The sequence below is a fragment of the Anguilla anguilla genome, chromosome 17, assembly GCF_013347855.1.
Source record: "Anguilla anguilla isolate fAngAng1 chromosome 17, fAngAng1.pri, whole genome shotgun sequence".
NCBI lineage: Eukaryota > Metazoa > Chordata > Actinopteri > Anguilliformes > Anguillidae > Anguilla > Anguilla anguilla.
The window spans coordinates 2,328,176-2,383,668 of NC_049217.1; the positions used below are offsets into that span (position 1 = coordinate 2,328,176).

Consider the following 55,493-nt stretch of genomic DNA (forward strand, 5'->3'; position numbering starts at 1 on the left):
TAATTAGCAGTATTAATGTGACGAGAAGCGCTTTGTTGTTTGAATGCATAACATGCAATTCCTTGCGCCCACTCCCACCAGCATTTTTTTTTCTTCCATTCACTACCTAGAAAGGTACAATCGCTTCACTGGTCACTAGTACCTTTTGAGGTACAGTTTCGTACTTGTACAGAATTTGTACCCTTGTGTACCTTTATTTCTGAGAGTGAAGAAGAGGGAGGCAGCAGTACTGAATGTGGGATACTGAACCTTACCTGTGGGAACTATAACTGTGGGAGAGGATCATAAATACTTAATCAATTGGTGCAATTATTGATGGAAAGTGCAAGTACCATTTAAGGCAGCCAATCAAATGTTTTTGCCTTAGACCTATGTCATGCCTTAATTTCCATCATTTTAGGGCAAGGCCACTTAGCCTTAAGCCATAATTTGAGTGTACTAAGGTAATCAAATTAGACATTAATTCATCAGGGCCAAAGTCACATTATAAAACCACTTACCATTAAAAAAATATATATGGCAGGCACTAGTAAATTCTCATATTGTATGTGCATGGCTATATACACTACATGGCCAAGGTACTACATGGTATGTGGACACCTGACATCCAACATCTCATCCAAAATTATGGCCATTAATATGGAGTTGGTCCAACCTTAGCTGCTGCAGGGATTTGCCTCCATTCAGCCATTAGTGATCTCACAGGCACTGATTGGGCGATTAGGCGTGGCTCGCAATTGACTTTTCAATTGATCCCAAAGGTGTTGGATGGTGTTGAGGTCAGAGCTCTGTGCTAGCCAGTCAAGTCCACACGATTCTCGACAAAACCATTTCTATATGGACCTCGCTGTGAGCCAGGGGACATTGTCATGCTGAAACAGGAAAGGGCCTTCCCCAAAGTGTTAGGGAAGCACAGAATCATCTAGAATGTGATAGTATGCTGTAGCATTAACATTTTCCTTCACTGGGCCTATGGTGCCTAGCCCAAACTATGAAAAACAGGTGTCAACTTTTGGTCATATAGTGTATTTCTAGAAACATGTATGCTTATTTGTATTGGGGCCCCCCAATTCATACCACTGCCACTTCATCTTCTGTCTGTTCTATTGCAAATTCCCTAATCGCCATTTCTACCTTCTTCCCCACGCTGCCGGCAGGGCTCTTGCCCCAATCTTCGAGAGTGCTTTGAGAGTCGTCTGGTCTCCCCCACCACTGCGCTCCAGCCCCTCTTTCGTCATTACCACGACCGTGCCCACATCCGTCGCCACCTGCTGCTCCTCATCACCACCACCCGGCCTGCCCATCATCTGAGCCACATCATAAACCCACCCCCTGTAAAACTGAGGATGGGTTTCCCCCTTGAGCCTGGTTCCTTCCGAGGTTTCTTCCCATCTGCCACAGGGAGTTTCTCCTTGCCACTGTTGGATTAGGCTTGCTCCTGTAGGGGTTTAGGCTAGGGTTGTCTGTGAAGCGTATTGTGACAAGTGCTGTAAAATACGCTATACAAATAAAATTTGATTGATTTGATTGATTGAATTTGATACTAATATGTATTATTAAATTTCTATACAGTACAGTCCGTATGTATCTGGACAGTGGCATAATTTTTGCTGTTTTGGCTCTGTACTCCAGCACATTGAAATTGAAATGAAACAATGAATATCATTGAGAATAGCAGAATAGCAGACTTTCAGCTTTAATTTGAAGTTATTTACACCCATATTGTGTGATTCATGTGGAAAACACAGCCCTTTTTTATACATAGTTCCCAAAAGAACTGGACCAAAAGAAATTGGACAAATTAACACAACCTTAAATAAAGTCATCATATTTAGCACTTGGTGGCAAATCCTTTGCGTTTGATGACTGCCTGAAGTCTGCAACCCATAGACATTTCCAGACTCTGGGCATCTTCCCTAGAGAAGCTCTGCCAGGCCTGCACTGCCAGGCTCACCCTTTAAATTACAGGCTGGGTATCATCCTTGGTGATGCTCTGCCAGGCTCACCCTTTAAATTACAGGCTGGGTATCATCCTTGGTGATGCTCTGCCAGGCTCACCCTTTAAATTACAGGCTGGGTATCATCCTTGGTGATGCTCTGCCAGGCTCACCCTTTAAATTACAGGCTGGGTATCTTCCCTGGTGATGCTCTGCCAGGCTCACCCTTTAAATTACAGGCTGGGTATCTTCCCTGGTGAAGCTCTGCCAGGCCTGTACTGCGGCCATCTTCAGCTCCTGTTTCTGGGAGTTTCAACAGGGGCTCATTCCAATCACATATTTTATCCGTCCTTCTCTCCTCAGTCCTATGGTAACCATCAAAGGCCTTGAACTAGAGCAGGTTCAGGATTTTAAGTATTTAGAAACTATTTAGATTCTCAGTAAAAAGGTCTTGCCGTGTCTTTCTTCCACCCGTGAACCCAGCTGATTTCACTAATTAATTGTACTGCCTGGCAGAAGAATTATGCTAATTTGCAAACCAAATATTTGGAACAAAATACTGTAGAGGACCTTTCATTTCTGAACCTGGATTTCCCACACAAAAGATGCGCCCCATCAGATTTCACTCCTCACCTCCTTTCTTCCGCCCCCCCCCCCACTCCCCCCCCACCCACTACCACTCGTCTCCTGCCCGGATGTATGTGGAGGAAAGGTGGGGAGGAGACAGTTTATATCAGTGGTGTCAAACTCGCGCCATGGAGGTCCGTGTGTATGCAGGTTTTCATTCCAGCCTCAGATCTTGATTATATAATTAGTTAAATTATTTGCTGAATTAGGGATGCAGGTTTGTGCACAATGGTGACCCGACGTCTATGGTGACTCACATTGTCTAAATAAAAATGTTCTTATATTCTGTGCTTCAATGCAGTTAAATGCATATGGCTTAATGAATAATTGGACTCAATTAAGGCAGCATTAATTGGTTGGAATGAAAACCTGCATACACACGGCCCTCCATGGCACGAGTTTGACACCACTGGTTTATATGCTTCTCCATCATTAAAGTAGATGTCAACTATTGATGAAGTATCAGTCATAACTGACTTATGTTGAGCCCACAGATATTCCCATAGCCAATCACAGATCTTACACATGGCCATTTAAGTCTACAAAATAGCTTCTGAGGTTCAAGTGAAAGTAGTTGTATGTAGAACACAAAAACCTGACCTTGCAGTTCATGTCGAGATTAATACTAATTAATATGTAATCAGCAACATTAGATCAAAGTAAACATGTCATAGTATACAAAACATTACTGTTATTTCATGAGTCCCAATGTGCTGGATATCTGAACAAACAGAGCAAGTTCATTGTATCTAACATAGGCTAATACAGAAACATTTCTGTAGATTAGTGAAATGTATTTGTTGCTTCATATTATCCAAGTTATTGTTCCCTAATGTTCATATTTGAACATATGGACACATTCAATACCTATAGCTGAACTCAGGATTACATGCTGGCTAAGGCAAATAAACATAAACATGTTTACCAACAAAGTAAATAACTAAATGACTCCATATGGCTATAACTATGGTACCAGGAAAACTGTTAAGCAGACTGTCCTGAGCAAGCCTTCCACACCACCCTCTTTGTTTGCCCAAATACGGCCTGGACAGGACTAGGCGTGTAATACCCTCAAGAGACCCCCTCCTACTCCTCCAGGAATAGAGAAACTGATCGTAATAATTTGCCTTTTCTGATGGAATGTGATCTTATGATTCTACCTATCATTTCTCTAGATACTTTCTCTAGGTATTTTTCATAGCCTGGTGTAATCTGCTGTCCTTTTGACACTTCCATGCCATTTATATCCTGTGTCATTTGTGGCTTCACCAGTCTTCAACAGTGGTATTTGGGTGAAAGTCCAAGAACCCTCAAAATTCACCTTATAGAATTGTCATTTCACAATGTCATTTTGATTAATGCTTTTTTTTTCACTTGGGCCTATTTGGAAAAGTGGACTATAATACTACTTGTACTGGACAGGCACTTAGATTTGTGTGTTGGAAAATACTCAGCCATTTCTCCACTTTCTAAAATTTGGATAGTGCCAGATTCTGTGGAATAGGCTTTCAATCTCTGTGGGCATGAGCACAATGATGTCACCAAGAAACCTGAAACGACTTCCGCGGGACGATACATTGATGTATCCTTCGCTGGGAGGAGACAAGGGTCTCTGTCTAATTGCTTAATTTTACTTCCTTGCATCCTTTCCTTGCATCCTTTCCTAACTCCTTAGCTCCACCCTATGGAAGATGCAAGGAAAAAATGCAAAAATGGAAAGGTTGTGAGGAAAGGACGTGAGGATGGAGAAATCGAGGAAACATATCGGGCAAATGGAACGTTCTTGCTCTTTCAAACATCAGTTTGAAGCCACGTCAATTACAGAGATGGCAGATGGGGAGAGTTCGATCATTTATATGTCATGTATTCTGAAAAATACTTCCACATGTTTCCTTGATTAAACATTCTTCGGAGCCTCCTAGCTCCTCACCTTCTTCAAGGAGCATTTAACAGGTTGGAATGACCTTAAGGATGGTGATCTTAAAGATGCTGGACCTCTCGGTCATTCAAGGACAAAGGTGACAAGGACAGATAAAATAAGCAGTTGGAATGAGCCTAAGCAGCCAAGTTTGAAGAAGATTCGCTCATCTCCTCCAATATTGGGATACTAGAGAAGGGAGGACACAAATATCGGTTTCCGGGGCACAGAGGAGATGAGGTGGTAGTTGAGGAACGGTGGATAGATTTTTTGAGTATTGGAGCGCACCCTAAGACTAAGCAGACATGGGGAGAACAAGGGACTTATATACAAAGGGAAGGAGATGCAAATGACAATACAATGACAATCAGGGAAGACAAAACATACAAAAATGAGACACACAAGGGCTGGGGAACTGGCGGCCTCTGCTGGTCAGAAACAGGAACTGTGACAGTTTATACCACTACCGCCTTCAACGTCTCTACAATTCTGACAGAAACTTAGATGCATTTATTTGGGAGGTATTTTGTATTTTGTAACAAGATACAAAATAAAAAATACCTCCCATATAATAGGTACCATTAGGACAGTGGTGTCAAACTCGTGCCATGGAGGGCCGTGTGTATGCAGGTTTTCATTCCAACCAATTAATGCTGCCTTAATTGAGTCCAATTACTCATTCAGCCATATGCGTTTAACTGCATTGAAGCACAGAATATAAGAAAAATTTTATCTAGACAATGCGGGTCACCATAGACGTCGGGTCACCATTGTGCACAAACCTGCATCCCTAATTCAGCAAATAATTTAACTAATTATATAATCAAGATCTGAGGCTGCATACACACGGCCCTCCATGGCACGAGTTTGACACCACTGCATTAGGAGAATGAGATAGGAGTGAAAGTGGGGGTAATCACATACTGTGTTTGATTGGTCTCTCAGGGGCTGGTCCAGTGAAGAAGTGAGAGTGTTAACAGCCCTGTATCTATGGGAGAAAAGGGCACGTGTGTCCTCAGAGCAGATCAGGGAACTTTTTAAGGACATAGTCTGTGTATTTGAAGTCCTCAACGCAAAATGGGACATCCTTCCATTTCTTGACAGACTGTCTGTGGCCCAGGCTGTCCAGGACAAAGTTTTTAATACCCAGGTTGGGCAGAGTCACCTCCTTGTAGATCATCTCCATCCCCCATTCCTACACACACAATAAACACATGCCCAGACATTCATTGTAATGGTTTGTTTCAGACCACAATTAAACATAGGCAAAGAGCTGAAAAATTTATAAGAGATATATCATTATAAGATCTATCATTTAATATGATGTATCATTATAATAAATCAGTTTTTTGTTGGTTGAGAACATTGTTGTGTGTAGTCTTCATTCAGCATGTATGACTTAATCACTGCCCATGCCAAGACAAAGTCTCTTCACTTCCTTGCCTCACAGAGACCCGGATCACCCCAAATAACACCTCCACTCCAGCTGCATTGCCTTCTTGCATACCCCCAGGGCCTCAGCAAGAGCTTCATCCCTCTCCTCTGTCCTGATCCTCCTAGACCTGTCTGCAGCATTCCACAGGGTCAACCACAAACTACTCCTATCCAAACTGGCTGAGATGGGAATTTTTGGGACTGTCCTCTCTTGGTTTGGTTCCTATCTTGCAGATAGGTCCTACCAGGTCACCTGGATGGGGTCTGTCTCTGCACCTCATCCCCTTGTTACAGGAGTCCCACAGGGATCTGTACTGGGGCTTATTCTCCATTTACACCAAATCTCTTGGTTCAGTCATTAATTCACATGGCTTCTCTTATTACTGTTATGCTGATGATACACAACTCTTCATCTCTTTCCCTCCCTCTGCCATACAGGTCAATGAGAGAATATCTGCCTGCCTGGCTGATATCTCAACATGTATAGCCAGGCATCATCGGAAGATCAACCTTAACAAGACCGAGCTGCTGTTCATCCCCTACAGTACCTTGCTACGGGAGCTCTCAATCACTGTTGATGACAGCACAGTGACTGCCTCGCACTCTGCAAAGAACCTGGGGGTGGTTCTGGATGACCGGCAGGACTTAAAGGAGTACATCGAGGCAACATCACAGTCCTGCAGATTCCTATTGTACAACATCAGGAGAATTCAACCATACCTAACCACACACTCCGCCCAGCTACTCATCCAGGCCATGGTAATCTCCCGTCTAGATTACTACAACACCCTCCTTGCAAGCCTGCCAGCCTGTGCCATACAGCCTCTACAGATGATTCAAAATGCTACTAGCCGACTTTTCTTCAACATTCATAATTTCTGTCACGTCACTCCTCTGCTGAGGCCAATCCACTGGCTACCGGTCGCTGCCAGGTTCAGGTTCAAAGTCCTGACCCTCGCCTACACTAGAGCCAACAGGACAGCCTCCGCCTACTTGTGGAGTTGGCTCACAATTAACTGGGATCCTTAAAAACTTAAGAGTGGGTATGGTGTATACAAACTAATATATACCAACACACACTGTGAATATTACCCACATATGTGGTTTTTGAATAACAAAGCCATTAAAAGTTTGAATGTCAGTAAGACAGAATCTATCCAATGAATGCATGTGGAGAAGCTCACCTTGCCACAGTTGGCACAGCTGATCTCACGCCCGGGCTCCCAGTCTTCAAACGTCCTGTCAAGCTCCACCTTCGCTCCTGCTTTGTAGTAAACCCTGACCAATCACATGCCATTAATGTAATAAACCCCGACCAATCACATGCCATTAATATAGTAAACCCCAACCAATCACATGCCATTAATATAGTAAACCCTGACCAATCACATGCCATTAATGTAGTAAACCCTGACCAATCACATGCCATTAATATAGTAAACCCCGACCAATCACATGCCATTAATGTAGTAAACCCCAACCAATCAAATGTAGTAAACCCTGACCAATCACATTCTATTAATGTAGCAAACCCTGACCAATCACATGCCATTAATGTAGTAAACCCCAACCAATCACTTGCCATTAATGTAATAAACCCCAACAAATCACATGCCATTAATGTAGTAAACCCTGACCAATCACATTCTATTAATGTAGTAAACCCCAACCAATCACCTGCCATTAATGTAATAAACCCTGACCAATCACATTCTATTAATGTAGTAAACCCCAACCAATCACCTGCCATTAATGTAGTAAACCCTGACCAATCACATTCTATTAATGTAGTAAACCCCAACCAATCACCTGCCATTAATGTAATAAACCCTGAACCAATCACATTCTATTAATGTAGTAAACCCCAACCAATCACATGCTATTAATGTAGTAAACACCAACCAATCACATGCCATTAATGTATTAAACCCTGACAAATCACATGCCATTAATGTAGTAAACCCCAACCAATCACATGCCATTTCTGTAGTAAACACCAACCAATCACATGCCATTAATGTAGTAAAAACCAACCAATGACATGCCATTAATGTAGTAAAAACCAACCAATCACATGCCATTAATGCACAAAATCTTAACCAATCACATTCCATGTAGTACACCATGGAAAATGTTGCATTTTTCCCCCTGAACAGTATCAATTTAATAAACCCTGACAAATACCATGTAACATTGTAAGCCCTGACTAATTGCACACTGATAAGCATAGGGCATCATCTCTGCTTCACAGCAGCAGCAGCCCTGGAGATCTCACACACACTGCATGTGAGAATGGCTGAAGTCTCAACTGGGGTCCTTCTCTTTTCCTTTACAAATCTGTGTCCCATATTTTCTCAAAATGAATATATAGGTAAGTCTGTATGGTATACACTTGTCCAAAAATGAAATTAGTCATTGTAGATTTGAAGTAAAGGGCACACGTACACCCAGTGGCCATTTCATGCACCTTGCCAGCTGCTCATTAATGCAAATAGGCTGTGCCTCCAAGCAGGAACTCATCTGGCTGCCTGACCAAACATTAGAATGGGCAAGATGTGTGAATTGAACAACTCTGACAGTGGGATAGTTGCTGGCGCCAGATGTGGTGGTTCCAGCAGCTCAGAAACAGCTGGGAGGCCACTGTGTGTATGTGTACGCTGTACAGATGTGTACACCACACACACACACACCCAAATCCATGAGCACAGAGAAACAGAGCAGTGAGAAGCAGGACGGAAGGCTCACTCAAAGTTAGGGTTGATGTTGACATATTGTGAGCCATTAATCAGTTGCATGTCATTGCCCTGGGCAACTGGGGTGTTGCAGAGCCGGCAATGGAGTCGGACATCAGATGCTAGGCAGCGGTTTTGCCTTTCCGTCAGCTGAAGCTCCGCCAGCCGCAGAGAAATCACACTTTGCCTCTGCAGTTCCGCAACCTGAGGGAGAGGAGGGCAAAGAAAGAAGGGAAATCACACTCCACTACCTGAGGGAGAGGAGAGCAAAAAAAGAAGAGAAATCACACTCCGCTACCTGAGGGAAAGGAAAGCAAAGAGAGAAGAGCAATCACACTCCGCTACCTGAGGGAGAGGAGAGAAAAAAGAGAAGAGCAATCACACTCCGCTACCTGAGGGAAAGGAGATCAAAAAGAGAAGAGAAATCACATTCCGCTACCTGAGGGAGAGGAGAGCAAAGAGAGAAGGGAAATCACACTCCGCTACCTGAGGGAGAGGAGAGCAAAAAGTGAAGGGAAATCACACTCCACTACCCGAGGGAGAGGAGAGCAAAGAGAGAAGGGAAATCACACTTTGCTACCTGAGGGAGAGGAGAGCAAAAAGAGATGAGAAATCACACTCCGCTATCTGAGGGAGAGGAGAGCAAAAAGAGAAGGGAAATCACACTCCACTACCTGAGGAAGAGGAGTGCAAAGAGAGAAGGGAAATCACACTTTGCTACCTGAGGGAGAGGAAAGCAAAAAGAGAAGAGAAATCACACTCCACTACCTGAGGGAGAGGAGAGCAAAAAGAGAAGGGAAACACGTACATGCAGACACATATTCACTCATGCACACAACACACAGATAGTCAGACAGACACACACACACCTAACATCACTTACTGATATTTTTGTATATATTTTTATATTTTTTATATAACAAATTCAGATTCTTGGATTCATCGTATATAGTTGTATGTTTTAACCACTGCTTTGGCAAAACAAGTGCCTATATTCGTCATGCCAATAAAGCCACTTTGAAATTGAAATTGAGAGACAGAGACATGGTCACAGAGACAGAGAGAGACAGAGACATGCCCAACACAAAGACATGGTCATGGGGGCGGACCCTGTAGGCTCACCTGTTGCTGGAAGGCGAGCTGCTCCATACTCTGGATCTCTGCGATGGCCCTCCTGCTCAGCTCCTCCAGGTACTCATTAGTGCGCTCCCTCCGCACCTCCTGACCACCTGCCCGCGCCACCACGGAGTACACGCTGTCCTCTGCCCGGGCGCGCCCGCTGGCCTGCTGCATGGCGATCTCATTGGTCAGCAGCCCGTAACGCACCACCAGGTTGCACTCTGGGATGTCCAGGCCCTCCTCAGCCACACTGGTGGAGATGAGGAGATTCAAGGCACCCTCACGGAACTGTCGAATGGTCTGCTTCTGATCTTTCTGCAATGGACAGCAGCCACCAAGAAACATTATGCTCAAAATCCCCTGCACCCCATCCCTCACACACAGGTCAAACATGAATCTATCTTCTGGCTTATTCATTTTTATGACTAAGGACTTTTCAAAAAACCCTAAAACATGTCTTAAGGCTTGCTTTTGTGTCAGTTACTTGGGCAGTAGTGAAGCTGAAGTGGTAGTGATTAGCGATAGGTGTTGGAGAAAATAATGGAAACACCACATAAAAAAAGACTTGAAGTACTTTGAAGAAGCTAAATTAAGCTGAATGCAAATTAGCAGTGTGTGTTTGTGATAAAAGAGGTCTGGCAATCAGGTCTTTAATACGTGAGTCTCCAAAGAAGCATGAGGCAACTAACAAAACAGGCCAGTGTCAGAACTGCTGGTGCAATAATATGAGAAACATAAATAATTTGCATCGGTAAAGAGCTTGCAAATTGAAGCTCACCACTTTAGCAATTATCCTGTTTTTTGGGACAGACAAAAAACAGGATGATTGCTAAACATCCCAAAACTATGGCCTCAAAAATGACCACAGATTTGAAAAAACACCTCTGTGACTGAGTCTCAAAAAACTGGATGTTGTGAGCGTCGCAAAGCAGGCGTCCCTGTCAAGATTGCCATGTGGAAATAAAGGCCAGAGCACAGAAAATTCATAACCTGGCCTGAGTACAAAACCTGCACCCAAGAAATGGAAAAAGTAATACAGTCTGATCAGCCAACTTTTACACTTTTTCCTACATCTGCATGGGTTGCCAGCTGTTAAACATAGTGGTGGATCTATAACAGTATGTACAGCTCATCTTAGCAGAGTGATTGGGCCCAAAGGCAGCTTTGCATGGTCATGTAATGGCCAAGGCATATCATGCTATTGTACAAGACCAGGTGTACCCCGTGGTGATGCTTTCATAGTACTGGTTTTCAGGCATCTTTATATTTATGCTACAGCTTGTTGGTTACGCTGTATCACTTTGCAAACACTGTTCCTTCAGGATGTCCCCATATTCCAAGATGATAACAATTTCCATTCAAACAGATTAGAGTGTGGTTTCATGAACACTAGGATGAAGTCTGATGCCTTTTGAGGCCTCCACAATCACCACACATCTAGACATCATGGAACCTTAAGGGAAAGTTATGTAGCTCTGACTGTGAAGTAAATTTCACCTACTTCATCCCTAAAAAAACTGTTGACTTTTCTGTCTGAAGAAGGTTCCAAAATCCCACTATACCGAGCTCAGAGTTCATGTGACTGGTGTGGATACCTGTGTCATGTGACTGGCCTGGTTGCTGGCTCCGGTCAATATGGCAGCCTTAATGCCGGCATCCTGCATGGGGCGGTTGTCGGAGACCCAGTCAAACAGGCAGTGGGTGCTGACGCGGGTCTTGGAGAAGAGAATCCCACGGGACTTATTCTGCCCCACAAACTGCTCCAGCAGGGTCTTCTGCAGCTGCCCCAGCTTGGGATTCTCAAACTGCGTCAGAGCCGCCAGCGCCTGCAGTTCAGCTTCGTTCACTACGGGAAGAGCCATCATCACCTTAGCAACCGTTAGTCAAAGCTTCTCTGTCTAAAAAGCATTGGTCTGACCAGCACAGGCCCTGGTGTCTCCTGCTACTGTATGGCTTTTTCCCTGTCAGGAGGCCATGTATCATAGAGCATTTCATTACAAAAGCCAAATCACTCACTCATCACTGTCTTCTCCATGAAAAGACTGGTTGTACTTCATTAATTTTACATGGGTCCATTCACTTGTATCTCTAAATTTAAAAAGGCATCATAGAAAAGCAACTTTATTACTTGAGCTATTTACTTCACTGGAATACCAGTAGCTATCAGCTTCGTTCTAGAAATGTATTGCTTTTTAAAAATTCCCCCACCTTACACAGAAATTTGGGAAATGGGTTTTTACTACTGCACACCAAAAAGCTTTAATAATTTAATCTGTTCAACTGTTTCTACAACTTGTCCTATCACCTGCTTATGAGTCTTCTTATTGTGATATTGATTTAACAACTGTATATGCCAGGTCCCTCTTTAAAAGTAGATATCAATCACAATGCAGTTTTCCTGGTAAAATAAAGAATAAATAAAATAAAATAAGGAAGGTATTGCCAAAGCAAGCTTATCACACTTACACTGGCTTTTTCAACCTGGCCACTTAATCATCTGCTAATTTATTTGTGTTAGTAATTCCCTCGCTGTCTACCTAAGCTAATATGTGGTTTGCGTTCTGATGCAAAATGGCTGTCATACTTTGGCCAGTGATGATGGTTTAAGGTGAATTCCCCACTTCACTGTGAAGCACTCTGTGATCTTGAAGTGAGCTATGTAAATGCTACACATTACTCATTAATATTGCTTCTCTACAGGGGGTAAGCCTCTCTGGGGGGAAGACGAGAGTGGGCGTGGCTGAGGAGGACTGGTCCTCACCCTGGAACAGATCGAACAGGAAGTGGTCGGTGTCATCCAGCCCGACGCGCTTCTCCGCCTCTCTGCTGTAGAAGTCCCTGAGCAGCCGGAATGCGTCAGCCATGCGCACCGTGTCGTTGATGAGCAGCGCGTCGTTGTACTGACGCAGGTGGAGAGCGCACTGAGCCAGCTTCCTGTTCCCCTCCACCGCAGCTGGAACCAGGACGGACCAGGGTAATGACACAGGGCCGCCTCCACAGCAGTACATTACAATACAACCAACCAATGGCATTATCCAACAAAGAGGACATGACTGTACAGCACCTAACCAATCAACAACACAACCATTTCAAACCAATGTAATGAAACAACATAGCCAGCATAATTGACCCTAGCCAAGGAAACCATGTAACACTGATACAAGGTGTGACATAAGTGTAAAGATAACTGAAAACCAATACAATTAAGCCATTACACAATTCCATCTTGCTTAAAGACCCACTTTTTCATTTAAATACCCATTTATATAAAAAAAACTTATATAGTAGTTATTTGACTCCTCCTCTTTTATTTTGTTTTTGAGTTTATTCTGTTTTATTTCTCTGTATATATTTTTACTTAGTGCACCATACAAGGAAATTTACACAAATAAAATGACTGTTATCATTCATTTTCAGGTACACAAAGCTCACCTTGTTTCTCAAGCTGAACCACATCAGCCTCATACTCCTGTGAGCCAAAATCACTCCTGAGATTTTCCACTGCGCTGAACTCATGTATCTTACTCATCATCGACTTCAGGTGGTCCCCAAAGGGGTCCTGAGAGACAGTTACAAACAATATCTCTATTAGAAACTAAGCAACTTACAGTAAGGGCATTTAACATGGCTAGAAATCCACAGTTAGAACTAGGGACCAGTAAAAGAGCAAGCTAATACAGTGCCATCATAGACACGCAAGACATAAGTCCTGCTGTGCAGATGGGCTGGACGGCAGACCTGCAGTCTCATAAGCATTTGGTGACCAAGGAGGTTTGCTATTAAATTTGATATTTTTCAATTTCCCTCTCGAACCATAAGCCTGAGATCAGAGTAAGAGTGGCTCACCTTCGGTCTCTGGTTGACGATGTCATACTTCTTCACTGGCTTGGGGACCTTCCTCTGCAGCTCCTCAGAGTTCTCCTGGGGAGACACGATGGCCGAGGCGTCCAGGTTGGCACAGATCTGTCAGTCACAGAGAGAACAGTGCTCAGAGCAACTAGAGCCTGGGAGCCGAACAAAGAACGCATATGTCACCCTACAGTCAGGCTGTTCCAGGTGTCACATGATTCATATATCACCCTACAGTCGGGCTGTTCCAGGTGTCACATGATGCATATATCACTCTACAGTCGGGCTGTTCCAGGTGTCACATGATGCATATATCACCCTACAGTCTGCCTGTTCCAGGTGTCACATGATGCATATATCACCCTACAGTCAGGCTGTTCCAGGTGTCACATGATGCATATATCACCCTACAGTCTGCCTGTTCCAGGTGTCACATGATGCATATATCACCCTACAGTCAGGCTGTTCCAGGTGTCACATGATGCATATATCACCCTACAGTCTGCCTGTTCCAGGTGTCACATGATGCATATGTCACCCTACAGTGGGGCTGTTCCAGGTGTCACATGATGCATATATCACCCTACAGCTCGGCTGTTCCAGGTGTCTCATGGTGCATATGTCACCCTACAGTCGGGCTGTTCCAGGTGTCACATGATGCATAAGTCACCCTACAGTCGGGCTGTTCCAGGTGTCTCATGGTGCATATGTCACCCTACAGTTTGGCTGTTCCAGGTGTCGCAGAGCCTGTGGTACTGCTGTTCCTTTGTACTGAGTGGTCTTCAGGGATGTGTTCCATATTTATCCTAATTAATCAGTAAATTATTCAGATATTTAGGACCTATTCAGGGAACCAGAAGCAGAGGACTTGTCATCATAACGACTTTTTGTGCAATTTCAAGGCTTCCAGCCCTCTTGTCTGTTTTTCATTAGGGATTAGGCCTTTGGCGAGTATGTGATGTAAGGCTATTGAAAGCTACATCAGCCCTTTTCAGATAAAGTTGGAGACCCCTGGTCTAAATGTTATAGGAGAGGTCACTCAGAGCTAGTCTACTGCATGAAGCCTAGGGCTAGCCTTACATGAACAACTCGCCTTCTCTTTCCGCAACGTCCCAGTGAGTCGGGCATGTAGACACCCTCTATACAATGACCAAAGCATCCTCCCCTTCCTCATCACCTGCTCTTCACAGCTCCTGCTCTCATGCCTAGACTGCTGCAGTTGGGTAGTAAGGGAATCGCAACACTGCACTGCCTCTGAAGCTAATACAGAATGCGGTCGCATGGCCTGTTGCAGACCTGCAGGACGTGCTCCTTTGCCCCCTGGAAGGTTTTGGCTCCCCCTGTCCCAGGAGAGGCAGTTAGTCCCAGGACCTGGGGTAAGCCACTTTTCGGCTTGGCCTGCACGTAGCGCTGCATGATCTTGTTGTAGACATTGTCCTTGTGGGTGTGGTGGCACTCATCGATGATCAGCAAGGTGAAGTCTGGGGTGAGGAAGCATGAATGAACAGCAAAGAGTAAGATTCTCAGTGATGCACTTGAGTCTCAAACACTGGCAAATCAAGCATGCCAGCCTCCTGGATAGTTTCATAAGGTTCATTGAGGTATAAGTATACTGTAAGACATGACTTGCTGCCACTGATGGGCATAGTACTCAATTATAGAGTAGCGACTGGGAGTGGTGGGTGGTCAAGAACTATTCCAAAGAAGGAGACTTGATTAACTGTACAATAGACTGTTTCCCCAATAGGCCTCTGGAGACTGGAACATCAGACCCCTACTGATTGGCAGACTGCTTTAGGAAGGCCAGGCACTGGTTCCTTAAATCAAATCACATTATTTTGAATATATGATTTTGTTTATATGTTTCCATCTCAGAAAGCTATGTCTGTAAAACGGTTTTTAAAGTCATTGTGTTCAGATTACAGAATTCAGATTAATTCTGGAATCCAGAGTGCCGTTCCTGTAAATAAACACCATTTTCATCAAGTTGGAGAGATGTCCATTTTTTTCTTACAAAAGGCATGCATAATTCACAAGACAGGAAATCATGTCTCAGTATGTATTTATCCATTGTTTGTACCTATATAACTAGTTTACATGACACAGATATTTAATATTATGTAAAATATTGTTCAGTATTTTAAGTGTTAACATAGGTAAGGATTATTCACATGCTGCATAGTCCAAGGCGATACCCACTGTCAATCACCTACACTTCATATACAAGACTCCAGTCAGCATTTGCACAGCAGAAACCCTGAAGAAGACAGTGTGTGTCTGAACACTGGTAGAGTGTGTGACTGTCTTTCTCTTTTTATTATTGTCATCATGATTATTAATCAGGGACATCACATCGCTGAGTCAGGGAACGCTGGGAGGTGGGCAGGGTTTTTACTCACAGGACACTAATTAGCCTCCATTGAGTCTGAGCCACTCCATGCTGGATATTTATATGCAGCTCATCAAGGTTATTAAGTTTCCCTCTTATATGAATGGAAAAATGTATCTGTATAAGAGGATGTGAAGAATCTTAGGTACTCAATGAGGCTTCGTATAATATAATAAAACAACAGGAGAGCAACCTTTGCAGCGACCAAAACAATGTAATAGCTAATTACAGTGAAACAGAAGAGCAATTCATAGCCTTACAATCAGTGCATTCAGCAGCAAGTCTTCTTCAGGTACAATGATGTAATCAAGGGGATATCTGACTATAAAGGGGACAGGTAAAAATAGTTCTGCACTCTATAGGAGGTTGTGCAGGTTGCTTTCCTGTCATTTTATACCAACAGAGACCTGGATTCCCTGTGTGCTCTAAGGACTGATTCCCTGTGTGCTCTAAGGACTGATTCCCTGTGTGCTCTAAGGACTGATTCCCTGTGTGCTCTAAGGACTGATTCCCTGTGTGCTCTAAGGACTGATTCCCTGTGTGCTCTAAGGACTGATTCCCTGTGTGCTCTAAGGACTGATTCCCTGTGTGCTCTAAGGACTGATTCCCTGTGTGCTCTAAGGACTGATTCCCTGTGTGCTCTAAGGACTGATTCCCTGTGTGCTCTAAGGACTGATTCCCTGTGTGCTCTAAGGACTGATTCCCTGTGTGCTCTAAGGACTGATTCCCTGTGTGCTCTGTGAAGGTGCCAGGGCGAGGTGGCAGATGGAGGTGCCAGAGGGAGGAGGCAGAGAGAGGAGGCAGAAGGAGGTGCCAGAGGGAGGAGGCAGAGAGAGGAGGCAGAGGGAGTTGCCAGAGGGAGGTGCCAGAGGGAGGAGACAGAGGAAGGAGGTACAGGGAGGTGGCAGAGGGAGGAGGCAGAGGGAGTTGCCAGAGGGAGGTGCCAGAGGGAGGAGGCAGAGGAAGGAGGTACAGGAGGTGGCAGAAGGAGGAGGCAGAGGGAGTTGCCAGAGGGAGGTGGCCAGTACCGGTCAGCTCCACGTGTTTATCCTCCTCAGTGCTCCTCAGGCTGTTCTCCAGGATCTGGGCTGTGCAGATGATCACATCGCTGTCCTGCACCACTCGGCCAAAGAAGTCCTTCTGGTCACAGTCCCCGCTAATGGGTGCTACCCTGTATCGCCCCCCGAGGAAGGGCTGGAACTCCTTGTTGAAGTGCTGGTCCACCAGGTGAACCTGGGTAAAGTATCAAAACATTGTTAAATGTTTGTATTAGCCATGTACCAATTGCAAGCTTTACATTGGCTGTTTGAATAGGAATAAAATTATTCTGCATACAAAGAGTTAAAAATAAAGTTACTACTTTCTAGTCATCTAGTTCTGTGCCTTTACCAAGCATAAAGGAACACAAACATTTCATTAGTGTGGTTGCTTTAGCAACGTACCACCTGTTATTTTGCATTCTTATTAAACTTCTTATTTTCCTTCCGCCTATTTCTGCTTCTCCTACAGCCTTTAAGACAGGTGATATAATTAAATTAAATAATAAGGTGATTTAAGGAGAAGATTATGAAAGCTCAAGCCCCTCACCCTGTTTGACCCAGAGTCAAGAACTCATAAGCTCCATCTGCTTGAAATTTCAGCCATTTTTAATTTTATTAAAAACACTAAAACAACAGCTGTTCCAGAACAACTCGATCAATACGAACAAAACTTGGTATGCAGCATCTGTGGACCAAGCTTTACATGCCACATTCTTTTCAAGAATTTTTGCTCAAACAATATGGCCACTATGGTGACATGCGGCAATTAAACACAAATAGTTTGCATAATAACATCACGACTGTTTTAGACAGAGGGTCATGGTTAGTGTCGTTGAAAAGCAGAGATTCACAGCTGTATTTTGAGTGGTCTGCCATTTCTGAAGACCAAGATCTCATTGGTTGAGATATTCAACATTAAAGTTGGGTGATTTTTTGGGTGAGTTGGGTGAGTTTGGAAATGGTAGAAAGGTGACATAGTGGCACTATTTGATAGTCTGAAAAATCCCATTAGGGTGTAATGGTCATAAGACTACACTGGTAAAGTTTTAAGATGCTACAGCTCTCTAACTTTTAAATTTGGTAACAGCTACACAACTGCTGAAGCAACCACACAAATGTTTATTCATAAACTTTACATTCAAGTTTACATTCATATTTCTGTCCTTTTATTTCAGTGCCAAAAACCATAATGGAAGCTAAACTGGTGTTTTTTTGGAGAAGAGGCTGGGGAAATTAAAGGTGGCTTGGTGGGCTGTTAATCATATAAGTAGTTTTTGACTTCATTGTATTACAGTCACTAGTGAATAATCTCATAATCGATGCTTGCTAGCTCTGAAACGCATAACCCTCTCATCCCTGATGCCGAACACTGAGCAGGCAGGTACACACGCAGAACACACGTCACTCTATGACAACACATTACCTTGTTCACTAGGACAGCCACCTTCGCCCCTGACCTGGACTCCAGGTGTCTCTTCGCCACGTAGACAGCAGCTCGAGTCTTTCCTCCTCCTGTTGGCAGCCAAATAATGATGTTCCTGCCCTCCAGGGCTGGCTGTATTACCTCCTCCTGGTACCCGTACAGGCTGATCTCCTCCATCCCCCACTGGCAAAGACAGAAATTAGGTCTTTCATTACATTACATTAGTTGTACCTAGCCTGTAGGATCCACCAACAATGCAGGAGAACAAGTGTGTCTACCATATTTATATGAGCAATAATGTCAGACCTGACTAAAAACATTCCCAGAAAAATACATTTGCATTTTAGACTTTTCCCCTGTAATTATACAGCTAAAATTTACAGTGAAACTACAGGAAATTTACTGAAGAAATGATTTAGTACAGCAGCAGCGCCTCACCCGGGACTCAAACTCGCAGCTACTGAGTCGCTAGAATGTCTCCCTCACTGCTGTACTACCATATGCATTCCCTCCCGTTTCCCACAGCAGTCTGTGGTGAAGAACCAGGCCCAGGAATATGATTGTTTCTTGATTAATCAAGAAATACTGGTTTGCAGACTGAAAATATCTCAGCCAGAGGTAATGTTCTTTGTAAGTCATAAGCACACACAAAAACAACCTTTGCACTCTTTGATGGCTGATATCAGATAAGTAAAATCAGGAAAAATCTCATACTTCAGGACTACCACATACACCCAAGTATTTGCAAAATCAGACTGAGGATAATGTTGAGGGGCAGTTGAGAATATTTGCTTCCCTCTGTGGGTAAGTCTTGATCCCATTTTGTAAACCATAAATTTCTCAGGTCAAGTGAAAGGTGATATGTGCTAAACATTGACACGACTTGAAGAAATGCATGAAATGGATAATAATGAATAGGCACTGTAGTCATGATTAGCACTACAGAGCAACATTTACTGGCTAAAAAACAAAAGGAACATGAATTAAGAACGCATACAGCATGTTAACAATGACAATGTTAACAACAATGACAAGTGTGTCAATGTGTCTATCTCAAAGCAACCTTAAAAGTTTTAATATTCGCCATATTCTGGACATTACTGTGTCACCTCCTGTGCTGCTGTTTAAATCTATAGCCTCTCATGTAGCTCAACTCATATGTATGAACACATAAAGAATGCATGTACACCGACATAATGACAGCATTAGCAGCCATGATCATTATGCATCAGACTTACCTTCGATGCTTTGAAACTGAAAACGAAGATCAGGTTCTGCTGGTCTCAGGATTCACTCTCTGGTGCTGGTGTACAGAGACCATGTCCGCACTATTTATCTTCCAGCAAGGAAGTCTGACTCGAGGACGGAAAGCAAAACTGATCGGACCCAAGCTGGCTGTGTCAGAGGGCCCACTTGAGGGGGTTGGAGAGGGACGACAGAGGAGTTGTGCATGCAGCAGCGACAGGAACAAACCAGCAGAAGGGAGCCCCCCCAGTGAGCCCCCCAGTTTCCCTTACTACTAAAAGGTAAAAGGAAACCTACAGCTCACCTGCCTGGAAAAGTCCCTTGGTGCTGTACATCAAAGGGGAATTCAAAAGTTTGAATGTATTTTGTCTGATCTCACTGTCAGAATAGCTAATGTGACCTACTTTACGTGTCAAAACTAAATATTTTGTCTGGATCTAACAGAAGACCATTTGAAGTGATAAAGTAAACAGAATCCTCTCCTCTTTTCAATTAGGTTAATTAAGGCCTCTTTTGAATTGTGTGATGGTGACACAGCTATTGTTCACTACATTTCTAAAGCCACAATCACAATATTTATAACATAACATGTTTGGAGTCTTGTTTGAATTTCATATGAATTGAAGTCTCCATGTAATTTTTTGGATCAGTTCTCTACAATAGGGTTAAATGAAAAGCATTATACCCCGAGGACATCATTGTTTGGGATAGATCTCTGTATATATATCAGTTATTTTTTTGTTGTCTAAATGTTAAATGAGACATTAGAGGTTAGATAGTTGAATCATTTTTAGCACGAGGGCCAACACGTTAAATGCCCATCTTTTATTAGATTCCCCTTTAATGCATGTCCTTATTCCCCCCATCAGAGGCCCTACTGAAGCACTGCAGACTCAGAAACTTCCTCAAAGTTACAGCAGTAGTGTTTCACTGCTTCGAGTTACAGGCCCAGTTCCCTAACCATTATACTATACTGCCACCAGTAATTTCAGTTACATTGATCAGTTTATTAAGGGTAAGGTTAAAAAAAAAAAAAAAAAAATCATACTTGCGATTCAAATTGGTTTCAATAAAGACACTGATCCTCTGATGGGTAAATTGTTTGAGCAGGTGGGGGTCTAGGTGGCCATTTTGAATAAGAAAATGAGAGTTGGTAAAAAATAACTGTTAAACAGTTTTGGAGAGAAAGGGAAGAAGAGAGACAGGATAGTTGTTGTGGATGACAAGGGGTTCTTGAACAGGGTTTGCAGGAACACATCCAGTGGACAGTGATGAGTTCACCAGAGAGGCTATGAATGGGGCACTGTGGAAAGAGAGATGGACTAGAGGAGGGGTGTAGGGATGGGATCCAGGGAGCAGGTAGTAGGACAATTGGATTTTTTCCAATGAAAATATAATCTTCTGAATTGTGATGGAAGACAGACACACTAAATTTCTGATAAACAACATCCTTCTGATAGAAAAATTCTGTATTCATAGAAAAAAATTCCCGAAGACCAAATGTTTTCATTTTTCAAAGGAATTTCTCATTTTTTCCATTTCTTTGGCACACACGAAAATCAAAAATACAAAAAAGGACTCTTACAGCTGGCTGAATCGTTTTTCAATTATATTGTTAATAGTGTTTTTTAATGTTTTGAGTTCTGTCTTATACAGTCGGTCAGGCCCAAGCGGCCAGAGTCTCAGATGTGCGGCATTGCAGATGGCGGAACCAAAATACATGGTAGTCCAGTGGCTTGTTGCACACCGAACATGCTCGGCGGGAACGAGCCACTTTCCGTTCCGCTTGGGCATTGTTGTTTTGGGAGCTGTCCAGTTCCGTGGAGCTGCCAAAGCTTGACAACGACGAAGGGTACAACTGTGGAAATTATAGAAAACCGACAGCTGAAAACTTGGAGCAGGACATTATCGTTATTACGGTAGGATTTTTTTTTTGTTTAACAAGTACATGCATATAGGCTAGTCTAGCAAACACAAGCAAGTGTTTCTCGGTTTCAAGAGTCACTATAGCTTACTAGCTCGCTAATTTACTGTACATATTATTTTGCTAGCTAACTAACGTCAGCTACCATGCTGTCTGTAATTAGCCAGGGTGAGCTATTTAATTTCCCAGAAATCTTAAAATGCAAGTAATGTCGTAACAAGCTATTCAATTAAGCTGTTATGCTGGCTTATTCATATATGAAATATGTTGGGTCTAATTTGATTTTAGCTTTGTTACTGTTCACTAACTAGCAAGTGAGCTTAATTTAATTAGCTATCCAAATACATTAACATAATAATGTTAGCTTGCTAGCTGATCCTAGGCCAGTATCGCACTTATGACTTGGTAAAGAGTTGGTGTAAGTCATCAGGTGGAACTTAGTGGTGACCGAGAACTCGCTAATGTTTTACTAATGTGAGCTGTCAGTAGTCATGCGGTTTGTTTGACATCATGCGAGTCTTAAACCAACTGCTATAAATGTAGCGGTAGACGTGTCTCAATTGAAGGCAAGCAAAATTGTAAGAAATGAGAGCTCAATTATTGCTCTACTTTAGTTATCGTTTAAAAAAAAAAAAAAAAAAAAAAAAAGTTAACTCAGTTGTTTCAATAGCAATATAAAGTTTCTCCTCTTTCCCTTTCCTCTTCTTTCCTTTTTCTCCTCTCTTTCTTTCCACTGCCTTCCCTTCTCTCCTCTTTCCCTTTCCTTCTCTTTCTCTTTCCTCCTCTTTCCCTTTTCACCTCTCCCTTTTCTCCTCTTTCTCTTTCCTCCTCTTTTCTCCTCTTTCCCTGTTCTCCTCTTTTCTCGTCTTTCCCTTCCCTCCTCTTTCCCTCTCCTCTTGTGGGCATTGACATGCCCTGTGAGACATGCACGGTCACAGGAAAGGTGGACTCCACTCTCTGTATTACAGCTGTTTTCCATCCCTGCTGTTAACTTCACTAACTGCCAACCACTTGCTGCAGCATCAACGTCTTGAAAGGACTCAAAGGAAATAGATTTATTTGGCAGTAAAATGATTGCTCCCTATAATTTCTGTATAATAAACAAATTGATGTGTATGCTCATGTACTTCTAATATGGGAGCTTGGTTGCATTTCGCATTTGTTTTGTAATGTAAAACATCAATTTCCATATTGTGCTGGGTTTCCCACAGGAAAGTAGCTAGTCGTAATGGCATGTGCATCTGACCAGTGGGAGTTTCACATATAGGCTACATAACCTGCATGCCATGATTCTCTCACTAAACACTGTAGTATTTACAGTAGTAGAAAACAGTATATCTGCTTTCCAGAACATAAATACTACTATTTACAATAGTGTAATAAGCCCCAGTAATTCCTTTTACCCAGCATGCTCTTTGGGTTGCTGCACACCATTCCTCCCGTGTCCTGTAGTAGCTACTGCATGCCCTGCGCTGAAGGTCTGTTTGTCCTCATCTACATATAAATTTACTTGTCTGTCTTGGTGAACCAGAAAAAATGTTTAAAAAATTATGAACACTACAGATAGACATTGCAGATTATGATATCCTAAAATAAACGGTCACACATGGCTTTACCCTGTGCATTGCTGAATATTGTAATAATTATAATATATATAATATAATATATAAATAATTAAATAATAATAATTATGATTACATTTCTTCAGTATGTATCTTCTTTTACTATTTCTAAACCTGGTATACTGAACTTTTCTATTATAAACTTTTGTACACTTACTTGGTTGTCGTGGCAAGTGAGTGCCACCCCTCTTAGATAAAACACACTCACGGGAGACTGACCGTTTCCGTAACCCGCACTTCTGTGCTATTTTATTATCAGATACGGTTCTTACAGACACTTTTTCAGACTGTGTATCACAGTTCCGTAGCCGTCTTGTCATTGGCGATCTCCCTCTCTCCGGCTTCCGGTCTGGCTTTTAAAAACCCCAGGCTCACTGTTGAAAGCAATCAGAGGCAATCAGCGCAATAAAACAATTAACAATTATCGGCGCTGATTACCTCCAGCTGACAGTTGTGACGAAGGATCCGAGAGCCGCTCCTCTCACACTCTCTCTCTCTGCAGCCGACGCTCAAACCACGCCCATCCCACCACAGTTGTATTTGTCTAAATTAGCCTACATGATTCACACAACTAGCCTATGAAGAATTTTTAAAAAAGGTCTCCATTTTCTTAATATTGGTGGAATATCAGTGTACTTAAGAATTACAAACTGGATTCTGCAGCTAACGGGTCTTGGATTTTAAGAGCACCATGGCCGTATGGATTATAAAGCAAGGCACAAATGACCATGAGCCATTAAGGCCAAAAAACCAAGTAATTAGAGCCTATGCAGTGTAAGGCTATCAGTAACTAAATATAACCTAAAATTACATAATTCATTCACCACCTGAGTGTTAGCTTTAGTGACACAGAATGTGGATCAGCTTGCTGTTGGTGTTAGACATATCTGTTTAACTATATTAAGACTGAAAGGAGGGCAGTTCGAGAGGACCAGTCATGAGTCACTGCACAAGGGAAAGAGTGGGGGTGCTGCTTCACTGCTCTCAGGCAGAACCCTGCTTTATTAATTGGGATAAGTTCCCATTCAGGGCGTCCCAGCAGGGTGTAACAGCTGTGCTCTGGCTGCAGGTCCCATTCAGGGCGTCCCAGCAGAGTATAACAGCTGTGCCCTGTGCAGGTGTACAGGAGGGCGTCCCAGCAGGGTGTAACAGCTGTGCTCTGGCCCCATTTAGGGCGTCCCAGCAGTGTGTAACGGCTGTGCTCTGTGCAGGTGTGCAGCCCCCAGCCCGGATCTGTCCTCCCTGACCGGGCTCCAGACTCGCCCCCGCGTGGCTCCATGGCAGGTCAGGGGGCCACGGCACGGGCCAGCGGTGCTGCGGCGGCCAGTAAGATCTGCCAGTTCAAGCTGGTGCTCCTGGGGGAGTCGGCAGTGGGCAAGTCCAGCCTGGTGCTGCGCTTCGTCAAGGGCCAGTTCCACGAGCACCAAGAGAGCACCATCGGAGGTGAGCATTCGGTCAGGCATGCTTGCACAAGACACTGCCCCTGCTGGCCTGGCAGAGTGCATTCACCCAACAAAACAGTCTGTCCTGGCATAGCGTAGCATCACTCACACAACAGTGGCCCTGGTAGCCTGGTATAGCATAGTATCACTCACATAACACTGGCCCTGGTATACCATAGCATCACTCACACAACACTGGCCCTGGTATAGCATAGCATCACTCACACAACACTGGCCCTGCTAGCCTGGTATAGCATAGCATCACTCACACAGTACTGGCCCTGCTAGCCTGGTATAGCATAGCATCTCACACACAACACTGGCCCTGGTATAGCATAGCATCACTCACACAACACTGGCCCTGGTATAGCATAGCATCACTCACACAACACTGGCCCTGCTAGCCTGGTATAGCATAGCATCACTCACACAGTACTGGCCCTGCTAGCCTGGTATAGCATAGCATCTCACACACAACACTGGCCCTGGTATAGCATAGCATCACTCACACAACACTGGCCCTGGTATAGCATAGCATCACTCACACAACACTGGCCCTGCTAACCTGGTATAGCATAGCATTACTCACACAACACTGGCCCTGCTAGCCTGGTATAGCATAGCATCACTCACACAGTACTGGCCCTGCTAGCCTGGTATAGCATAGCATCACTCACACAACACTGGCCCTGCTAGCCTGGTATAGCATGGCATCACTCACACAACACTGGCCCTGCTAGCCTGGTATAGCATAGCATCACTCACACAACACTGGCCCTGGTATAGCATAGCATCACTCACACAACACTGGCCCTGGTATAGCATAGCATCACTCACACAACACTGGCCCTGGTATAGCATAGCATCACTCACACAATACTGGCCCTGACCTAAAAGTATCTGGAATGAAGGTCATTTGAAACAATTATATTTTTATCTGTTTTTAATCTGTTGACAGTGATGACAGAATACTTCTTCACATTGCTGTTTTCGTATTTAAAATTTAGGTAAACCACATGTAAACCTTAGCTTAAAGGGATAGTTCCAATCAATTTATTTCAATTTTGGTGTATATTATCAATTGGCGCAGGCCGTTTTTGTAGCCTGCTAGCCTGGTATAGCATAGCATCACTCACACAACACTGGCCCTGCTAGCCTGGTATAGCATAGCATCACTCACACAGTACTGGCCCTGCTAGCCTGGTATAGCATAGCATCACTCACACAGTACTGGCCCTGCTAGCCTGGTATAGCATAGCATCACTCACACAGTACTGGCCCTGCTAGCCTGGTATAGCATAGCATCACTCACACAACACTGGCCCTGCTAGCCTGGTATAGCATGGCATCACTCACACAACACTGGCCCTGCTAGCCTGGTATAGCATAGCATCACTCACACAACACTGGCCCTGGTATAGCATAGCATCACTCACACAACACTGGCCCTGGTATAGCATAGCATCACTCACACAACACTGGCCCTGCTAGCCTGGTATAGCATAGCATCACTCACACAACACTGGCCCTGGTATAGCATAGCATCACTCACACAACACTGGCCCTGGTATAGCATAGCATCACTCACACAACACTGGCCCTGGTATAGCATAGCATCACTCACACAATACTGGCCCTGACCTAAAAGTATCTGGAATGAAGGTCATTTGAAACAATTATATTTTTATCTGTTTTTAGTCTGTTGACAGTGATGACAGAATACTTCTTCACATTGCTGTTTTCGTATTTAAAATTTAGGTAAACCACATGTAAACCTTAGCTTAAAGGGATAGTTCCAATCAATTTATTTCAATTTTGGTGTATATTATCAATTGGCGCAGGCCGTTTTTGTGTGCAACAAAGAATATTTTAGATATTTTCTGCCTGATGGCCTTCCAGAAACAATACTGCACAATACCGATGTGAGAAGGGCAGGGTGAAGGACATAAACAGAAACCATTTGAACCAAGCTAGCATGCTAGTTTCCTGTCGCTCTTTCTTTCTGCCTCCTGCAGCTGCCTTCCTCACACAGACGGTCTGCTTGGATGACACGACGGTAAAGTTTGAGATCTGGGACACCGCGGGACAGGAGCGATACCACAGCCTGGCACCCATGTACTACAGAGGGGCTCAGGCGGCCATCGTGGTCTACGACATCACTAACGCAGTAGGTATACTGCTGGCAACCGCGCCCCTATGCAGACACACCCCTGGAAAATAAACCCCGCATAATCATGCCCCTGTACAGCCAGTATCTTATAGTCACACCCCTACACAGCCAAACCCTTATAGCCACACCCCTACACAGCCAAACCCTTATAGCCACAACCCTACACAATCAAACCCTTATAGCCACAACCTACACAATCAAACCCTTGTAGCTACAACCCTACACAGTCAAACCCTTATAGCCACATCCTTACGCAGCCAATCCCTTATAGCCACACCCCTACACAGCCAAACCCTTATAGCCACACCCCTACACAGCCAAACCCTTATAGCCACACCCCCTACACAGCCAAACCCTTATAGCCACACCCCCTACACAGCCAAACCCTTGTAACTTCACCTCTATACAGCCAGGCCCTTATAGCCACACCCTTACACAGCCAAACCCTTGTAACTTCACCTCTTCACCTCTAACTTCACAGCCAGGCCCTACAGAAACATTCCTTTAGAATCACCTCAGTACAGACACACCTCTGCACAGCCATGCTGGCACTCTGATTGGTTATTGTAACAGTTTACTGGAGGTAACCTCTCACTAAAACTAGATATGATAGGGTGGTCTTGGTTCAGCAATAAAAATTGCAGTATTCAAAGGACCAGACCATTTCCAGACCATTTAGTCTTCAGTAGCAGATTCAATAGCGGCATGGCTCAGGGTGTGGGCACCAGGCTGTTCAGTCAACACTTGAGTAATGAATTAGAGTCGTTAATGTGAGTTGTTAATTTGAGTCATTAATTTGTTGTTCATGCATTCATAATGTCACAGCCTCTGGCTTATTACTGCCACTGAATCCACAGTCTTGAACTCTAGCCTGTGCAGTAGGGTTCCAAGCACAGGTCTGTCCAAGTGGCTGCTTGGAAAATTGGGAACAGAATGGCTACTTGGTGGCTGTACAGCTGTCTTTTGAATTTGCAATATAAGGACAGAGACCTACCCTGTTTGATCGAGAGACTTGACATGTCAAACAGGGTCCAAGTTTTATAATAATTCCCCAAATGTTTTGTCCATTAACTCAGTAAAGAGGAAAATTGGTAATAATATTCCAAAATGGCTGCCAATTCCAGATGGCAGCAAAGGTGAGCATCTATATTTTAATGTTACTGCCTGCCGTCATAGACTGTGCGTTTTCAAATTATTGCTTGTGGTGGTTGGACCCTGGTAATTGTTTGCTTTTTCATTTGCTAGGATACTTTCACACGGGCGAAGAACTGGGTGAAGGAGCTACAGCAACAGGCCAGCCCCAGCATTGTCATTGCGCTGGCAGGGAACAAGGCTGATCTCGCCAGCAACAGAGCGGTGGACTTCCAGGTACAGCCATGGGACTTCCATCCTGGGACTCACTACTCCAAACAGTCTGTACGGAGATAGAATGTTCAAATATTTGACCCTGAGAACTGAGTTGTATCCTTTATATCAGTGGTAACCAACCCTCTTCCTGGAGATCTACCTTCCTGTAGGTTTTCACTCCAACCCTAACAAAATACACCTCATTCAATAGCTAGAGATCTTGTTGAGCTGCTAATTAGTAGAGTCACATGTTAAAATTAAGCCAAATGAGGGTTAAAATTAAAACCTACAGGATGGTAGATCTCTAGGAACAGGGTTGGTTACCACTGCTTTATATCATCCATCCATTATCTATACCCAGCGTGCATTGGGCGAGAGGCAGGAATACACACTGGACAGGCTGCCAGTCTATCGCAGGGCACACACACACCATTCACTCACACATTCACACCTATGGGCAATTTTTAATCTGAGTCTTCAGTTAGCCTTACCGGCATGTCTTTGGACTGTGGGAGGAAACCGGAGTACCCGAAGGAAACCCACGTGGACACGGGGAGAACATGCAAACTCCACACAGAAAGGCCCCAAGCCGAGATTTGAACCCACTGCACCACTGTGCTGCCCTTGCTTTATATTTACTTTGGGAAAAACAAAAAGTACTTTCAGGTCTGTGAACCTTTTCAAGTGTAAGTGAGCTGCATTTTCTTTTGATCAGCATTTTGGGCGAAAACAGGCTTTCTTAATGTCTCAGTACTTTCCTTGTACAAATTTGCAATGCTCACAAACTCAGACTTTTACAAACATTACAGTTTTTCCCATTTTAAAAGTTTAAATTTTAAGTTTAAATTTGAAGCCAGTGAGTTTGAGATGTGAGCATTGTGTTGCTGTTGTTTCACAGTCAGTTCCAGGCAGTTATGAGTCTCTTACTGTGCAGTCTGTACCTGGCCTTCCCAGGGTATTCATAGCAGAGGAGCCGAGCTTTGCTGAGTTCACCTCTGCAGGCCTCAGAGAGAAATCTGTAAAACCTCTGTCAAACTGACTCAGTAGGGCTGTAAATTGTGACAAGTTGTTTGGTTCAATTAAGTTTGTCATGAATGTTAAATCACTTGTTAATCCAGGAAAATTAATGAAAACCAATGAGACCAATGGTGAATTCAAAAGGAAGTTTGATAGCGGTAACACCAGTGTCAGCTGTGTTTTAGAAGGAAGTAACACTGGTGTAAAAATAGCAAGACCATGACAAGCCTACAGCTTAGAAAAGCATCTATCTGACAGCCACCCCAGTCCCTTCAGCAGCTTCAAATCCCAGCAGGCGTGATAGTAACAGATAGATACATGATAAATCTAGATTAAGGTATTTGTATGGTTTAACAAGCGCAGTGCTATTGCTCACAAACTTAATCCCGACCGCTTTACCCAGTCTCATTTGATGAATACAAACTGAATAGGCTTTTGTTACATAAAGCAAGATAGCACTGTCTCCTCGGTGGATACCCTATCGCCTCATAACTAGAAGGTCCCAGGTTCGAATCACTGTGTGGAGTTTGCATGGTCTCCCATGTCTGTGGGATCTTTCCAGGTACTCCAGTCCAGAGACATGCAGATTAGAGTCTGATTGCAGACTCTGAATTTCCCATAGTGTGTGAGTGAATGGTGTGCCTCTCGCCCAGTGCATGCTGGGATAGGCTCAAGCCACCCCATGTCCCTGACCAGATGATGTTAGATGATGGATGGATGTTAAGTTTATATAAAAAATTTTGGTTAATCGGTGATTTAACATGGTTAGGATTTGGTATCGACGCCAAGGTACCCAATCAGGTATTAGTATCAAAGTCAAAATTTTGGCATTGGACCAACTCACACAGTGTGTTTACTTAGCAGACTGTCCAATGTAAGTTATTCTTTTACAGTCATTACTGTACAGTTTTTGTCTGGTTTGGCACATGTTAACAGTCCTTGTTCTTTCAGGAAGCACAAGCATACACCGATGACAACAGTCTACTCTTTATGGAGACCTCAGCCAAGACTGCCATGAACGTCAACGACATCTTTATGGCTATAGGTAGAGAACCATTGCAGTCGGGCCTCTGGCCCATAATTCGCTGATTAATAAGTCTTCAGACCATTTGTGGCTCCAAGGGGCTATGGGTAAAAATAGTACTAGATAGACGTGACCAATGAACTGAATAAGAACCAATGAACTGAATAAGAATTGGAAGTAAAACAGGGTCACGTGATTCAATTCAAGCCGATACTTTTCATTATCATCATAATCATATTATTATTATTGTTATTATTATTATTATTATTATTATCATCATCATCATTGTATGCTACATAGTCTAACACAGTGGTTCCCAAAGCTCCCCTCGGGTTCCCCGAGCTGGATTCAGGTGTTCTGTCTCAAGCACACCTGATACAACTAATCAAGGGCTTGATTAGTTGTATCAGGTGTGCTTAAGGTGGAATGCATCAAATACCCGGATCCAGCTGAGTCAATGTCTGATTTTCTGTGATTCTGTGTCCGATTTGCTGAGAGTCAGTGTCTGATTTGCTGAGAGTCAGTGTCTGATTTGCTGGAGTCGGTGTCTGATTTGCAGTGAGTCAGTTTCTGATTTGCTGAGAGTCAGTGTCTGATTTGCGGTGGTTTGTGTCTGATTCGCTGAGAGTCAGTGTCTGATTGGCTGTGAGTCAGTGTCTGATTGGCTGTGGTCAGTGTCTGATTGGCTGTGGTCAGTGTCTGATTGGCTGTGAGTCAGTGTCTGATTGGCTGTGAGTCTGTGTCTGATTGGCTGAGAGTCAGTGTCTGATTGGCTGTGAGTCAGTGTCTGATTGGCTGTGAGTCAGTGTCTGATTGGCTGTGAGTCAATGTCTGATTGGCTGTGGTCAGTGTTTGATTGGCTGTGAGTCAGTGTCTGATTGACTGTGATCAGTGTCTGATTGGCTGTGAGTCAGTGTCTGATTTGCTATGAGTCTGTCTGATTTGCTGTGAGTCTGTGTCTAATTGGTTGTGATCAGTGTCTGATTGGCTGTGAGTCTGTGTCTGATTGGCTGTGAGTCAGTGTCTGATTGGCTGTGGTCAGTGTCTGATTGGCTGTGAGTCTGTGTCTGATTGTCTGTGAGTCTGTGTCTGATTGGCTGTGATCAGTGTCTGATTGGCTGTGAGTCTGTCTGATTGGCTGTGAGTCTGTGTCTGATTGTCTGTGAGTCAGTGTCTGATTGGCTGTGAGTCAGTGTCTGGTTTACTGTGAGTCTGTCTGATTTGCTGTGAGTCTGTGTCTGATTGGCTGTGGTCAGTGTCTGATTGGCTGTGAGTCAGTGTCTGATTGGCTGTGGTCAGTGTCTGATTGGCTGTGATCAGTGTCTGATTGTCTGTGAGTCAGTGTCTGATTGGCTGTGATCAGTGTCTGATTGGCTGTGAGTCTGTGTCTAATTGGTTGTGATCAGTGTCTGATTGGCTGTGAGTCTGTGTCTGTTTGGCTGTGAGTCAGTGTCCGGTTTGCTGTGAGTCAGTGTCTGATTGGCTGTGAGTCTGTGTCTGATTGGCTGTGATCAGTGTCTGATTGGCTGTGATCAGTGTCTTATTTGCTGGAGTAAGTGTCTGATTGGCTGGTCTCCCCTCCTGCCGTCCTGTAGCTAAGAAGCTGCCGAAGAGCGAAGTGCAGAGCGGGGGCGGGGCTGGAGGCCGGACCAGGGTGGGGGTGGACCTGCAGGATTCCACCCCCCAGAGCAGGAGCAGACAGTGCTGCAGCGGTAGAACCTAACACTGCCATACTCTCAGCAGCGAGCCACCACAACCCAGCAGCAGCCAACTGACCGACTGACTGACCAACTTTCCGACCGCCCGCCCGACCGCCCGACCGACCGCCTAACTGACCGACTGACCACCTGACTGACCGACCGACTGCCTCACCAACCTCCCCACTAACCACCCGACCGATCACCCGACCGACCGACCGACCGACCGATACTCTGCTCACCAGACACAGACTGACAAAACAACCAAGCAGTACCCAACACCAAGTGATAAAACATCTGACTAATACCAAATACCAACTAATACCCAACCGACTAATACTCAATACCGGACTAGTATCCAGCACTGACTGAAAAAACGACTGACCGTGCAGTTGAGTACTCCAAGCTTCTGGGTGGCTCATTTGGTTAAGGCACCACACTGTGGTGGATGGATGAGCCTCACTGCCTCGGATGGATTCTGGACTGTGTCAGTGCCGACTGTGGCCAATAGCTCTGTAGGGCGATGCGCAATTCACGATTGAGTCACACAGGGTAATATGGACGGGTTCAGTCGGTTAGGGGTCCGCGCTTCAGTGCTGTCTAGTGACCCCTACTGGTCAGATAAGGGTGCCCGTAGACAGCATGTCAAAGCTGCATATGACAAGTCTTCCTCTGACTCCACTCTCCGTGAGCTTATATGCAGTCTGTGGTGTGAAAAGAAGTTGTGACTCCGCGTATTTCAGGGGAGAACCGCGGGTGTCTATCCTCTCCCAAGCTGGCTGTGGGGTTCGCGCAGGGCCGTGGTTAAGGTTGTAGATGATTAGAAATTCCAAATTAGGGTGGGAATTGGATATATACATCCCTACATTGGGTGATATATTTATTTAAAAACAAAAAATTATCAAACTGCCTGACTTAGTTGTCCCTTGAATACATACCACCTCCAAGGCAAAAGCAGAGGACAAAATGGGGATCACTTCTGACCAGTTACACAATCACACTTAGTTAATTGACCAATCACACTTAGTTAACTGACCAATCACGCAATCATACTTCGTTAACCGACCAATCACACTTAGCTGATCCCACTGCTCCCTCTTTCTTAAATTCAAAAAGTTAAGTTACTTTTTAAATACCCTGTTTTGCTGGTGGGTGCTTATAGCAATTTTTATTAATTGTTATGTTTTTTCCCTTGCATATACAGTATAGATAATAATAATAATAATAATAATAATAATAATAAATATTGTTGTTATTATTATAAATGATAAATTATTAATATATAAATGTTACTGTTCAGGCACAAGCAAAGCAGAATCATTTAATAGCTGTAGTTACCAATCAGTGATATAGCTATAGCATACAAGATATGGTTTCCACACAGCTATATGCAGGATGCATTAACATTATTACACAGATCATTTTTAGCATTAATGTAATTTAAGATTTTTTAAATCTGAGATACAATGATGGAGTTTAACAAGAAAAGTTTTTTTCTCTCCTGACCAAAATCACAGTTGCAAATATTGAAAAAATGCAAATGAATTTTTTTTCATACATGTAACCAGCCAGTACTTATTGTCCATACCGTACCTTCCCAAAATACCCTATTTTGTCTCACCCTCTCACCCATTCTATTGAAGAATGGAATTTTTTAAAATGTGATTATTTTGATATTTAGTTTTGAATACACCTCGGGTATTTAGTGCACTGATACTCTCAGTCACCTCTTGTGACTTTTCAGATCTTAGCCTTTTTATCGGTCAAACTTCACGGCTCTCTGTCATTAACTGGATAATTCACTTCAATAAGTAACAGCATTCCGGGTATGTCTTGCACTATTTGAAATCAGTAATAACAATGAAAATGAAATATGTGAGAAGGTGTAAGTAACTCATAGTTAAGGATCGTGAACATTGTTGTTAAATTGAGAAGGTCCTTTTTCTATTATGCTTTTTTTTTTTCTTTTTTTTTAATCATTGAGATTATTATTTCGACCAGTGTCGTTGTCCTCACTAAAGACATTAACAACTATTGCAGCAAATCATGGAGTAGTATCATATGTTCAGTGGGAAATACAATGGGTTAACATGCACTCTGGCTCAGCTCTGGGGGTAGTAGTCCAGTGTAAAGGAATGGGTAGGACAGGGATGAAAAATCTGCAATTTTACAAATAAATGTGGGGATTCAATTCTGTGTTTGCTTATTGTATTTATGTTGTGTTATTGTACTTTTCAATAGGGTGTATTTAACGTTATGTAGTGTAGTATTACTTGACTGAAATGCATAATAATAAATATAAATATAACCACAAGCGGTAATTAACGGGGTCCAAGCACCATGTGGCAATTACAAATTTTAAGCTGTAAGGACACACATTGGATGAATTGTTAGAAGAAAAAACTTTTCAGTTTCTTTCCCAAATTTTGACAAGGTATTCCCTAGCTTTGAGGTCAACATACAAACAAGTTTCATGATGATCAGCCATTGCTAAGCCTGTCACTTGCCCACCAACAACTGATTGGCTGATGGTGGCTGTTTTTTTCAGATATGTCTTGTACATTCAATGTACATTTCATTATACATTCAATGGCGGACTGACACAAAGACATAGCTTGCAACGATTCATCTTGACTGCTCAAACAATTGAGGAGTTAAAGGCATTTAAATTTATTTTTCTCTTACAGCACCAGAAAAATGTGCATGCTTCCTCTGAGTCAACCATTGTACATGTATGCCAAGTTTCATGATGATCGGACAAAGCACTCACAATTTACAGTTGTTTTAGTAAAAAGAAAGTCCACACGTAGAACTGTTTATTTGCATTGGGCAGCCATATTGTTTTGAAAGTTCAACTTTTTTTTTTTTTTTTTGATTATTATTCAATTTCAGACTCCACAGATTCTTTCAAGCCTAATTCGGTGACACACAGCCTAAGACAAGTTTTCAAAAGTTAGTTTTGTCAAAAATTAAAAATGGCAGAAAAACAAAATGGTTGCCAATGTTGTTTTTTGAGGCAAAGTTTTTCCCTGATGAGGTCACAGAGATGTACCTTTCAAAATTTCAGCCTTATTGGCCAACCCATTGAAGAGTATTTTTGATAGTGCCACCTATTGGCAAACTTGTGCCAAAACTTGCCTTCCTCAAAATCATGGAATGATTACGTAGAAAATTTTGTGAGGATCAGACATGTCGTTCATGAGTTATAGCTGTTTAAGTAAAAATGGCCAGACCCATGACACTTGATTGCCATGTAGCGGCCATATTGTTTTAAAAAGACAACATTTTTTAGAGACTAGTTTGCAAAAGTAGGTTGAAAAATTTTGGTATACACAAATTAAATCGGGAATATACATTTTATTTGGCATGAGCCACAGAATCTGGCGGAAAAAGAATTTTCATTGTACACCACATGGTTCATGGAGTTATGGGCCAAAATGTAAATCCCTGGGTTACACCGCCACCAGCTGGCTACTAGGCATCATTGCATTAACCTGAGTAGTGGGGAGAATGAAGCTGAGAAATAAAAAACAGAGGCTAATGTCAAACCTCAGGCTCACCAAAATTAAATGACTAGTCGCACTTTCCTGTTCTGCCTTGCCTGAGGCCGCCTAATTGATATCCACTGTACTGGCCTAACCAAACCACATGGAGGTGCTATAGGACTCCATGTGAAATTCAGTATTTGTAATACATCGTAGACCAAGCTCCATAGAAGTGCTCTGCAGAAATCTGGTCTATCAAATAATAAAATAAAGCCAATGAACTTTCACTGGGTGTGGCCTTTTACAAGTAATTCCCATATCATTTCCCATGAGGTCATAAAACATGGTATGCACTTTGGAATCCTCATCAAAAACAGCCATAAAAAATGTGCACTATTAAAGCTTATGCTGGTGCCCTGAATCAGTGAAACTATTCACTAAACATTTCAGATCCTCTGCAGAGATTTCAAGCTTGCTTGTGACCAAGACCTCATTAGAAACATACACGTTTTATGGGTCAGCCCCATCTTGAATTGGCCATGAATTTAAATAATATTTACTCACTTTTTCTGAGTTACTGCTAAACTTCTTGACTGATGATTGTTATGAAACTTGAAATGCCGCTACAGGGTCCTGCAACTGCTTGTTACCTTTGCCAGGTGCTAACTGGCCTCTTGGTGGCACTGTAACGGCTCACAGGAAATTGCAGTTCTTAAACTCATAAACTCTTAAGTCTTTGACTTAGAGACATGAAACTGACTCAAAAAACCATAAGGTTGCTGCATTTTTTTGCCATTTTAAAGATGTTTTTCATTTTCCTGTAAAATACAAACATGGTACAAACCATTTTGTGATTTAAAAAAAAAACTGAAAAAAAAGAGGCACAACATACCTTCTACAGTTGAGGCCAAATGTTTACATACACCTAGGCTAAAGATATTCAAACTCAGTTTTCCACAACTCACATTTCATGTTACCATACACTTCTTTTGGCGAGTCAATTAGGGCATCTACTTTGTTCACATCAGAGGTAATTTTAAAACAATCGATTAGAGACAAGTTTATTTCAGCTTTAATTCATTGTATCAGCATTCCAGTGGGTCAAAAGTTTACATACACCAAGTTGACTGTCTCTTTAAACAGTCTGGAAGATTCCAGAAATTGATGTAATGATTTTTTAGAAGCTTCTGAGTGGCCAATTGTCATAATTAGCAGTTAATTGGGAGTTACAGTGGGATCCAGAATTATTGGCACCCTTGATAAATATGCACACAAAATTCTAAACTAAAAAATAATGAAGTTATTGACATAAGCTCTATTTTCCAACATGTGTAAACTAGTGTGCTTGATTAATGATCCATTGGAATCCACCAAAGTCTTAAATTTTTTAAATAAAAAAAATATTTCCCCAAAAAACAGGTTCCACAATTATTGGCACCCCTGGTTTAATACTTGGGTAAAACCCCTGGCAAAGATGACAGCCATGAGTCTTTTCCTATAATTTGTGATAAGGTTAGAGAACACAATTGGAGGGATTTTTGACCATTGCTACATGTAGAACTTTCCAGAATCATTGATATGTTTGGGTTTGCACTTATGGATCCCCCCTCTTCAGTTCAGACCACAGGTTTTTGATGGAACAGACAACAACAAAAGAACTGGTGAAGGAGTTGCAGGCATCAGGTACCAAAGTATCTACATCTACCTTTAAGAGAATCCTACATCGCCATGGCCCGAAAGGTTTTCGCACAAAGAAGAAGCCCCTACTCCAAGACCAGTATAAAAAAGCCAGAATGAAGTTTGCAGGTGATCACCAGGGCGAAGGGAGTGTTCTCTGGTCAGATCAAACAAAAATTGAACTCTTTGGCCATAATGATCAGCGCTATGTATGGAGGAAAAAGGGTAAGGCTTTTAATCCGAAGAACACCACCCCAACATCATGTTGTGGGGGTGTTTTGCTGGAAAAGGGACTGGTGCACTTCAGAAAATAGATGGCATCATGAGGAAGGAGGATTACTAAAAAATACTGAAGCAACACCTCAGGACATCAGCTAGAAAGTTAAAACTTGGTCGCAACTTAGTCTTCCAGCAGGACAATGATCCAAATCATACCTCCAAAGTTGTAACAAAATGGCTTAAAGACAACAAAGTGAAAGTACTGGAGTGGCCATCACAAAGCCCTGCCCTGAGTCCCAATGAAAATCTGTGGACTGAACTGAAAAAGCGTGTCCAAGCAAGGAGGCCCACAAACCTGACTGAGTTACACCAGTTCTGTCAGGAGGAATGGGAAAGAATTGTGCCATTATATGTATTGTGAGAAGCTTGTGGAAGGCTACCCCTAGAATTTGATTCAAGTTAAGCAAGTAAAAGGCAATGCCACCAAATACTAACAAATGGAACAGGAAATGTATGGTAACATGAAATGTGTGGAGTTGTGAAAAATTGAGTTTGAATGTCTTTAGCCAAGGTGTATGTAAACTTTTGGTCTCAACTGTAAATTCCATTCAATTAAGTCAAAGCAATATGACAGATATAACAAAATAATACACAAGTGTGTAAATAAACCCCAAATATTTTGAAATATTGTGGCTTTGGGCTTTTTTCTAATTACAAAGGTTAGGTTTTTCCAGAGCCAAGCAGCGTGAAAATACTGGGTCTTCATTCAAAAAAATTTAAAAATGTAAAAAAAAAAAAACCTGAACATTCTACGTTAAAAGCAAAAGGAAACTATTTTCTTTTCATTCTGTACAAATTACAATCGAAAGAGAAGAGACCCAAAATACATAGCCTTGGACAGAGAGTGCATTTCTGTTTCAGTCACAAGGGATATTAATCACATCGCACCAAAGGTTGATGTATTTTGGGGCATTCCCAAAGACTGGAATAAAGTTCCCACCTCAACATCACATTTTATGCATACATCAGGGATATTAGCATCGAAGCGCATCATTGATTAACCTCATTAACCCATTTATATTTTAGCTGTCCTATTTTTATTATATTAAATCTTGTATTTACCATTTGTACCTAAGCCTTGACACGTATGTCTTCCCACTCATGTTTTGTGATTTCCTCCTTTATGTCTTCCCTCCACGTAATTCTCCGGTCTCCAGTTGTTTTATAGAACATGGATACCTGTCTCCTGTCTCCTCCTTCCCTGGCTGCTGTGTTTCTTTAAAAACTGTTTTATGTCCACCTACAATAGAAAAATGTATGCAATGCAGTGGATGGATGGATGGATGGATAGAGAGTGGTGGTATATTATACTGTCCCATGTTAATGTTGTATAGGGAGTGGTGCTATATTACACTGGTCAGTGTTAATGTAGCATAGACAGTGGTGCTATATTACACTGGGCAGTGTTAATGTATATAGGGAGTGGTGCTATATTACACTGGTCAGTGTTAATGTTGTATAGGGAGTGGTGCTATATTACACTGGTCAGTGTTAATGTAGTGTAGAGAGTGGTGGTATATGAAAATGGTCAGTGTTATTGTAGTATAGGGAGTGGAGCTATAATACACTGGTCAGTGTTAATGTAGTATAGGGAGTGGTGCTATATTACACTGGTCTGTGTTAATGTAGTGTAGGGAGTGGTGCTATATTACAATAGTCAGTGTTAATGTAGTATAGGGAGTGGTGCTATATTACACTGGCCAGTGTTAATGTAGTGTAGGGAGTGGTGCTATATTACACTGATCAGTGTTAATGTAGTGTAGGGAGTGGTGCTATATTACACTGATCAGTGTTAATGTAGTGTAGGGAGTGGTACTATATTACATTGGCTAGTGTTAATGTAGTGTAGGGAGTGATGCTATATTACAATAGTCAGTGTTAATGTAGTATAGGGAGTGGTGCTATATTACACTGGCCAGTGTTAATGTACTGTAGGGAGTGGCGCTATATTACAATAGTCAGTGTTAATGTAGTATAGGGAGTGGTGCTATATTACACTGGTCAGTGTTAATGTAGTGTAGGGAGTGGTGCTATATTACACTGGTCAGTATTAATGTTGTATAGGGAGGGTGCTATATTACACTGTCCCATGTTAATGTGGTATAGGGAGTGGTGGTATATGACATTGGTCAGTGTTAATGTAGTATAGAGAGCGGTGGTATATGACACTGGTCAGTGTTAATGTAGTATAGGGAGTGGTGCTATATTACATTGGTCACAGTCCCACAGTGTTCCAGTTCCTCATCTCTTCCAGTGATGTCAGAGGTCTCTGTGCTTTGTGCTTTCTTGCTCATTTCAGAACATTCGTGTCCAGATACAGCCGCAGAATTCCCAGAATGGTTTTCCTTCAACCAGTCACACACCTTGATACAAGATGTAGCAATATCGGAGGTGTCTGGCTCAGAGGATGTGACTCCCGTTACTGTGGAAACAGACATTGTCACGGTCATTCAGTTCTAATAGGCTGGTTCAATGCTTAAGAGCTAGGAAGCACAGCTCTAATAGGCTGGTTTAATGCTTAAGAGCTAGGAAGCACAGCTCTAATAGGCTGGTTTAATGCTTAAGAGCTAGGAAGCACAGCTCTGATAGGCTGGTTTAATGCTTTAAGAGCTAGGAAGCACAGCTCTGATAGGCTGGTTTAATGCTTAAGAGCTAAACAAGCACAACTCTGATAGTCTGATTTAATATTTAAGAGCTAACCACATATAATGTATGAGTTATAATGTGTAATATAATGTGTAATGTATGTTATAATGTTTGAGAAGCAGCTCTGGGGCTTCGTGTCTGTGCTGCTAGGCTAGTATCTACATAACGAGGGTTTCTGCACCATTTCTGATTCATTCAGTTTAACATGGTTCATAATATAATAGTTCCATCCAATATAAACTTAGCAAAAGTGTAAACATTTAAGTAGTAAATAGATGTAAACACTGTACATGCATATTTAGTGGTATTTGGATGTATTTTCAATGTTAAAAGTGTACATATCTCTAACTTTCATATTTGTTAATTATGTTGGATAACTCTGGAAAATCTCGTCATAAAAAAACTCACAGTTAGTGAAGGGATCATCCATACTAGTTCCTTTAGCAGGAGGGGTGATGTAGGACTTAACCTCTGTCCTGACCTTTTTGTTGATCATGTCTTCTTTTCTGCTCCATTCCTTTTCAAATATCAGTTTAATTTCATTATGAAGAAAAGCAAGACTCTGCTCTGTTGTCCAGGGTGCTGTTTGTGCCTCCCCCTCTGTGTCCTCCTGAGCGTTCAGTTCCACCCCTGCAGAGCCCCACCCAGCCTCTCTCTCTTCAGTCACTACAAACCAAAAACAGCCTTTAGCCAGCTAATATTCCTAGGAAACAACAGCTCACAATGCATTTCTTTTAAAATGTGTTTTAAACATACACCCTTCCTATACCAAGCTAATATATATCTGTGTGGATATAATTAGAGTTGGAGTGGGTTTCTACTCTAACTCTAATGTTGACGAATAGAATTAATCTGCTGTTTGTGGGTCAAATGAATAAAATCCTATGGCTTTTTTTTTTTTTTTTTTTTTGCTTGGAGGTAAGGTTGTAACTAACTTACAAGTGAAATTATTTTAATAAGAAATTAATATTCATGAAGGACAGGATTTCATTCCTGCTTTTTCTTCATTCTCAGATGGGAAGAACCATTACATTAATTGAAAAGAAGCACCTCTTCATGTGTCTCTCTTCCCAAAAGTGCATCTATGTTTGCTGTCTATGTGATTTGGACAAGGACACAGCCATAAATAAGTACAGATAAGAAAAAAATTATGAATGCCGAACTGTTCTTGGAAGCGTTCTTATCCACAGTTTACGATCAAATGTAATTGTACACACATTTTGTGAATGAGGCCCATGGAGTGGCAATTATGAGAATTAAATGTGGAGCTAAATTAGTACACTATTATATTATTATAATTAGTATAATTATCTTATAAAGGGATTCATGTTCAGAGCAAAAACATTGTCACTCAGACACTGCTTACTGTCATATGCAGACCATACACAGTTTGGCATCTCAGTAAACTATTTCAGAAATGACGGATAGCTACAGTGGGGGGTAATTGTGAAGCCACTGTGGAGCTCCCAGTGGCTCCTCTGTATTTCAAACAGTGAATAAATTGTCAAATATATTAGGCTCAAAGAAAAACCTTCCGGGGCTTCAGCCAGGATTGCCCCCTGTTGGCAAAACAGTGAACTCATCTGAGTACGTCTCACATTTATTTTGGATGTTTACTTCTGTATTTTTTATTATGAACTATTTGTCTAACAATTTAGAAAGTTTTAAAAAATGTTTAGCAGTTTGAATATTTGATCATCATAAATGAGGAATATATTGATATTTTTGATACATGGCATGGAAATGATGTTATTTAAAGGTCATTTTTTAAAGTAACAGAAGCAAAAATGGTGCATATTAAATCAACTGAGTATGTCACATTGGCTTCTTTTTGGTAGAAACTTATTGGAGCCTTTTCAGAAAGGAAGGGCAAAACTCTTGAGCACAGAACCACAGCCTGTAATCTAAAGACTATAGAGTGATTCAGCTTGATTCTGCCATGTATTATTAAGTAGTGGAACAACAGAATGTTCCAAATTGATAAAAAGGAGATTCACCTATGCAGCGTCTTCTCTCTGATGGGGTGGTCTGCTCCTGCATCACAGAATACACTTCTCTGCGCCGTTCCTTTTCAACCACATGGTCATTTTCAGTGGCTCTTCCCTCTGTCTCCTGAATTGTGCGGTCTGTGCTTTTCTTCTGCTCTTCTTCCCCTAAAGCTCTAACCGACCTGCTCTTCATGGCTGACTCTTCGATACTGCGTTCCTTTTCAAATATTCTTTGGAAATTATCAGGATGCAGACCTTTGCTCCTTCTTCTATCGTGCTGTTGAGTCTCTCCCGCACTGTCTCTTCTCTTATCCAAACCCAGTTTCTCCAACAGATGCTCTTCTCTCTTCATCCAGAGTTCATCAATAATTTGCATCTGTTCTGTTATTTTCTGCTTCTCTTTGCTGAGATCAACCCCAGTGGTTGCTTGGTCTATCTCTTCTATCTCCTCCTTCACTTCACATTGTGTCTTGAGATGAAAGATGGTTTTACCTGCTACCATCTCCTCAATCTTCTCCAGCAGCTCTGTGACTTGGGTGCGATCCTCCTTTTTCATATTGCAGAGAACATGGTACCTGTTCCCACATTTCTCAATGAGCCACTGGAGGGCGTGTCCTTCTCTCTCTATGTGCTGCTCGATGGAGCTGTTTCCTAGGTATTCTCCCCAGGTGAACAGCACTAGAGTGTGTCCCCACACTCTCTCTCCAAGGTGTTTCATGTTGTCTAGAACTATCTTCCTTTGTTCTTCTTTAAATGATGTGTCTGCAGGAATGACCAGTAAAATCACATGGGGTCCAGGGTGACACAATGTAAAACTCTTTAGTACTTCCTCTTTTATCCAATTGGGTGTGAGCTCAGCTGGCATAAACTTCCACCAGCCAGGTGTGTTGACCACGGTGACCTGCCTCCCAGCGACTTCACCTTGCTTCTTCTCACACTGTTTGATTCTTTTCCAAACTCCAAACTCCTTTCTGCCCAGGATGGTATTTCCTGTCAAGCTCTTGCCCCCAGCCACCCACCCCAGTAACACCACCCTCAGCTCGGAGGGGCGGCTTGTTCCCCCTGTAAGGGAGAAAGAACATCACTTTCAGCAAACTATACGAAACTGGCTTCTTCATTCTGAGAAAAAGACTAAAATATAAAATTAATCAAAGCAATGAAAGTTATTAATCTTACCTTTAAGAAGGTCTCGAAGTGTCTCCCTGTGCTCCAACACGTGCCTTACTCTCCGATTGGCTCGTTTTTCTGTACTCCTCCGCTTCTCCTCCATGTCCTGTAGAACTTTCCTCTCAATATGAAAATGGCGGCCACCATTACCCGCCACCATCTTCTCTATCATCTCCAGCAGCTCTGAGACCTGAGAGACCTCACTGCGTTTCTTACTGCTGAGAACATGGTACCTGTTCCCACATTTCTTTATGACCCACTGGAGGGCCTGCCCTTCTCTCTCTATGTGCTGCTCGATGGTAATTTCCCTTAAAGAGTCCCCAGAGGTGAACAGCAGTATCGTGTGTCTCCACACTGTGTCACTGAGAAGCTCCAGGTGTTCCTGCACTGCTCTCCTGTGTTCTTCTTGAAAAGATGAACCCAAATTAATGACCAGCAGGACAGCATGGGGCCCAGGGGGGCACAGAGACACACTGAAGGCAATCTGGTCTTTCAGCAGTTCTGGAGAAAATTCAGCAGGAAAATAACCGACCCAGCCAGGTGTGTCCACCACAGTGACCTGCCTCCCGGCTACATTAGCCTGCACCTTCTTGCACGTTGGAGTTTTTACTCCAGGTGTAAACTCCTGTTTGCCCAGGATGGTGTTTCCTGCTGAACTCTTCCCACTCTCTTCTGCTCCTAGCAGCACGGTCCTCAGCTCTGAGAGATGCCTTGTCTCCCCTGTCAGAGAGAATGGACATTTTTATTTAACATGACAAACACTTGCATAAACATATAAACGCTGGTGCATCTTGGAGTCTCTCCTCAGCAGTGTTGGTTTACAAATGCCTTGTTCCAGGAACAGTGATATGCAATTATGAGAACCAGTGAAACTGCAAACTGCTTCTCAGCCAAATTTGAAAATGATATATTTTTTCATTAATTACTTTCAATTCATAGGCTTTTGTTCACCCATTTCTTTCAAGTATTATTTTTTTAAATTTATATTCATTTTGTTGTTAAATTTTCATTTCAATTTAAACTATAAACTCAGATTCATAATACAAATTGTTCATTTAAATTGTGCACAGAAGTGTAAAATTTATGGCAGAAACATTTCACAACATTAGTGTAAAAATGATAGATAAATCTGGCAGCATCATGTACATACTCATATATTCCAAAAACCATAAACTTCCCTACCACTGTTAAATTGCTTGTGCTTTGTTTAAACTGTCATATTTGCATCTTTTAAATTACGAAAGTCTTTTTTTAGTTTTTAAAGTCTCCACTGATTTAACATTAGCAGAACTCCATACCTGCTTTGACTTTGATTTCCAAACTGGAAGTTATCTAATCTTGCAACAATTACCAGTGTAAACCTTATAAACCTAAAACTCACAAGCTAGCAAACTACCAACCTACTATCTCTTGTCTTATCTGTCTCGACAAAGAACTACATTACTACCTGAGGCAAACTACCTCTACTGCCTGAGTTCATAAGCAGGATGTGATTTGTGAGAGAAAAAAAAGAAACAGAGGTGCATGTTTTTGGAATGGCCTATGCATGAAAATAATGTCAGGAGCAGTACAGACCAGTGGTCCTCAGTCCTGGTCCTGGAGAGCCGCAGGGTCTGCTGACTTTTGGTGTTACTCAGCACTTCAGCAGCATAGTAATTGATCACTTAAAGCAGTTACACTTACAACCAGACTCTGGCCCTCCAAGACCAGGATTGGTACAGATGGTATCAACGTTCATGTACCATGTAGGCCACTGTAACATTATATGCCAGTCAGTATACTCGATAAGTATTTGGACAGTCACATAGTTTTTGTTGTTTAGCTCTGTAGTCCAGCACATTGAAATGAAACAATGAATATGCGGTTAAAGTGCAGACATCAGCTTTAATTTGAGGGTCTTTACATCCATATCCATATTGAGTGATCAATGTAGGAAATAGAGACCTTTTTATCCATAATTCCATTAGTTTAGTGGACAAAAAGTAATTGGACAATTGGCTTCTCCGGTGTTTTATTGTCAGCTGTGAGTCACTGCATTGTTTCATGCATCATAAGCTAACAAAAGTGCTCCTCCAAAGTGTGTGGGTGTCATCATTACTCATAAATATTACTCAAATGTGGCACAATACTTAATGCTTATTACTACTCTACAAACAAAGTCACTTATAAGACACAGCAGTCTCCCGAAAAAAAGTATTTTGCTTGTCAAATAGACTTGAACTTGGGTGGACCGCAACAATATTCAACAATATTCTTAAAACCTCAGCAAAATTGATGAGTAATTTCACCTTCAACTGGCTGTGGTCAGCAAAAAACAAACAAAAAATCAATTAACATAAGCGTGAGCTGATTCGTCCATTTTCGAGCTGAAGGAACATTATTGTATTTCACATTACAGTAAAAAATGATTGCTGAAATATTTAATCAGTCATAATAAATTAACACAAAACCTATATTTGAACTACCGCAACATGCTGTATGCACCAGCTATAGGAAAGTACTAATCATAATACAGTAATATTGCTGATAAATCAAGTAAAATTCCTAACAGTGCACCTCCTCATAACTCCTCATGCACCAATCAGAAGCCAGTACCTACTGTTGTTAGGCAGAATTTTGAAATGTAGGTTTCTAGCCCTGCAGAAAGTTATTATCTCTTCCTAACATAATTATTACACTGAATATTTCACCTGAATATTGCAAACCACTTAATTTGATTTAGTCATGGGAATTATTTCATTTAAAGCATAAAAGAATAAGTAATGGCCACTTAATTGTTTAATTAAAGACAAAATTTGGGCTTACAGTGTTCAACATTTGGTACACTCAGAAAACAGATTGAGATATGGTATGAGTGAAATACGGTACAAAGAATTTCTCAGAATAAAGGCACATGAAAAGAAGCTGAAATATGGGACCATCCCAGGAAAAACAGGACATCTGGTCAACCGATAATCAGAAAAAGATACTACCAAACTTTCTGTTTCAAAATGTATCCTATAATTTTAAGCTTTCAATAGTAGCATGAGCACAATTGATGGTTGCGCTTAAGAATTTTTGTTTCAAAGAATTATTCCTGAACATAATAGTAAAATATGAAAATAATTTATTTTTTTACATTCTGCAGAGTAGATGCCAGTACTATTACAGGAACTACAGCATGTGTTTAAATGCATACAGAAAGACGTATGAGATCTATGATGGAAATTAAAGGAAAACTCACCAACATGACCAGATGATTCACCTGTATCCACTGTATCCATTTCTCCTTCTCTCTTTCTCTCTTTCAGAGTGGGTTTAGTCCAGCTGTTCTGGGTGTAAAGATTTTCACAGGGCTGTAGAGTCCACGGCACTGTTCCTCTCCTGCTGTGTGCAGATTTGTGTGCAGTATAACTTAGCTGAACCTGCTGTACAGTGTCTGTGGTCACATAGCCTTGAACATTGAACCTGATTAATGGTAAAGATATGTTTAATGGTGGCAATCTGAGTGGCACAGTCCGTAGAGCAGGTAACTCTCAGTTTACCTGGCTGCAGGTGTAGAAGTTAATGTGTAACTTTTAAGGTGGAAATATGAGCAGCCACAGTCCATAGGGCAGCTGATTCTGGGCCATATGAGACTACTCCCACATGGGTGGGTGGTTTGATCCCAGCTGTGCTCCCTTCTGTGTCTGAATAAACCAAAACACATATAGGAGATATAGATAGGAGGCTGGTCAGTCCCACTCTTCTTTTTATTTACAAAAAACGTACTGTATTTAATGTGCAGAGAGACACATTTGTAGACACTCCCAGAATGTTGCCTCTCTAATTTAAACAGGGAGGGGATTGGGGGGGAGGGGGGGGGCGGATTGTTGATGCGAAACTCTAAAATGAAAGAGAAATTGTCAGTACACCTATAAAAACTGTCTTTTTTTGGAAGACAAAGAGAAATAAATGATCCATGATTCCACAAACTCACGCACACACACGTACACATGCATACACACGCACACACACACACACACACACATGCACACACTGGCTATAAATCTTTAGTGTTTCCAAATGGCTGAAATACCTCATACTATATACATTGTGGTTCCCAAAGCAACCTCCTTCCTCCAGGAATACTGAGGTACGCCAATACCAGCCAAAATGAACCCCAAAGTAACAGACTGACTGAAATTTGCAGTACTGTACTTAAATGAATGAAGGATGCCTTTTTGTTTTCCTCAGGAGAATTAGCTTCAGGCCTGGTAACTCTGGATAACATCCATGTCAAATAAATAGTTTATTAATGGCCCTCTAAATGAAGCATTAATAAAGTGTGAATCTCAGAAAAAAGTATAATTCTGGGGCTGAAGGGTATGCATCCAGAGGCTGTATGTATTCACAATCATCAACTGACAGTTTCTTTATAATAATGCAAGAACTCCTTTTTCTTGAATGCCACTGTCTCAGGTTACAGAAAATATTTCTGACCAAAAGCAACATGAAAGATAATTGCTTTTAAAGAAGAAATGGGTAATACATAAAACCTCTGGAAACACAGCAACACTGTCCAAAGCTGCGTTTCCACCAAAAGTACCCAGAACTTTCAGTCCCAGTAACTACTTTTCAAGGAACTAAAAGGTTCCTTCAGCCCATGGTTGTCTGCGTTTCCACCGCGGTCTAAAGTCCCGCAAAGATTAGGCAAATTAGCCCACTGACGTTTGAAAAAGCGACGTTGTCGTCGGTCCATCTGTCCTATGATTTCTTCTGTAACCCCATACTACCACCAAAGTAGCCTACATTATTTTCTAATAACCAAGACAGCCCGGAGGGGTTTATTCCACTTATATACAACGGGTTACCAACAATGATTATGTATGGTTACTTTTGTATTTATTTTTTTTATCGATTTAATCACCTGGAATTGAAATATTCTTCTGCAGCCGTTTGGGCATATTTTACTGTTGTCAAGCAAAACTGTTGTTGGTAGTTCAACTTGGACCGTTGTTATGCAACAAATAGGATATAACAGGCCAATAGTCAGATTGTAACTGTTTTATATATCCTCTCAAACACATTCATTATGTTTTTATGCGAACATTCGCTTTCATGTCTTGACATCCAAAGCGACAGAATGCATTCACATTTCCAATATAACTGGCAACAACAGCAGAAAACATGCACACGTTGTAAACAATTTGCTGTTTGATTACTGTGGTGTGGGGATGGCTGGTTTAAGCAGCCACACCTGCCCTGGGTCAAGCTAATTAGACCTGGCCAATTGGATAATTGGTTAAGAATTAGATAATTGGCCAGGCTAATTGGACCCAGGAACAGGAGTGGCTGCACCTGTGCGTAGTGAGGTAATCACTGCGCACAGGTTAAATCTGCCATCCCCACCCACACCAGGGAGCTTCGGTCATGACTGGGTTACATCTGCTCACTTTGGCTGTTACCATCTTGCCAAACCCTCGTGAAATAAATCTGGACTGTATGAACATCATCTCCCTGTGTCTCTGTGCTGGAGGGCCCCAAGGAAAGCCACTTCGGTGGCCTGTGGCAGGCGTGTTTGCCACAGTGGCGCCCAACGTGGGGCTCCTCCGGCACAGCAAAGAGGCACAGGAGGGCCAGCCAGGAAGCACACTGGAGGAGGGGCGGCTGAGGTGTTCCCGACAGGGCTTCGGGTGGATCCTCCGGGCCAAAAACAGGGAGCGGAAGATGACCAGGGAGGGGAAGGAAGCGATCCTCAGCTGGGACGCTGAGGAGCTGCACCTGGCCGAGAAGGCAGGTCAGCGACGGGCGGTGCACGAGAGGTGGTCGCGCCGTGAGCTGGACTTGGCCGGGAAGGCGGGTCAGCTACGGGCAGCGCACGAGCGGTGGCCGCGCCGTTTTGCTTCCTTTCTTGTCCATTTGGTTGTTTTTAGTTCTTTGTTTGGCCTGGTTGGTTTGCCCGGAGCCCATGAGGGGATAAGCCTGCAGCCGCCCACCAGCAGAGCCGACTGGCGGCCACCACAGCCACGAGGGTTCCTGGTCCCCAGCACCACAAGAAGGCCAGCCCACCAGCCCAGCCACCCCACCACAGCCCCTGGAACAGCCCAAGCCGGTGACGCCCCCACCAGCCAGCAGAGCAGCCCAGGACTTCCCGTGCTCCGGGAGGGAGGAGGAAGAAGGGCTGCCTTGTCGTCCGGGGGAGGGTCACAGCATGTACTGGACTGTTCCGGGGCCACCCACCCTGACTTTTTTTTTTTAGCGTGTTTAGAGTTTTTATTTTTATTTGTCTTTTGCTTTGTTGGGAGTGGGGGTAGGCTTCGGCCAGTGATTCTCCCTGGCCTCAGTTTGGCGTTGGGGGTATGTGGTGTGGGGATGGCTGGTTTAAGCAGCCACACCTGCCCTGGGTCAAGCTAATTAGACCTGGCCAATTGGATAATTGGTTAAGAATTAGATAATTGGCCAGGCTAATTGGACCCAGGAACAGGAGTGGCTGCACCTGTGCGTAGTGAGGTAATCACTGCGCACAGGTTAAATCTGCCATCCCCACCCACACCAGGGAGCTTCGGTCATGACTGGGTTACATCTGCTCACTTTGGCTGTTACCATCTTGCCAAACCCTCGTGAAATAAATCTGGACTGTATGAACATCATCTCCCTGTGTCTCTGTGCTGGAGGGCCCCAAGGAAAGCCACTTCGGTGGCCTGTGGCAGGCGTGTTTGCCACAATTACTTTCTCATCGTCAATTCTATATAGGCTAATCGTAAAATGACAAGAATAGAACGAAAACTCGGGCTTGCATGAAAATTTAAATTAGTAGTGGCACAGCCACCGTTTGCTTTACTTCGAAGTTACTGCTAGCCGAGCAGCGAAGTGTGCCCTCCAGATGCGAACCATGCACCATAAATTAGTCCATAGTCTTCCTGGTCTTTTTGTGGAATTGAAGAATGGCAGAGTAAAATTACGGCAGTCTGAAAAAGCTAAAGGGACGATTACTAGAATTAACCTGTTATTTTACCCTGACAAAAAGTGCGGAAGGTGATTTCCAGTTTGCTTTTACTGTATCACCAATGTGAATTACGCAGAACTACCGCATACCTCATATAACTGTATCAAACGTTTTGAGTCAATTACAACGGGCTAACAAAGAAAATCCGGAAGAAAATATTCAGCAACCAAATTAATCCGTTTGAATGTTTTGGTACGTAAAATGCTGTCCCAGCACGAATGCTTAGCATTTTATAAAACGAATACTAAAGCAAGAAAAGAACAGAAGAGCACACGTTATAATTCCAAGACGTTAATAATTCCAAGGCAGGCTATAACCAAAACTAGGCTACTGCGCCGCATAACATACATGTTTGATTTGAAGTTATTATGAAAATAAATCGGTTTGCGCCTGCATATTTTTAAACATGGCGGCTGAAAATAAACACAAAAAAATGCTGCAAGTACTCGACCAATCAGAAATGTTCAGCGCTGCAAGCTCCACCCAAAAGGTTCCTGTACTTTGGAAAAAAGTACTACCCCCCGAGCAGGAACTTTTTTGGGGGTAAAATAAAGCCCCCGGAACTAAATTTAGACCCTAGTTCCTGCGGTGGAAATGCGGCTCAAGTTGCTTTGGAGTTACCTGAAATGTACCTGAAATGTACGTTCCTGCTTCAGACTACAAACTCCCGAATACTTCTGTACCTGCCACTGTAAAGCCGGCTGGGCATCAGAACGTGAACATCCGGAACATCAGAACATCAAGAACATCGAGAATATCAGGAACATCAGAACATCAGAACATCCAGAACATCAGAACATCAGGAACATCAGGAACATCAGAACATCAGGAACATCAGGAACATCAGAGGTGCGTTCAAATTAAGCGAAAAAGGCGAACAACTATTTCAAACTTTTTTCCGTTAGCTTTGTGTTCGCGAACGGTCTGAAAAGGTAGTTTGCGGTGAACAAAAATGGACGCTGGACTGAGGGAAATGTTCCCAGATGGGTATTTCAATTGAAGATGCCGTTAAGTGTGATCAGTTTTTTCAATAATGTTATTGCTAACGCTAGCCTTTATTATTGTTCGCTGGCTAGCTATTGTTTTCTTATCATTGATGATCACAGAAGCGGCTGTGAGTACAAACGCTCTCGTTGCCATGTCTGTTCATGTTTAATGCAAACAATTTGGAATGTTCGTAAAAAGCCGTTCAACTTGAACTGTTCAAAGAAAACATGTTCGCCACGGACATTTGCCTCTGTTCGCTGAACTTGAATGCACCTCAGGACATCAGGAACATCAGAACATCGGAAACTTCAGAACATCAGGACATAAGAAACATTAGAACATCAGGACATCAGGAACATCAGAAACATCATAAAATGTCCCCAGGATATCAGAAACTTCTGTAAATATCCACAGAAAGGGGACTGTCCCTTTAAGAGTAGAGTACGCTTCTTTGCAGTGATTGTATTTTTCTCCTCATCGCCAACTCTCACAAGCTTTATGATAAAAGTTTTACTCATCTACCAAAGGGGGAGAATATAATTTAAATGATAAATTCAACTAAATGAACAATCTGAGCTATTCTCTTATTTTCAATCCAGGTTTGCAAAGCCACAGTTCAGAGGTTGGGTCAGGCTCATTCACAGAAGCAGCTCTGGACATGGTCCTGGGGTTTGAGTTGAGGTGGGGCTTCCCACAGTGCTTTGGAGCAATAGTCGAGGGCTATATCCCCATCCAGGCACCAAAAAATACCCAGGTGATTTTTACACCAGGAAGGAGTTCCACTCAATGGTGCTTCTAGGCTTTGTGGACCACTAATACCGATTCATGAACATCAACTTCACCTTTCCAGGGAGCATCCACGATGCCTATGTCTTCATCAACTTGAAAGCGTTCAAGAAAAATCAATCTGGCATGAGGTGGGAGAAGACTCTGCCGATGGCCATCTTGGGTGACAGTGCTTATCCCACGTAACACTGAAGGCTTTCTGTGGCCAGATACTAACATGAGAAAATCTGGAATTTAAGGGAATTGGGATGCTAGTTGAGAATGCCTTCGAAAGGTTGAAGAGAAGGTGGAGATGTGTATTTATGGATGGAAGAGGGAACTTGATTGAAAACATTGTAGGTAATGTTAAACCATGTATCTGAGTCTGTACTGGCTAGTGATGGTGTAGACGAAGGTCCCAAAACGGGTGTAGCATCCTCCGCAAATAGATCAATGGATAGGTTATGGTCCAAGGCAGACTCGTCTTCATCTCCTTCATCTTCATTGCTGTTCACCAGGCTCCACACTTGGCCAGTCCTTAAGAACTTAATCCATAATATTGAAAAAAAGACAGGTGATACTGTCTACTGCTGGTGGTTACATTATTGGTTACGTTATTACATTATTTCTTTGTGTTCTGTCTTTTCCCTCAGCTGATCAGGAGAGCTTGTATATCCTGCTTCAGACAGCTTCACAGACATCTGCTCAAAAACATGTTTATTTCAACTGGTGCCGTCAAGTTTACTTTGAATAGATTCTTTGGCCACAAAGTAATACATAAATTTGTTTCCTCCTGAGAGTAATTTGGTCATTTCGTTACTTGTTTAGACATGTTTTTTGTTTAGTTTTTTTATTCGTATTATTATTTAGCTAACATTAGCTGCCTAGTTTTCCTACTTGTAACCGAAATGATGACACCAGAAATACGATATGTTACGATATGTTTTGATGTCACAGTGGTGAAGCGCTGTGACTGGAGTACAGAAATATGACGCCATGCTCATTGTTTATACTAATCTCAATTCACACTGGCAACAGGTAGCCCCTTTTTACAGGGGTAACCCTGAACATTTGGGATAACCCTGCTCTGGGGCAGGGTCAGCGAACCCCAGGTTAAAGTCGGGGTTAGCCCACTTTGGAACTTGCCGTGTGAAACATCTAACCCAGGGTAGAGCCCAGTTAAAGGTGTAGTTGAAGAAACGAGTGAGAGGGAGCTAGATTTTGATAAAAATGTTCCACCCCCTCCCAATCCGCTCCCCTCAGATCTCCCTCAAAAGCCCCTCCCTCCAAACATATGCTCATGGGCTTCTTGACATCGGAGTACCAAACAGAGAGAGGACAGATTTCATATAAATCGATGTTTATGTGAAAAATGACCTTTTTGGCTGTTTTAGGGTTTCATTAGGGCTGGCTTGTAAACATAAGGTGACAGCACCAGGGTCTTGCATTGTTTGGAAGCTAGCGAACTTTAGCCCACTTACTGTCACCAGTCACAGGATCACCTTGGCGGCTTTCCCGGTTCATGATTTGAGTCACATGATCATGCGATCAAAACAGTAGTAAAGCGTTATGCTTCAGAATCCGCACACTTGCGTGTTTTCTACATGCTTTCAGCTATATAAGGGGATTTCTTCTTAATCATTGTTGTGATGTCACATGTCCAAAGTGTTCCTGTGGTAGGTAGTATTACTGTGCTGATCTGGTGTTCACTGATATCGATTACTTCTGTGTGCAGTTCATTTGGGACCAATAACAGAGGAATACAAGAAAAGAGGAACAGGCCATTCAGCCCATGTAGAACACAATAATTTAAGGATACATAATGGGGAGAAAAGGCTATTCAGCTCATCTAGAACATAATAACACATAAATAAAGCTGCAAGAAGTGATTCCCAGGTCCAAGCAGCATCACCCACAGTTGGCAAACACAGACTCTATGATGGTGGACACCAGTTTTACCTATATATGTTCCAACTGAGATTGTGGACCATGCCATCAACTTAGGGACCTGTCTGATGCAGCAGTGAATTTCTGAACATTTTTTCATATTGGATGTAATATTGTAGATGTAGTCTGTAGTGCCACCATGTGGTTGGATTGCATTTTAGGCTGGAGTCTTGATCCCATTGCCAATGTCCATACCAAGTTTCATAACTTTTTGTGAAACAGTTGTAGAATTATTAGAATTTAGAATATGTAAGATGAGGCAAAATTGTATAGTCAAATTGTATAGTAGGAGTAGCTTTGTATGTAGTTTCAGAACATTCAAAATGGCAGAAAATCCAATATATTGTTCTTATGATTCTTTGAGGCATCTCTGTTCTTTGTGAGGAGGGACATCTACTGACATTTTCAACTCTCTAGGTCAAGCAGTGGAGGAGTTTTGATTGTTTAATAATTGCAATTTCAACTGATTAGCGCCAACAAGTGGCCAATCACCAGCAAATTTTATTCTGCATAGTTGGATGACTTCCTCTAGCAAAATGTTTCAAGAGAATTAGCCAAGCGATTAAGGAAGAACTAAAAAAAATCATAGATGAGTAAATATAATACAAAATGGAGGCTAATTCAAGATGGTGCGGAAAAATAAAGCATGCATATATGTTGCTTAATGAAACCTTTGTCATTGTAGCAAGCTTGAAATCTCTGCAAAGAAACAGTGAATTTTTGAATATTTTCTTCTTTGGGTATCTATTGTACCGCTCTATGGTGATAGGGCTGGAGTCTTGATGTAACTGTTAATGCACATACCAAATTTCATAACTATTTGTTAATGGTTATCGAATTATTACAATTTTGTGACAAGCCACACCCACTGCAAATTCATTGGATCATGATTTGGCCATATTTTCAACTAACCACTAGAAAATTAATACCTGTATAAAGGTATGTGCAATGTGGTAAAATATTTTTGTAAATTATCGTAGGAGGAGAAACATTTTAAGTGTTGTCCAAATAATTAAAAATTGTGGAAGATGCTATATGGCATCTTTTTATGAGGCAAATTTGTTTCTCATGAGGAGAGGGACCTGTGAACCAAATTTTGTGACTCTAGAGCAAATGGGGGAAAAGCAGTCGCTTTGGATAAAAGCATCTGCCAAATAAATATAATGTAATGGGGCTGGGCTTTTGAAAGTCAAAATGTAGTCATGTGCATGATAGCGCCACCGGGTGTTCAATCTGCACCATAATTTAAGGGAATTCAGCCATCCACACAAGCCTATCAAGTTTGGTGATACTGGAACAGTTCACGGTTATTTGAGGTGAAAGGCAAGAAAAAAAGAATCCTAACAAAAACAATAGTGTTCCAGCACCTTCATCGCTTAGAACCCCCCAAAAAAACAATCCTAACAAAAACAATAAGGTTCCAGTAGCTTCATCGCTTAGAACCCCCCAAAAAAGCAATCCTAACAAAACCAATCAGGTTCCAGGAGCTTCGTTGCTTGGACCCCTAATAGTAAAGCCAAGAAACACACCTTTGGTGGTTGGCCCCCAAATAGGAAAATGAAAGCATTACACTCTTGTTGCTGTTTTCTAATGCAGATTTGCATTTGCTTTATATTAAATGGTGTTAGG

At 42.4% G+C, this 55,493-nt stretch overlaps 3 protein-coding genes across 4 annotated transcripts; 1 reads left to right on the plus strand and 2 right to left on the minus strand.

Moving 5' to 3' along the window:
• Nucleotides 1-5,294: 5,294 nt before the first annotated feature.
• On the minus strand, nucleotides 5,295-19,932 carry LOC118216109 (probable ATP-dependent RNA helicase DHX58). Of its 2 annotated transcripts, XM_035397131.1 has the most exons (12): nucleotides 19,707-19,932; nucleotides 18,469-18,651; nucleotides 17,034-17,238; nucleotides 14,913-15,097; nucleotides 13,614-13,730; nucleotides 13,200-13,326; nucleotides 12,529-12,720; nucleotides 11,363-11,613; nucleotides 9,771-10,082; nucleotides 8,662-8,852; nucleotides 7,101-7,194; nucleotides 5,295-5,677 (listed from the first exon to the last, which is right to left on the minus strand). In XM_035397131.1, exons 2-12 carry the CDS (start codon nucleotides 18,643-18,645, stop codon nucleotides 5,498-5,500), a joined length of 2,031 nt encoding a protein of 676 aa, XP_035253022.1. In that variant the 5' UTR covers nucleotides 18,646-18,651; nucleotides 19,707-19,932; the 3' UTR covers nucleotides 5,295-5,497. The 2 variants fall into 2 exon arrangements, 1 of the variants encoding a protein (XP_035253022.1); XR_004762966.1 differs by lacking the exon at nucleotides 8,662-8,852 and having other exon boundaries at nucleotides 5,543-5,677.
• A 1,544-nt stretch (nucleotides 19,933-21,476) lies between these two features.
• On the plus strand, nucleotides 21,477-34,152 carry LOC118217043 (ras-related protein Rab-5C-like). Its single transcript, XM_035398799.1, has 6 exons — nucleotides 21,477-21,632; nucleotides 24,471-24,702; nucleotides 26,717-26,868; nucleotides 28,117-28,239; nucleotides 30,187-30,280; nucleotides 31,855-34,152. The coding sequence occupies exons 2-6, from the start codon at nucleotides 24,537-24,539 to the stop codon at nucleotides 31,980-31,982; spliced, it is 663 nt and encodes a 220-aa protein (XP_035254690.1). The 5' UTR covers nucleotides 21,477-21,632; nucleotides 24,471-24,536; the 3' UTR covers nucleotides 31,983-34,152.
• Nucleotides 34,153-39,402: 5,250 nt separating this feature from the next.
• LOC118216178 (GTPase IMAP family member 8-like) lies at nucleotides 39,403-46,509 on the minus strand. Its single transcript, XM_035397240.1, has 5 exons — nucleotides 46,422-46,509; nucleotides 43,208-43,918; nucleotides 42,041-43,093; nucleotides 40,452-40,709; nucleotides 39,403-39,819 (listed from the first exon to the last, which is right to left on the minus strand). Exons 1-5 carry the CDS (start codon nucleotides 46,459-46,461, stop codon nucleotides 39,599-39,601), a joined length of 2,283 nt encoding a protein of 760 aa, XP_035253131.1. The 5' UTR covers nucleotides 46,462-46,509; the 3' UTR covers nucleotides 39,403-39,598.
• Nucleotides 46,510-55,493: the final 8,984 nt, after the last annotated feature.

Excerpts from the sequence above, each read along its gene's own strand:
- LOC118216109 (XM_035397131.1), bottom strand. The coding sequence starts at position 18,645 with ATGGAGGAGATCAGCCTGTACGGGTACCAGGAGGAGGTAATACAGCCA. Across the intron at positions 17,239-18,468 it reads TGGCTGTCCTAGTGAACAAG|GTTCACCTGGTGGACCAGCA; the intron begins GTAATGTGTTGT and ends TACTTTACCCAG. Across the intron at positions 10,083-11,362 it reads AGGCCAGTCACATGACACAG|AAAGATCAGAAGCAGACCAT; the intron begins GTATCCACACCA and ends TGTCCATTGCAG.
- LOC118217043 (XM_035398799.1), top strand. The coding sequence starts at position 24,537 with ATGGCAGGTCAGGGGGCCACGGCACGGGCCAGCGGTGCTGCGGCGGCC. Across the intron at positions 26,869-28,116 it reads TCTACGACATCACTAACGCA|GATACTTTCACACGGGCGAA; the intron begins GTAGGTATACTG and ends TTCATTTGCTAG. Across the intron at positions 28,240-30,186 it reads ACAGAGCGGTGGACTTCCAG|GAAGCACAAGCATACACCGA; the intron begins GTACAGCCATGG and ends TTGTTCTTTCAG.
- LOC118216178 (XM_035397240.1), bottom strand. The coding sequence starts at position 46,461 with ATGGATACAGTGGATACAGGTGAATCATCTGGTCATGTTG. Across the intron at positions 43,094-43,207 it reads ACTTCGAGACCTTCTTAAAG|GGGGAACAAGCCGCCCCTCC; the intron begins GTAAGATTAATA and ends TCTCCCTTACAG. Across the intron at positions 40,710-42,040 it reads AGAGAGAAGACGCTGCATAG|TGACTGAAGAGAGAGAGGCT; the intron begins GTGAATCTCCTT and ends TTTGGTTTGTAG.